Source organism: Schistocerca nitens, chromosome 8, assembly GCF_023898315.1.
Source record: "Schistocerca nitens isolate TAMUIC-IGC-003100 chromosome 8, iqSchNite1.1, whole genome shotgun sequence".
Classification (NCBI taxonomy): domain Eukaryota; kingdom Metazoa; phylum Arthropoda; class Insecta; order Orthoptera; family Acrididae; genus Schistocerca; species Schistocerca nitens.
Window position 1 is genome coordinate 508,646,010 of NC_064621.1, and position 72,089 is coordinate 508,718,098.

Genomic DNA, 72,089 nt, shown 5'->3' on the forward strand with positions numbered 1-72,089 from the left:
AACGATGTTTCCTAAACCTATGTTGACTGTGTGTCAAGAGACAGTTTTCTTCGAGGCAATTCGTAATGTATGTAGACAATATACACTCCTGGAAATGGAAAAAAGAACACATTGACACCGGTGTGTCAGACCCACCATACTTGCTCCGGACACTGCGAGAGGGCTGTACAAGCAATGATCACACGCACGGCACAGCGGACACACCAGGAACCGCGGTGTTGGCCGTCGAATGGCGCTAGCTGCGCAGCATTTGTGCACCGCCGCCGTCAGTGTCAGCCAGTTTGCCGTGGCATACGGAGCTCCATCGCAGTCTTTAACACTGGTAGCATGCCGCGACAGCGTGGACGTGAACCGTATGTGCAGTTGACGGACTTTGAGCGAGGGCGTATAGTGGGCATGCGGGAGGCCGGGTGGACGTACCGCCGAATTGCTCAACACGTGGGGCGTGAGGTCTCCACAGTACATCGATGTTGTCGCCAGTGGTCGGCGGAAGGTGCACGTGCCCGTCGACCTGGGACCGGACCGCAGCGACGCACGGATGCACGCCAAGACCGTAGGATCCTACGCAGTGCCGTAGGGGACTGCACTGCCACTTCCCAGCAAATTAGGGACACTGTTGCTCCTGGGGTATCGGCGAGGACCATTCGCAACCGTCTCCATGAAGCTGGGCTACGGTCCCGCACACCGTTAGGCCGTCTTCCACTCACGCCCCAACATCATGCAGCCCGCCTCCAGTGGTGTCGCGACAGGCGTGAATGGAGGGACGAATGGAGACGTGTCGTCTTCAGCGATGAGAGTCGCTTCTGCCTTGGTGCCAATGATGGTCGTATGCGTGTTTGGCGCCGTGCAGGTGAGCGCCACAATCAGGACTGCATACGACCAAGGCACACAGGGCCAACACCCGGCATCATGGTGTGGGGAGCGATCTCCTACACTGGCCGTACACCACTGGTGATCGTCGAGGGGACACTGAATAGTGCACGGTACATCCAAACCGTCATCGAACCCATAGTTCTACCATTCCTAGACCGGCAAGGGAACTTGCTGTTCCAACAGGACAATGCACGTCCGCAAGTATCCCGTGCCACCCAACGTGCTCTAGAAGGTGTAAGTCAACTACCCTGGCCAGCAAGATCTCCGGATCTGTCCCCCATTGAGCATGTTTGGGACTGGATGAAGCGTCGTCTCACGCGGTCTGCACGTCCAGCACGAACGCTGGTCCAACTGAGGCGCCAGGTGGAAATGGCATGGCAAGCCGTTCCACAGGACTACATCCAGCATCTCTACGATCGTCTCCATGGGAGAATAGCAGCCTGTATTGCTGCGAAAGGTGGATATACACTGTACTAGTGCCGACATTGTGCATGCTCTGTTGCCTGTGTCTATGTGCCTGTGGTTCTGTCAGTGTGATCATGTGATGTATCTGACCCCAGGAATGTGTCAATAAAGTTTCCCCTTCCTGGGACAATGAATTCACGGTGTTCTTATTTCAATTTCCAGGAGTGTATGTTTCAAAATCCTGCTGCATATCGACGTTAACGATATGGGCCTGTAATTTAGTGGATTACTCCTACTACCTTTCTTGAATATTGGTGTGACCTGTCCAACTTTCCAGTCTTTGGGTACGGACTACCATCACTGCTTCCCTTGACTGGGCAGCTGACATTGGTGCAACCAATGGCATCGGTGACAACAGTAGATATTGCTTGGCAACTTATTGACTTTTCACACAACTCCTAGATCTCTATAGAAAATGGTGTGTGCAGACTCTGAGGAGAACTGTCGTCATATTGCATTCACCGCTGTAATAGGTGCACATCACCGAGTGTCAGGTATACTGTGCCATCGGCGAGACTACATGATCAGTTCTCGTAGCCAGTAATATGGACAGCAGGTGTTATTTTTCTCACATGTTAAGGTTCATGGCTGAGCGTGCTGTGGGTTGGCATTGCCTACACAACTTGAGCGCTTCTCGTTCACACAGCTAGTAATTTGGGTAGCAGCTGCTATTTTTCTGGCCTGTTAAGGCTGATAGCTGTGATAGTGAAAGTCTCTGTGATAGTATCTCTGGAGGAGCTAATTATGCTGTGTTGCCTGTGCTGTCTTGACCCGCCTCAGTACAGACGCTGTTTGAGTTTTGTCGTGGCCAGCACTTTCGTCAGACCTTCCACCATGTGAAGCATCTGCCGAGAGACCGGAGCACCACTACTCGTAAGCCACTACTATTGATTAACTGTCACACTGAGCTGAAGCAGCATGAAATTACCTGTATCTGTCATCCTAGCCCAGTTTGCGAGTACTAAATTTTCGCTCTCTGTCAGTTTAATCAGTTTTCATTCTATTGCACTGTCTACAATAAGTAAAATTTCGTTATTTTTTTCCATTTTCCATCGTTCCTTAGTTGCTTCAAAATCTGTCGAGACATGTTACGTCTTTGAAGCTAAATGAATGGCAAATTGTGTTTTACCATGAGCGTTTTCCTTTTTTTATTTATGGAACATATTCAGTGGATTGTAATACATGTTTGTTTTATGTATATAATAACTGCATTATTTAGTAGTTAAAATATGTTACAATGTTACCTTTTCTCATGGCATCCTCTTGTTTTTCAAGTTAGAAACAACTTTTGCACAAGTTTCGTGAGATTCAATTACCGTTTGGTGTTACTTACGATTTACAATGTTGTTAGCACATGTGTGGTGTCTTGGAGATGTGTTTACTGGGCCTCTATACATAAGATGACCGATTTTCGGCGTTCACCGACATTCATTACAACACTTCACTTGCTCCTTTCGCTGTGTGTTGAACGTGTGTGTGTTTACAGTGTGTAATATTGCCAGCTGTCGATATGCTTTTATCTTTCTGCTTTTGTTTGAATTGCGTGTATTTGTGTGTGTGTTTTGTTATGTGTGAATGTGTTGTTCTTTGTGTGAGTTCTGTTTGATTAGTGTGTGTGTGTGTGTGTGCGTGTCTTTCAGAGAGATACAGAGTGAGGTGGGGGGGGGGGGAGAGGGGGCATTAACTAATTATTTATTCTGATATTTTTTGCATTTCTGTTTTTTTATTGTTTTAGTGGCTAACATAATCAGTGAGTTATCAATGAGTTATTGTTTAAATTGGTTTGGTCATCAATTATTTTGTTGTTTGTATATGAAAGTTCTTTGGTTCTTTGTATATGAAAGTTTTCCTATAACGTAATAAGTCTCTCGTTGCGATTGTTCACTCTAATAATTTCCAAGTCCTATTCCATATTGGCTGGTTCATGTCCATGTTTTATCAGATCTTCAGCAAACGTAGAATGGCTATTTTCATTAAAACAATAACAGACAGCAATGTAAAACAAAACAAGAATAAATAATTTATTAACCCCCTCCCCAAACTCTCTCTCTCTCGCTCTCTCTCTCTGTCTCTCTCTCTCTCTCTCTCTCTCTCTCTCTCTGTATCACACACATACACACACACAAATACACACTCAAAAAATGAAAGGAAAAAAATCCACTCACACAAGAAATAACATAGTCACACGTAACAAAACACACACACAAAAGAAATGAACATACACCAAACACAAATAAACATCACACACGAATGCTCAGATGTGTTTGAATTCGTAAGGGACCAAACTGCTTGGTCATCGGTACCTAGACTTACACACCGCTTAAACTAGCTTAAACTAACTAATGCTAAGAATAACACACACACCCATGCCCGAGGGAGGACTCGATCCTCCGGCGGAAGGGATCACAAACGAAAGACGAAAGACAAAACACAGCGATAGTTTCCGGCACTAGACACTCACATGTTCAACACACAGTAAAAAATGTAAGTGAAATGTGGCAATAAATGTGGGTGAAAATGCCAAAAATCGGCCATCTGGAGTATGGAGACGCCACACATAGACTAGCAACATTGTAAATCGAAAATAACACCAAACGCTAGTTTGACCTCACGAAACTTTTATTGCAAAAGTTGTGTCTGACCTGAAAAACAACAAAAGGATAATACTACATAATGCATTTATCAGATATATTACAAGCCACTGAAGATGCTTCATAAATAAAAGAAGCGAAACTCGTTCAGTAAAAAATAACTGCCTTTCATATAGTTGCAAAGACGGAACATATTCCTATGAAGTAAAATTTCGTTACTTAGTACCTTTCCTTATGTTACTAGCAGTGGCCAGCGTTGTATATAGGCAGCTGCACGTAATTTCGCTGTTAGTATAAGGGGCCATCAAACAATTTTCCGTTCGAAGGCCACACTAACCCCTTGCCTACATGTCGGTTCTGTGCATATATGACCACATTGTAATCGTGCTGGGTTGTATATACGCTGCAATAACGCCCTCAAACGGAAAATTTTTGATTGCTCCTTATAGCTTTCGGAATGGTTGAACAGATTCAAAAGAAAGTTGCTTTAGGCCTACTGAAATGTAAGCTATTGGCAATAATAACACATACATCAAACACCTCGACAACTTTGATCTCTTTTGAGAGGAGGACCATTTTATACAACGAGAGTAAATTTCATCCTGTTCGTTGATTTCCTTATTCATAACAAATCAAGGTTCACTCTACAGACGTAAGCCACAATCCGTTCGTTTTCGCGGACTCACTTTAAAAAAAAAAGTTAAAGAATCTCTGTCTGTAACGTAGTCAACCATTAACATTATAACTAGTCGGGCATCAAGAGGGATACAGTACGTTGGTGGTTGGCAGCGTTTGTGGGGCCAAGATGGCCGCTTTTAGGTAAGTGGGGAACCACCAGAATGAATGAGAAATCGTGCTTTGAAAGAGAGATGGAGCTGCATCCAAAATCGGGTTGTTTTGACGTCATGTGAAGTCTTGCGGCACCAACAAACCTACGTCCCCTGTAATTTTCCACTGACGAGACTGTGTGATTGGATAGTCCACATAGTGAAATCACCAGCATCAGCCGACCGATGAAAGACGTAGCCTTGGTAACCCTACTGTGGTGGACAAAAAGGACACTAATGGTACTGTGGTTTCTGTCATTACTAATTAACTAGTGTTCGTTGGATTGCTGGTTCTACGTCAGTGCCTACATTTTCATTCCGAAAGCCACCTCATGGTAAGTGACATAGGGTTCTAGTACCAATATATGTCCCTCTTGTTCTATTCCATTTATGGTTTGTACCTCCATTTGAGCTCTACTTCCACTAGTTTCTCGTCGTGGTCATTTAGAGAGCTGTGGGAAGAGGTAATTTGTTGCCTGCTGTCGGAATGTACGCTTTGCGAATTTTAGCAGCAAACTTCTCAACGACACACAGCGCCTCTCTTGTAGCTCTTCCATTGAAGTCTGTATGAGCATCTCGGTAACGCTCTCGCGCGAAGTAAAAATAACGATCCACTTTTCATTGGATTCTCTCCATGCCTTTTATAAATCCTAGTGTCCTCCACTGACTACACACCAATCGGACAAAAAATGTCTTACATCTACATCTACATCCATACTCCGCAAGCCACCTGACGGTGTGTGGCGGAGGGTACCCTGAGTACCTCTATCGGTTCTCCCTTCCATTCCAGTCTCGTATTGTTCGTGGAAAGAAGGATTGTCGGTATGCTTCTGTGTGGGCTCTAATCTCTCTGATTTTATCCTCATGGTCTCTTCGCGAGATATACGTAGGAGGGAGCAATATACTGCTGGACTCTTCGGTGAAGGTATGTTCTCGAAACTTTAACAAAAGCCCGTACCGAGCTACTGAGCGTCTCTCCTGCAGAGTCTTCCACTGGAGTTTATCTATCATCTCCGTAACGCTTTCGTGATTACTAAATGATCCTGTAACGAAGCGCGCTGCTCTCCGTTGGATCTTCTCTATCTCTTCTATCAACCCTGTCTGGTACGGATCCCACACCGCTGAGCAGTATTCAAGCAGTAGGCGAACAAGCGTACTGTAACCTACTTCCTTTGTTTTCGGATTGCATTTCCTTAGAATTCTTCCAATGAATCTCAGTATGGCATCTGCTTTACCGACGATCAACTTTATGTGATCATTCCATTTTAAATCACTCCTAATGCGTACTCCCAGATAATTTATGGAATTAACTGCTTCCAGTTGCTGACCTGCTATTTTGTAGCTAAATGATAAGGGATCTATCTTTCTATGTATTCGCAGCACATTACACTTGTCTACATTGAGAGTCAATTGCCATTCCCTGCACCATGCGTCAATTCGCTGCAGATCCTCCTGCATTTCAGTACAATTTTCTATTGTTACAACCTCTCGATACACCACAGCATCATCTGCAAAAAGCCTCAGTGAACTTCCGCTGTCATCCACCAGGTCATTTATGTACACTCCTGGAAACGGAAAAAAGAACACATTGACACCGGTGTGTCAGACCCACCATACTTGCTCCGGACACTGCGAGAGGGCTGTACAAGCAATGATCACACGCACGGCACAGCGGACACACCAGGAACCGCGGTGTTGGCCGTCGAATGGCGCTAGCTGCGCAGCATTTGTGCACCGCCGCCGTCAGTGTCAGCCAGTTTGCCGTGGCATACGGAGCTCCATCGCAGTCTTTAACACTGGTAGCATGCCGCGACAGCGTGGACGTGAACCGTATGTGCAGTTGACGGACTTTGAGCGAGGGCGTATAGTGGGCATGCGGGAGGCCGGGTGGACGTACCGCCGAATTGCTCAACACGTGGGGCGTGAGGTCTCCACAGTACATCGATGTTGTCGCCAGTGGTCGGCGGAAGGTGCACGTGCCCGTCGACCTGGGACCGGACCGCAGCGACGCAAGGATGCACGCCAAGACCGTAGGATCCTACGCAGTGCCGTAGGGGACCGCACCGCCACTTCCCAGCAAATTAGGGACACTGTTGCTCCTGGGGTATCGGCGAGGACCATTCGCAACCGTCTCCATGAAGCTGGGCTACGGTCCCGCACACCGTTAGGCCGTCTTCCGCTCACGCCCCAACATCGTGCAGCCCGCCTCCAGTGGTGTCGCGACAGGCGTGAATGGAGGGACGAATGGAGACGTGTCGTCTTCAGCGATGAGAGTCGCTTCTGCCTTGGTGCCAATGATGGTCGTATGCGTGTTTGGCGCCGTGCAGGTGAGCGCCACAATCAGGACTGCATACAACCGAGGCACACAGGGCCAACACCCGGCATCATGGTGTGGGGAGCGATCTCCTACACTGGCCGTACACCACTGGTGATCGTCGAGGGGACACTGAATAGTGCACGGTACATCTAAACCGTCATCGAACCCATCGTTCTACCATTCCTAGACCGGCAAGGGAACTTGCTGTTCCAACAGGACAATGCACGTCCGCATGTATCCCGTGCCACCCAACGTGCTCTAGAAGGTGTAAGTCAACTACCCTGGCCAGCAAGATCTCCGGATCTGTCCCCCATTGAGCATGTTTGGGACTAGATGAAGCGTCGTCTCACGCGGTCTGCACGTCCAGCACGAACGCTGGTCCAACTGAGGCGCCAGGTGGAAATGGCATCGCAAGCCGGTCCACAGGACCACACCCAGAATCTCTACGATCGTCTCCATGGGAGAATAGCAGCCTGCATTGCTGCGAAAGGTGGATATACACTGTACTAGTGCCGACATTGTGCATGCTCTGTTGCCTGTGTCTATGTGCCTGTGGTTCTGACAGTGTGATCATGTGATGTATCTGACCCCAGGAATGTGTCAATAAAGTTTCCCCTTCCTGGGACAATGAATTCACGCTGTTCTTATTTCAATTTCCAGGAGTGTATATTGTGAACAGCAACGGTCCTATGACACTCCCCTGTGGCACACCTGAAATCACTTTTACTTCGGAAGACTTCTCTCCATTGAGAATGACATGCTGCGTTCTGTTATCTAGGAACTCCTCAATCCAATCACACAGTTGGTCTGATAGTCCATATGCTCTTACTTTGTTCATTAAACGACTGTGGGGAACTGTATCGAACGCCTTGCGGAAGTCGAGAAACACGGTATCTACCTGTGAACCCGTGTCTATGGCCCTCTGAGTCTCGTGGACGAATAGCGCGAGCTGGGTTTCACACGACCGTCTTTTTCGAAACCCATGCTGATTCCTACAGAGTAGATTTCTAGTCTCCAGGAAAGTCATTATACTCGAACATAATACGTGTTCCAAAATTCTACAACTGATCGACATTAGTGATATAGGTCTATAGTTCTGCACATCTGTTCGAAGTCCCTTCTTGAAAACGAGGATGACCTGTGCCCTTTTCCAAGTCTTACAAGTAAATTTCCCTGAGGTTCTTCCAATGAATCTCAGTATGGTTTCTGCTTTTCAGAGATCTAATTTCATTTGATTCCGCTTTATATCGCTCCGGAATGATAGACATTTTACGGTTCATACTGTTTCCACTAATTCGTCGCTAATAGAGTCATCGAACAGTAATGGATCCGTCTATTTGCGCGCCATACTTTAAATATATTCAAATGTAGAAGTTGCTGTGGAAGTGCCATTGGTAGTCGCATTGCAGTTCTTGAAATTTCATAACTTTCAAATAGAATAATGTCTCAAGACATTTGTCTTGTTTGACGACTTTGTACGCGTTCACATTGCATTTTATACACTGTAGCGCCAAATCGTGTGGGGCTCCCGCGAGCCCGCAGAAGTGCATCGACACGACGTGGCATGGACTCGGCTGATGTCTGAAGTAGTGCTGGAGGCAATGGACACCTTGAATCCTGCAGGGCGGTCCATAAATCCGCAAGAGTACGAGGGGGTGGAGATCTCTTCTGAACAGCACTTTGTAAGGCATCCCAGACTTGCTAAATAATGCTCACGTCTCGGGAATTTGGTGGCCAACGGAAGTGTTTAAACCAGGACAGTGTTTCTGCAGCTATTCTGAACGTGTGGGGTGTCGCATTGTCATGGTGGAATTGCCCAAGTCCGTCGGAATGCAAAATGGACACGAATGGATACAGGTGATCAGAAAGAATGCTTACGTACGTGTCACTTGTCACGTATCAGAGGTCCCGTATCACTCTAACTGCACACGTCCCACGCCATTACAGAGCCTCCACCAACTTGAACTGTCCCCTGCTGTCATGCAAGGTCCACGGATGCATGAGGTTGTCTCCATACCCGTACACGTCCAACCGCTCGACAGAATTTGAAACGAGTCTGGCCATCATGTTTCCAACCATCAACAGTCGGATTTCGGTGTTGACAGACAAAGGCGAAGTGTAAAGCTTTGTGTCGTGCAGTTATCAAGGGTACACAAGTGAGCCTTCGGCTCAGAATGCCCATATCGATAATGTTTCGTTGAATGGTTCGCACTCTGACACTTGTTGATGGCCCAGAATTGAAATCTGCAGCAATTTGCGGAAGGGTTGGACTTCTGTCACGTAGAAGAATTCTCATCAGTCATCGTTGGTCGCGTCATTGCAGGATTTTTTTCTGGTCGCAGCGATGTCGGAGATTTGATGTTTTACCGGATTCCTGATATTCACGGTACACTCATGAAATGGTCGCACGGGAAAATCCTCACTTCCCATCTCTTTCGGAGGAGCTGTGTCCCATCGCTCCTGCGTCGACTATAATATCACGTTCAAACTCACTGAACATTGATGATACTGAGTAGTAGTAAACAGTCCAACAACTGCGCCAGACACTTTTTGCCGACCACATTCTGTCTGTTTTCCTATCTCTGTATTTGAATAAGCATGCCTATAGCAGTTTCTTTGGCTCTTCATTCTACATTAGGATACTCACAAGTAGAATGTGGCACCAATGAAAGCATGTCGTTGAATGTGGAAAAGTCACCATCTGAAGTCGTGACCAGATAGCTCCATAACCATGTGCAAAGGAGCGTTTTACCTAAAAACCATACAGACCGATGGTCAGCAGTCACCAGAAGAGTAAATTTACACACCAGCTGAACTACACCGTGTGCGTCAATGAAACCGTAAATTACATCAAAGGATTAGAGTTGACTTTTGCCGGAGTTTAGAATGTGTAAAGTATCTTTCTAGGTCTTTCGTCGAGTGTGCCGGTCTGATGAATTGATATCATAAAAATCTGTGCACTATTTCTGTTATCCATGAAACAAAGGGTACTCAAATTAATTCTTCAGTGGGAGGTGGTATTGATTCTTTCCTGTAGTAATCTTTTCAAGTACGGTGGCCTTTTATGAACGGTGCTACTTCTGTAAGATTAATTATCTTTGTTAAATGATTCAGGCCCTAGAAGACTTCATAGATCAAATGATAAGCAATTTTCTAATATCAGTCTAGGCAAAAACTACGAAATTTTCGAACCATTCTATTTTTATTTTCTTTCTTTTTTAACAATGTTATTTGCCCTGTTGACTCGAACTAATCTAACACTCATCATTAGCAGATCAGAAAAAAGTGTTTACAATGCATCTCTTGCAAATTCCACAATTATTACATAAAATAAAAGAGCTGCGCATCAATAGATTTCAGGTTTTCCTCCAATAATTTTCATCCTGCCAACGACTTTCCACACTCTGAAGAGGTGCTGGTTACCCAAAACTGCCCCCTAAATGTATGACTGAATGTAAATCATTTGGTGATGCGGGTGTGCCCTCGAACGACTTAAGACGATTGTATCGTGGTCTTATGTCCAAAGGCTTTATTGATGCACCTTTCCACGTTAGTGCATCTTGTCCAAGCCTCTCCATCTCTGAATGACCAATGCAACCGACATCCATTTGAACTGTTAAACAAGCCTTGGTCCCACTTTACAATTTTTATATCTCATGTTTCCCTCAATTTCCAGACTGCCGATTCTTTGATGCCACATGATGAATGTTATAAAAAAGGCCCAGCCAACCCTTTATTTGGGATAATTTGCGTTGTATATTTCTTTTCTCCCTAATTCTACTATCCCTTATTTAATTATCCGATCTATTAATATAATCTTTAGCGTTCTTCTGCAGCGCCACATTTCAGAAGCTTCTATTCTGTTCCAACTCTTACCGTCCACGTTCCACTTCCATACGAGACTACACTCCGGACAAAAAACTTCAAGAAGTACTTCCTAGCACTTAAACCACACGGTCCAGCCACATTAATGCCACGACGATCTATGTTCGACGGCAACTTGCAATAACTACTCAAATATGGCAGGGAACAGCACTAGCAGTGGAAGCAAGTCGGGGGTACGCGGAACACAATGCAGTCGTTGTCGTAATGCGGAAATGCAGCGATTTATCTCACTTCCAAAAGAGTATGGTCACTGGAGCTCGAGCCAAGAGTGAAAGCTCTTCCGAAATGGCTAAGTTGTAAACTGTTAGTGATACGTCATTACTTAATCGTACCACACTTACACACCATATCTTAAATACCATAATGGAGGGACCGGTATGGAATCATGGTTGGTAGTCACACTTTATAATTAAGACAATTTATTGAAATTACCCCTTAAAAAAGTTTGAGAATTACAAATTGGGGACGAACCACTAGATAAGGCTTTGCAAATACAGTTAGAAATGGTTCAAATGGCTCTGAGCACTATGGGACTCAACTGCTGAGGTCATTAGTCCCCCAGAACTTAGAACTAGTTAAACCTAACTAACCTAAGGACATCACAAACAACCATGCCCGAGGCAGGATTCGAACCTGCGACCGTAGCGGTCTTGCGGTTCCAGACTGCAGCGACGTTAACCGCACGGCTACTTCGGCCGGCTACAGTTAGAAACCCAACGTACTCAGTACTCAAACAGTTCCTTATTAAGAAAACGGAATTACTGACAAACTTCAGAAATTCAAAGTCCCATATAGCATTTCCCTGAAAATACATATAATAAAACAATTACAAGTAAAGGGTGACTCAATGATCCAATTACATAACATGATAGAACCAGTCAAATAAAAAAAAACTACAGCAGAAACAATTATTTTTATAATAAACGTTCACGTGCTCAGACGTGTTAAAAAAATTGCTAGAAAGGCTGTTGAAAGAACTTAGCAGTCGCTATGCAATTTAAGGTTTAGCCAGTTGCCAGTCCCCAATATTTAAGGAAACAAGTTCATATACGAACGGGTTACATACAATATGTATTTATATATCCACCAGCTTAAACCACCTTGGTGGAAGGAAAATAAATACTAAACTTTGGAAGGCGACATGTGAACAACTCCCGGTAGCGGTCAGGTTCTTAAACACTGCCAGACCTAGACCTCGGATGACATTTCACTCCTCGCCAAGGCGCTGGTACAATCAAAAGTTTCTGTCCGAATCACAACGACATTCCAATAACTCTGAAACATAGAAACACTCGGCAGAACCTTTGACTCACTTACATATGGACAACTGTATTAATAGAGTGCAGGCTTTGTAGACGGCGACATAAAATCATTTGATTGCAAGAGACGCAAAGCACAAGTAAAACTTCTGAGAAAACTTTCAAATAACGGTCACCATTTAACTAGGCCAACGGAACTCTTCCACACCGTCTTAAGGTTCGACTATGGAAGTCTCGCCATAATAATAAGTTTAAATCGCTTTGAGTGCGTGGATGAACAAACTCAATTACGACGACTTACTTCGTATCAGGTACACAATACGAGGGAACAGGTTCCGCAGCTTCACCGCTTCCCATCAAATTTTCTTCCCAGCGAAGCCACAGAACTTGTATTTCCAACCTGCCAGTGTCGGCAAAACGCCTAACCAATTTCACACCACAACATGTAACGGTCATCACGCTCGTTCGGCAGCCGTTGACACTCGTCTCCCCGCGAATGTCACGAGATCTCGAGCGTTACCCGTCGAAGACTCACAACCAACTCGCTTCGCCCGCCAGCTCGGAAGACAAGACACGCGAAAAGCAAAGATAACTTAGCTCAACCACAATCGATCTCAACGATACCTGAACAAAATAACACTGGCTCCAACTAGCCACAGCTCAGTTCGCTTGCCTCCGTGATAAAAGTATACCGCGGATGACAAAATGACGCAATCCAAAATCTGCACCGTGGTTCACCACAGGCCATAGATGATAGGGATGAACGACACCTGCAGAGGTGTGTACGGGCACCTACACGTGCAAGTGTCGAGCAATAGACCGCCCATACCACGCAAGCGCTACAAACAAAGTCTTCTCAACGACCGTTCAGCGACCGCTGCTGCGTATGGGCCCAGGCAGCAGGCGCCTGGTTCGTGCACCCATGCTGATTGCTGTTCCTCGGAGATGAAGGCTTGCATTTGCACGCCAGTACCGCGCAACTGGACGTCCACAGAGTGGTGACAGCTGGCCATTTCAGATAAATCACATTTTATACTCCATCGGACAGAGGGCCGTTGGCGCGTACGGCGTGAAATGCCTGAAAGCAGACACCCGGCAACAGTCGTCGGAACGGTCCAGGACGGAGGATGGAGCGTTACCGTCTGGAGAATGTTTTCCTGACATTTCATTGGGGACCTCGTCATTCTGGAAGGCACAAAGGATCAACATAAGCATGTATTTTTCTTGAGGACCATGTCCACCCCTACATGCTTTTCCGTTCTGCTCGAAACGAGCTATCTCCCTGCGGGACAGTGCAAGGTGTCGGACAGTTCGCAGTATACGTGTGGGGTTGGAAGAGCATCAGGTGGAGATTACCGTACTGCGCTGACCACCAAAGTCTCCGGATGTAACCCCAGTCGAAAATCTGTGGGACCGTCTCGGTCGGGCTGTACGCTCCATGAATCCTCAACCGAGGGACTTGGCGCAGCTGCCCGCGGTATGGTTCCACTTCCTCGTCGGTACCTCCCATAGCCTTAATGACTCTCCTCCTTAAAGTCTCATAGCGCTCCTCTTTGCAAAAGGTGGTTATTCAGACTTTTGACAGGTGGTCAGAACATTGTGACTTGACAGTGTATATTCGAAATTAATATATTTTTCATTTTCATACCATCTTTTTTGTTATTGTTAGTCTTCGGAGTAGAAATTAAAATCCATGGAGAAGAAATAAAAACCTTGAGGTTCGCCGATGACATTGTAATTCTATCACAGACAGTAAAGGACCTGGAAGACCAGTTGAACGGGATGGGCAGTGTCTTGAAAGGAGGATATAAGATGAATATCAACCACAGCAAAACGATGATAATGGAATGTAGTCGAATTAAGTCCGGTGATGCTGAGGGGATTAGATTAGGAAATGAGACACTTAAAGTAGTAAGGGAGTTTTGCTATTTGGGGAGCAAAATAACTGATGATGGTCGAAGTAGAGAGGATATAAAATGTAGACTGGCAATGGCAAGGAAAGCGTCTCTGAAGAAGAAAAATTTGTTAATATCGAGTATAGATTTAAGTCTCAGGAAGTCGTTTCTGAAAGTATTTGTATGGAGTGTAGCCATGTATGGAAGGGAAACATGGACGATAAATACTTTGGACAAGAAGGGAATAGAAGCTTTCGAAATGTGGTGCTGCAGAAGAATGATGAAGATTAGATGGGTAGATCACATAACTAATGAAGTATTGAATAGAATTGGGGAGAAGAGAAGTTTGTGGCACAACTTCACTAGAAGAAGGGATCGGTGGTAGGACATATTCTGAGGCATCAAGGGATCACGAATTTAGTACTGGAGGGCAGCGTGGAGGGTAAAAATCGTACAAGGAGACCAAGAGATGGATACGCTAAACACATTCAGAAGGATGGTTCAAATGGCTCTGAGCACTATGGACTCAACTGCTGAGGTCATTAGTCCCCTAGAACTTAGAACTAGTTAAACCTAACTAACCTAAGGACATCACACACATCCATGCCCGAGGCAGGATTCGAACCTGCGACCGTAGCGGTCTCGCGGTTCCAGACTGCAGCGCCAGAACCGCGCGGCCACTTCGGCCGGCTCATTCAGAAGGATAGAGGTAGCAGTAGGTACTGGGAGATGAAGAAGCTTGCACAGGTTAGAGTAGCATGGAGAGCTGCAAAAAACCAGCCTCTGGACTGAAGACCACAACAACAACAGTCTTCGTTTTATTTACTCTTTAGATTGGCAATCATCTGTTATTTTGCTGCCCAAAGAGCAAAACTTATATCCTCCATCTAGTGGTTCAATTCTTAATCCAATTCCTGCTACATCGAATGGTTTAGTTTGACTACATTCCACTATCATTGCTTTATTCATGTTGATATTCGTCGTATGCCCTATTTTATGACACTATCCATTCCGTTCAGGTGGTGTTCTGAGTCCATTGCTAACTCCAATAGAATTATGTCATCGACGAACCTTAAAATGTCCGTTTCTCCTTTATGAACATTAACTCCCTACAAAAATTTCTCTCGCGTTTCCTATACTGCTTGCTCAGTGTACAGATTCAGTAACATTGAGGATGAGCTACATCCCTGCCTCATTCCCTTCGCAATTATTGCGAATCTTTCATGTTGTTAGCCACTTATAACTGCAGTCTCGTATCTGTACAAGTTATAGATAATGTCTCGTTCCCCGTATTTTATCCCTGCTACATTCGAAATTACAACTGTGTTCTGGTCAACATTGTCAGAACATCTTCTCTAAATCTACAGTCGCTGTAAACAGACGTTTCTTTTTCTTCGTTCTGTCTTCTGTGTAAGTCGTAGGATCAGTATTGCCTCGCGTCTTCCTACGTTTCTAGCTTCTAGCTGTTTTTCCATTCCTCTGCACTAAGAAAGTAAAAATAAAACAGTGACTGTCACAGGTCAGCAGCGTTATTCACCTGCTTAGTGGCTGCCAACTTTCATCTTTTTAAATCGTTTTCTGGCCAGTAACATTGGTTCATAAGCTATTTTGTCGAAGATCGACATTTTGAGAACGTTGCTGTGTAAAAATACGGCGTAATTCTTACAATAAAGTAAGATCAACTACCCATTTTCAGTAATGCTGTTTCTTAAGGTCAACTGGCGCTGTTACTAGCTTCGAACCGACGGGTTCAACCTCAGACGACAGTTCAAGTTCAGAAGGACACATGGCAAGTACAGCATAAAGTAGTTGCAATATCAAACGTATACAGCTATCCCATGCTAAACTGTTGCTTCGAAACCGGTAAAGGCGCTATTTGTTCTTCATGAACAGTATTATTACGAGTGGACTTCAAAAATTAAGTTCCACGTTACGAGTATTAGGCCTATGGCAGGCTAGGAAACTTGAATGCTGCGCTACACTTCAAAGTGATTCAGATGCAGGACTCTGTTTCTCAATACACTCACTATGTCTCTGTAAACAAGGTTCGGAAACTTCTACGAATAGTACATTTCGTCGACGACATTAATCCGATTCTTGGTCACGGAGCAACTCGAGAACCTCTCTAATAACGTCTTCATCGTCGGAAAATATGGAACTGCTGAGACTCTGTTCCTCGATTACCGGCTGTGGTTGATGTCGACCGCCTTCCCTTCCTGGTCAAACACCTGTGCGGCATTGGACAGATTACTGGCGCCTTCTCACTATAGCTAGACGCGAAATTGCAATTGGTCCATAAGCAACCAAACTTTCACGATGAATCTGTGAACTATATACATATTTTAGCCACAAGAACCATACTGTAGAATCATACTGTCCCACGTACTGCTCCTGTGGAGTACGTTCCCTGTGGCCACGATGCGATGCACCTGATATCCGTACAGCAGCAGAACTGTACCTGCAGGTAATCGAAAACCATATACCCTCTTTTGACAATGCACTACTCATGCTGCGCTTTTGTCTTAGCGTGGAATGACATTCGTAACTTGTGTGATCTCCCAGGTTTTATAACGTGACTGATTAGTCCTACAAAGTTTATGTTTCCATTTTCCGCACAATATTTTGACGATCGACCCTGCCGTCTTCTTCAAGTTCTGCGAGTTTGCTGTTATGTTTACTGGCCTCCAACCAGACTCTGAACTATTGTTGACCTCGCACTGCTGTTTATAGACGTTTTCGATTCCCACTGATCCCAAAGCCTTTTGATATTCTTTTGGTTTTCAGAGCTCGCACGGATATTCGCGAAAAGTAAATTCCCCTCAACATTTTCCAACTCTGAAGAACGTGATGACTGAAGAGACTTTAATAAATTGAGTGCCGGATCTCAGGTGTTATTTAAATTGAAACCTCCATCTCTGTTTATTAGATCTTCTGATATCTCCATAATTATGCTGTCACAAAGACTTGGCGTTTGTACCACGATTCTTGGCTCACTGTATTTCATTTCATGATTATATTCAAGGAATTTCTCGGTGACAGCTGATTTGCTTGTTTGTTTCAGTCGGGTTTGTCGTTCATGTTCAATGCATATCTCCTCCACGGTTGTGTAGAAATGCCACAGTCGGATGGAAGGCGATACACACCCGTCTTTCGGAGAGCTAGATCGTTTTTAACATTGTAAAGAATACTAGTTGATCTCAGTTGAGGGCAGCGAAATACACCGGATGCCGTATTTTCATAGGAAACAACCTATCTTTCCACATATTGGATCATTATAAGTTAGACAATCGATTTTTGGCTTCTCTTCTTTGGTTTCAGTCTCACTCTCTTTGTCATACATTCTTGTTTTTGATTGCGTCGCCCGTTTAACTTCGGGAAGAGTCACTTCAATGAACTTTTTAGACTCGTTCTGAGATCAACTTATTTCTAATTCGATGGGAAATATTATGAACCAGTCGGTTACGTGGAGATGGGCTATATCCTGTCGTGACGAATTTACATATGGAACACCGAAGTAAAGGTATTAGAATCGTGAAGTTAACCAACGTGTTTCTACAACTATGTGGGCGACACGTTTGTTATTGACCTCACGGTACCTGGAACGATTACTCAGTCCATCGCAACATGAAATTCACGATGGAACCAGAAAAAAAGGACATTCCCTCGACGTGTTACTTACGAGAAGAACGGACGGATCCCTGCATCACAGCGTACACAGGAAACCTGCACACACTGACTCTATCACCAAGCTTAGAGACCGCCATTCCTTGCAAAGAAATTCGGTGCTAAAGACTCTGGTCCAAAGTGCTCGAACATTTTCAGACAAGGATAACCTCGCAGAATAATTACCACACCTGCGAATAGCGTTCCGAAAGAATGGGCACTCAGATCATCAAATTCAAAGGGGCGATGCAATCAAAACCAAGAACGCATGTGAAATAGGTTGACACAGACCGAGGGGAAGCCTAAAATTGCTTATCTACCTTATGTTAGCCCAATATGTGGTAGACTCCTACGGAAACACGATATCCAGTGTATTTCGCTCCCTTCAGCTGAGATGAAAAGTATTCTTAGTAACGTGAAAGTTTATCTATATCTCCGAAAGACGAGTGTGTATCGCATTCCATGCGAATACCACATGTGTACAGAGCAATGAACGAGAGATGCAAGGAACATAAGCGTCATATACGTCTAAAACAATCAGGCAAACCAGGTGTTGCCGACACACTATTTCGAATATAATCATGAAATGAAATACGATGCGACCAGTATCGTGGTGCAAACGCCAGTTTTCTTTTACGGCATAATGATGGAGTCTAACGAAGTACGCCGCGCGGAGTGGCAGCGTGGTTTAAGACGTAATGTCACGGACTGGGCGGCCCCTCCCGCCGGAGGTTCGAGTCCTCCCTCGGGCATGGGTGTGTGTGTTGTTCTTAGCATAAGTTAGTTTAAGTTAGTGTAAGTATTGTGTAAGTCTAGGGACTGATGACCTAAGCAATTTGGCCCCTTGGGAATTCTCACACACATGAACACATTCTAACGAAGTAAACAAGTCTGAAAACCTAATTAACACTCAAATTATTAAAATCTTGCCAACTACCACGTTCATCAGAGCCGGAAAACGTTGAGGGAATTTGTGTTTCGCGAATATACGTGGCGAGCATCAAAAATCGCAGGAAGCGTCGGGTATCGACCTCGGCTATAGACAGCGGCGCTTGATCAACTATAGTTGATGATCTTTTTGGAGAGCAGCCAGCGAGTACACACAACAGCAAAACTCGCAGCACCTGAAGAAGACGGCTGGTCGCTCGTCGAGATATTATGCTGAAAATGGAAACAACAACTCGGCAGAACACCCGGGAGCACAACGTTTGTACATTGAAAAAATTAACCCTTAGTGTATAAAGTACTTTTACTCCTGTACAATAAGTTACGATAAACATCTCCCTGTATTGGCAGAACGTCGTTGCTCATGTTATCTTCTCCCGACTTATCCACTATGTTACTGGAGCTTTCTTGGTTGTGTCTCCTATCTATATACTGTGCCTGAGACCGGTGCTGGAAACATGAAGTGTAATTTATTTATTTATTAGTAGTATTTCCATGTTCAGGCCGTAGTTTTCGTCCCGGCTGTGAAACTCGTAAACACAAACCAGGGCTGGACCCTCGCCGACACGACTAATGAAGCGAGCCGACGGACAATATGGTGGGCCCGCGCCGATGACGACGCTATTAAAACGCGATTACGGGTCTGACGCTGCTGTTGCTGCCGGCATCCATCAAGCGCCCCCCTCCCCTTCCCCAGGCCCCCCTCCGCCGCCACGACGCTAATCGCGACATGTGTAGCCAGCCGCCAGCCCGTCTGCCCACCCCCGTGTTTAAACAGCTGCTGCCGCCACCGCCACCCTCGCCCGCCGCGGACAATGAATATCGGCGCTGCCTGCCATTGTGGTTGTCCGCCATCCCCCAGCGGCCGCTGCCTTCTGGGCGGCCACCCACCGCCGAAGTGGCGTTCGGGGCTGGAGATGGTCTTCCTTAAATATTGCATTGCGAATGAAAATGTGAGTCTAGCTACAAGCAGAGAACCGTAGCAGCCACTGACGGACGAAGCAAGGAAGATGTGAACGCAACATGCACACGCAAAAGGAGCGTTCCTCGGCAAAAGAAGTCTGCTTATATCAAAGTTAGGCCCCAATTTGAGAGAAAACGTTCTGCGAATGTACATATGGAGCACAACGCAGTGCAGAAGCGAATCATCGACTGTGGGAAAACGGTGAAAGAAGGGAATCGAAGCGTTTCAGGTGCATCCTGAGGGTGCTGAACATTTAGCGACCCGATAAGATAAAAGACGAGAAGGGTTTTCTGCAGAATCGTCAAGTAAAGCAATATGTAGAAAATATTGATTAGAAGAAGTGTAGGGATTACAGATTTGTTAAGACATCGGGTAAAAACTTTCATGGTACTAGATGGTGGTGTAGATTGTGAAAGCTGTACGTGAGGAACAGAGATTGGAATACATAGAAAACATAATTAGGGAATGTGGCTAATGCTACTCTGATGGAAAGAAGAGAAAAAGAAATACTTTCCACTAAACGTTCTTAATGTTTCCGTAAGTGTTCCGCATTAAATTGTTCTCAGAAAGTCTTCATTCTGAGTAGGTGGTTTCCTAGCAAGTAAGGGACGTGACTATTAATGCTCAGAACCGCAAGTAAATGTGCTTAGAATATAAATCGCTCACCTCAAAAACAGTCGTTTAACTCATTCACATGCAAAACTGTGCATCTTTCAATGAGAGACATTTGAATGATCATCTGTTCAAGCTCTAAGAGAGGCACTTTGTTGTTGTTGTGGTCTTCAGTCCTGAGACTGATTTGCTGCATCTCTCCATGCTATCCTATCCTATCCAAGCTTCTTCATCTCCCAGTACTTACTGCAACCTACGTCCTTCTGATTCTGCTTAGTGTAGTCATCTCTTGGTCTCCCTCTACGATTTTTACCCTCCACGCTGCCCTCCAATGCTAAATTTGTGACCCCTTGATGCCTCAAAACATGTCCTACTAACCGGTCCCTTCTTCTTGTCAAATTGGGCCACAAACTTCTCTTCTCCCCAATTCTATTCAATACTTCATCATTAGTTATGTGATCTACCCATCTAATCTTCAGCATTCTTCTGTAGTACCACATTTCGAAAGCTTCTATTCTCCTCTTGTCCAAAGTATTTATCGTCCATGTTTCACTTCCATACATGGCTACACTCCCTACAAATGCTTTCAGAAACGACTTCCTGACACTTAAATCTATACTCGATGTTAACAAATTTCTCTTCTTCAGAAGCGCTTTCCTTGCCATTGCCAGTCTACATTTCATATCTTCTCTGCTTCGACCATCATCAGTTATTTTGCTCCCCAAATAGCAAAACTCCTTTACTACTTTAAGTGTCTCATTTCCTAATCTAATTCCCTCAGCATCACCCGACTTAATTCAACTACATTCCATTATCCTCGTTTTGCTTTTGTTGATGTTCATCTTATATCCTCCTTTCAAGACACGGTCCGTTCCGTTCAACTGGTCTTCCAAGTCCTTTGCTGTCTCTGATAGAATTACAATGTCATCGGCGAACCTCAAAGTTTTTATTTCTTCTTCATGGATTTTAATACCAACTCCGAATTTTTCTTTTGTTTCCTTTACCGCTTGCTCAATATACAGGTTGAATAACATCGGGGAGAGGCTGCAACCCTGTCTCACTCCCTTCCCAACCACTGCTTCCCTTTCATGCCCCTCGACTCTTATAACTGCCATCTTGTTTCTGTACAAATTGTAAATAGCCTTTCGCTCCCTGTATTTTATCCCTACCACCTTCAGAATTTGGAAGAGAGTATTCCAGTCAACATTGCCAAAAGCTTTCTCTGAGTCTACAAATGCTAGAAACGTAGGTTTACCTTTCCTTAATCTTTCTTCTAAGATAAGTCATAAGGTCAGTATTGCCTCACGTGTTCCAATATTTCTACGGAATCCAAACTTACCTTCCCCGAGGTCGACTTCTACTAGTTTTTCCATTCGTATGTAAAGAATTCGCGTTAGTATTTTCCGGCCGTGACTTATTAAACTGATGGTTCGGTAATTTTCACATCTGTCAACGCCTGCTTTCTTTGGGATTGGAATTGTTATATTCTTCTTGAAGTCTGAGGTTATTTCGCCTGTCTCATACATCTTGCTCACCAGATGGTAGAGTTTCGTCAGGACAGGCTCTCCCAAGGCCGTCAGTAGTTTTAATGGAATGTTGTCTCCTCCTGGGGCCTTGTTTCGACTGAGGTCTTTCAGTGCTCTGTCAAACTCTTCACGCAGTATCGTATCTCCATTTCATCTTCATCTACATCATCTTCCATATCCATAATATTGTCCTCAAGTACATCGCCCTTGTATAGACCCTCTATATACTCATTCCACCTTTCTGCTTTCCCTTCTTTGCTTAGAACTGGGTTTCCATCTGAGCTCTTGATAGTCATACAAGTGGTTCTCTTTTCTCGAAAGGACTCTTTAATTTTCCTGTAGGCTGTATCTATCTTACCTCTAGTGAGATAAGCCTCTACAACCTTACATTTGTCCTCTAGCCATCCCTGCTTAGCCATTTTGCACTTCCTGTCGATCTCATTTTTGAAACGTTTGTATTCCTTTTTGCCTGCTTCATTTACTGAATTTTTATATTTTCTCCTTTCATCAATATTTCTTCTGTTACCCAAGGATTTCTACTAGCCCTCGTCTTTTTACCTACTTGATCCTCTGCTGCCTTCACTACTTCATCCCTCGAAGCTACCCATTCTTCTTCTACTGTATTTCTTTCCCCCATTCCTGCTAATTGTTCCCTTATGCTCTCCCTGAAACTCTCTACAACCTCTGGTTCTTTCAGTTTATCCAGGTCCCATCTCCTTAAATTACCACCTTTTGGCAGTTTCTTCAGTTTTAATCTACAGTTCATAACCAACAGATTGTGGTCAGAGTCCACATCTGCCCCTGGAAATGTCTTACAATTTAAAACCTGTTTCCTAAATCTCTGTCTTTGGTAACGCAAAAATACACGTTATTGATATAATAGTACAAAAAATACACATATTTCAACGTCATCGCTTACTGATTCATTTCCCTCTGCTTAAACTAACTATGCCATCTACACTGAAGAGCCAAAGAAACTGGTACACCTACCTAGTAATGTGTAGGGCCCCGTGAGCACGCAGAATTGCCGCAACACGACGGGACATGGACTCGACTAATGTCTGAAGTAGTGCTGGAGTGAACAGACACCATGAATCCTTTAGGGCTGTCCATAAATTCGTAAGAGTATGAGGGAGTGGACATATCTTGTGAACAGAACGTTGCAAGGCATCCCAGATATGCTCAATAATGTTCATGTCTCGGGAATTTGGTGGCCAGCGGAAGTGTTTAAGCTCAGAAGTGTGTTCCTGCAGCCACTCTGTAGCACTTCTGAACGTGTGGGGTATCGCATTGTCCTAATGGAATTGCCCAAGTCGGTAGGAACGCACAATGGACATGAATGGATGAAAGTGATCAGACAGAATGCTTGCGTACGTGTCACCTGTAAGAGTCGTGTCTAGACGTATCAGTGGTCCCATATCACTCCAGCTGCACACTCTCCACACCAGTACAGAACCTCCACCAGCTTGAACAGTTCCCTGCTGAAATGCAGGGTAGATAGATTCATGAGGTTGTCTCCATGCCCGTACACGACCATCCTCTCGATACAAATTGAAACGAGACCCGTCCGACCAGGCAACATGTATACAGTCCTCAACAGTCCAATATCGGTGTTGACGGGCGCAGGCGAAGATTAAAGCTTTTTGTCGTGCAGTCATCAAGGGAGGAGGAGTGGGCATTCGGCTACGAAAGCCCATATCGATGATGTTTCGTTGAATGGTTCGCACGTGACGCCTGTTGACGGCTCAGCTCTGAAATCTGCAGCAATTTGCGAAAGGATTGCACTTCTGTCACTTTGAACGAATCTCTTCGGACCTCGTAGATCCTATTCTTGCAGGATCTTTTTCCGGCCGCAGCGATGTCGGAGATTTGATGTTTTACCGGATTCACGGTAGACTCGTGTAATAGTCGTAAGGGAAAATCACCACTTCATCTTTATCTCGGAGACGCTGTGTCCCATCGCTCGTACGCCGACTGTCACACCACCCTCAAATTCAAATCTTGATAACCCGCCATTGTAGCAGCAGTAAGCGATCTAACATCTGCCCAAGACACTTGTTGTCTTATATAGACGTTGCCGACTGCAGCGTCATATTCTGCCTGTTTATATGTCTCTGTATTTGAATACGCATGCCCGTATCAGTTTCTTTGGAGCTTCAGTGTAAATAAGAATCTTCTTCTATTGACCTGGTAATGTTGCACAACTATTCAGTCTTCAGAGTGGAGGTGTGGGATTTCAATGAAGTGTTCAAAGGAAACTGGAAAAAGAAATACGCACTTCTCACATTCAGAATCACTTCTTCATTCAGGTAGATCATGTCAATGACATACCAATAAATACCATCGTTTCTAAATGTAATTCATGTGACGTTAGACAATAGATTGCCTGAATTCAGAAGTGATGTCGAATGCGAAAAAGTAGCTTTAATCAGACGTTCACAATGTTCTGTTCCACTTTGTTTTGACCACTTTATTGAAATGCTTTGAACAGCATATGACCCCGACGGGTTTACCCATTAATTTTAAGCGATTGCAAAAAAATGGTTCAAATGGCTCTGAGCACTGTGGTCATCAGTCCCCTAGAACTTAGAACTACTTAAACCTAACTAACCTAAGGACATCACACACAGCCATGCCCGAGGCAGGATTCGAACCTGCGACCGTAGCAGTCGCACGGTTCCGGACTGCGCGCCTAGAACCGCGAGACTACGATTGCAATTTCAAATCAAGATTTAGTTTGCAGTAACAGTGAACAAGGCTCAAAGTCAGAGAGAGAGAGAAAAGGGCGGGGGAAATGGAGATGGACAGAGACAGTGGAGGGGACGAATGGACATAGAGAAGGGAAAGGAGGAGGAGATTGACATTAAGAGGGGGAAGGAGGAGATGGAGGGAGAGGGGGCATAAGGAGATGTACAGAGAGAAATGAGGTGATTGCCACAGATAGGTGGGGTAGGAGGAGGCGGATGAGGAGGTGACGGACCACGAGAGGAGGGAGAAAGAGGTTAGGACGTATATCCAATTCATATACATAGGTAACAACTACGAAGTAATTCCGGGTTCGCTAGTGTGCTATATTCCTCGTCCTCATATGCTAGAAACAAACCATTTTTCGTAACTTTTGTTATAATTATTTCTGTATATACTTTTTTCCCGAAAGCAGACACAAACAGAGAACATCGCAGGACTAGCTGCTGTCAGCGCCTCGCCGTTCCACCTCCTCACTGACCCAATGTAAACATTACACAATACACCGACGAGTCAAAACATTATGAGCATCAGTTTAATAATTCTTCTTTCCGTTCTGTGAGTACGTTCAGTATCAAATGGTTCAAATGGCTCTGAGCACTATGGGACTTAACTTCTGAGGTCATCAGTCCCCTAGAACTTAGAACTACTTAAACCTAACTAACCTAAGGACATCACACACATCCATGCCCGTGGCAGGATTCGAACCTGCGACCGTAGCGGCCGCGCGGTTTGTAACGTTTCCTGGCAACACACACACTATTAATAAAATGAAATGACATTTAATTGTACTACGTACGCCGCTATGAAGCAATTCGTATGTACTGTAATTGTTTAACAAAAAATATTATTTAATTTTGTATAAAGGACGTTGGTTATTATTGTAATATTTTCTGTAATAATATTTTCCATGCATTTATGATAGTAATATTTCTATACTCATAATGTAATTACGAAATATGTTAATATCTGCGATGAAAAAATGTAAAGTATAGCCACAGAGGAAAATAATGTTGTAAGATTACTAAGAGATATTTATTATCAGCAATACTATAAATAGCACTACACAATGTGCATTCTTTGTCGTCTCCCTCGAGAGAGGAACCTGTGACGTAGCATTATACGAATGGGTAGACTTCTTTTGTCTGTAGCTATCTTTAGCCGCCATTAGAGGAGAAATTATAAAGGTGTGTAATTTTAATTATTGTTATGGTCTAAATACATTATAATTTATGAAAATTGTGTATTACTAATGTAAATTAGCTTGCCCATGTCATCTATAATATTTCTTTAAAGAATTTTCAGCACTTTTAGCGATTATCGTTGGTGTTGCTGGGCTGTGCCGCGACCGAACGATTTGCAGCGGCGGCACATTTAAAAAATTGTTCCGCTATAAAATTAACCAAACCCGTAAATCGGGAGCAGGTAAAATTAGCAGTGAATTACGAAATATTTTTCTTTTACAGCGATCCTGAGGCTGACTGAATTTATTACTGGTTTTACATTTGTGCATTCATAAGCGGATAATTAACGTTGAAGTTGTCAATCTGTTGGTTCTTTCAATTTCTAAAGCAAATAACTTAAACGTATAGTGAAGTGTGTTTTGTCAATGATAATTAAACGTTCAGGTCGGCTTGGCAATATTTAACCACTTTATGCTAACAGAGACAGTCTTGTGTTCCATAGCTAACGCCGGGAAAGAATTCAGTAAATATTTAAAAAACCACTGCATTTAGAAAATGTGTGCCAAGGCCGAAATACGTAAAAAATTTAATTTAAATAATTTCCAAAGTCATAAATGTTATTAATCAGTTAGTTTGAATTTATCAGCATGAGAAGGTTGCTAAGGTTCACGTAATTTTAAATGTGCTTAATTCTGTCTAAATGAATTTTTATTACCACACGTAAATAAGGGGTTCTATAACAAAGTTCGTACTGAAAGAGTAAATAACAAAAATATTTATAGCCATTTCTTCCCCATTTTCATCCATTCATTTTTTACATTATATTTTTCATCAAACTGGCGCCCAGCAACGCGGGGCCCGAATAAGCAGTGGCCACAAAATACCCATGAGATAATTAGGGAATTATTGTAGTCGAACTTCGTTGGAGAAAAATTAATAATTTTTTCATGTATTGTATGTATTGCCTAACCAATATTGTGTGGTAATACCTGAATATGATTTTTTGCATCAGAACACTATATGCCCAGAGGCAAGCTGAAGAAGAGAGCTCATTATATCAAAAAATTAATTACCTACCACAATACCAGGGGGCAGCTGCACCCAAGATAGATCACCAAAAGGTAAAGCTACAGTGTAGTTGTCCTGTGGGTAGTAAAGTAGCCTCAGTGCGGTGTTCTCGGATCATTAGTGGTGTGCTTGTTGTTAATGTTCTTTTTTAAAAAAAATAACAGGACATTTGAGTAGTTAGTCATCGTAGTATATAATGTGTTTCAACAAATGACCATTTCTTGTGTGATTATGTCAGTGAAACCTGAGTGTTTGGATATTTAGTTCAGATTTTGTTTCTTTTGTTGACTATGGTTAGATTGCGTAGTCAGAGAAATATAAACATGGATAATGAACAACAGTTAGCAAGCAGTGATACCGAGTTAGAAAGTGGGGCACAAAGTAATGTTAGTGGCGTAGTTCAGGAAGTACAGTGTGCGATTCTGGGGGCAGAAGGGCAAGAAATGTAGCCACTGCCAGCCAGTGATTCAGTTGAAAGTAGAAACACTGTGCCACCCACACGCACTAGACACGGACCAGAGAGTGGTGAGATGTCAGAAGTGCTATCATTAAGAGTTACGTTCGAGCGCATGCTCAATTTCCAAGCTACAAACATGCATGAACAAGCAGAGCGTGATCGATGCCAGCATGAGAGAGACTTGCAGTTAATGCAGTCTTTGGAAGCTATGCAAAGTGAGATTGTTGGTTTGAGTCAAAACTATGAAACCATACCCAAAGCGGTGCAAGAACTGAGCGAAAGAGTAGATAATATCCAGGTGGCTAACGCCAGTATCGTAGATGAAATCAGTGTACTGGCTAACAGGACGGAAAAATTAGAAATTGACACAAGTCAAGCAATAGAGCAGAAAATGTCCAAACAGGCGAACAAAATTGAAAAGGAATTTACGAACTGGTTAGAGGCAAAAAGACAACGACCTTAATCAAAAAATAGACGAGAAGGTGCACGCCGCGATTGAGGCCAAAGACTTGGGCTCCAGTGCGGAAGTGCAGGACCTAAGAAGGGCGGTGCGCACTGACATTCCGCTGTGGCAGCGGAACGTCAACCGACGTCTTGCGGAGCTGGGAAACAGCTTGTTGCACGGCGACGTACAGGCGTGTGTGACGCCAGCCAGGTCCAACAATGATAGGCATATAAATACAGCAGTGAAAAATTGCGACTGCGAGACAGAACAGGCAACCAATGTTAGCGAAACAAACAAATGTCACTCCAAAATAGTGATTGAAGAAAGCCTAATTAAAAACCGACAGTTTCAGATCTTTACAACGGAGAAGAAATCTGTTCACCCTGTAGTATTTATAAAGGGATTTAGAATCATTTTGCCTAATGTTTGGAGTCATACACAGAAAATACAGTTCGTTATGTCTTACATACTGCGAGGTGCCGTATTATGCGAGGTGCCGGGGCTAGTAGTGTATTTATCACTAAATTCTACTAGAATCCACATGTGTAAATCATGCTCTAAGCCCCCCCTATTCTAACTCCGACTTTTGCTGTTGCACAAGGATAAAACAAATACGCGAACTGACTCTAATCAACCCTGCTAGTGGAGTAGAAGAGAGTTTGGCACCTGCAATAATTTAATTTGATAAATAAGTTAAATAAACAAAGGTTTCATTAGCATAGTGAGGAATGATAGGGTTGCTCTATTGATTAACAGAAAGAAAGTTCTGTCCAAAATAACAATATGATTTATTAAGATTAAACGCAGAATAGTAAAAGAGACACAGGAAATATAAAACATCAAATCGGCTAAAATTGGAGATTCATACAAACACAGTAAAGGTGAAGTTGTCCCTAACTTAGATCTTGAGGTTTAAGACGAAGTGGTATGTGGAGCCAATTCCTTTCCACTCAAATCTCAAGAGAGACACACAGCTAACCCAATAGTAATTGCTGCTACTCGAAACTGAACAAAGTTAGAAAAGGATGAACAGGCGCGCTCTGCTGAGCTCTGATTATCACCTAGGAAAATCCCTATCTGCCGGTGCTGCGGACGTACATTACCAACAGTCTTCTTATCTCCCAGAACACGATCTGGCGTACCGCAGGCGAGGGCTGGTTGCTCCGACGTCCTCGACCGAAAGGCGACTGCTGACTACTCAGAGCACCCGCACAGGCCGAACACCGAACATTCCCGCCCCCACGACAGTGGCCGTGGTTACGTTCCAATCAGCTACTCGAAAACCGGCGGAAATTCCACTCCATTGCCGGAGCACTACCATTCCACCAATGGAGATTCTTGGCGCCAATTTCTGTGCTGATTTTGCAGAAAGTGCGGGAATTTTCCCGCCACAACTGCGTGGGTACACAAGTCATTCCCACGCCTCGCTGGTAGCCCGCCAGAAAGTGTTTTCGCAAAGTTTCTCTGAAGTAACGGAACCTCTAGCCCAGCCGCTACTTCACACCCCAGCGGGCGTGTCTCTTGACAATGTCGGCGTCTGAAAAGCATTCACTCGACTGCCTCACACACGTCGGCTTAACTCTCTCCAGTTCCACCGAGCCCGCCTGTCACCGGCCCACCCGGGTGACGAGAGACGCTGCGTGGGAAGTACGCGTGTTAAGGAAAAGCAACCCTCCACCGCATGCAACTAAAGAGGAGAATCGTAAGATAGAAATATGAGAGGGGGCTCATGCCACCTCTCATTGCCCCTACGCCATTTTAGATTGTAATTGGTGAGCGGTTGGCTCACTTAGGAGCAAGGTAGTGAGTCAATCGCCCAAGAACAATCTTACAAAGTGACTCCACATACCGCACTCTATAAAAAAGATCATTGCAACTGAAAAATGCAACTCATAGAGGGAGGATTATTTATGATGTAGCCAACTTCACCTTCTTAATATGGAACACTAACACTCACATCACACATCCATACCCAGGGAGCCCCTTCCAAACACCGATTCACGCAGACATTCACTCTCTAAATATGGCCCGGGCATCTGAGCCAAATATGGAGCAGTTTATTCTTTACAATCAGAGTTGGAGTGCTCCGCAATTAAATGCCCAAGATGTTACAACAATTTTAATCATTAAACTAACCTGACCTCACTCACACATGATAATATTTAAGTTAACAATCTCTTTGTGAGTTTTCAGAATCTAGTTACAACCTCCGATTCATTCTGTCTCCCTGCAGCAAGAATAACCTTTACAAAATGTTCCCTGAACTGATGGTCCATTCACAATGACAGTGGTGGTATCTGCTTCAGTTTATGGGGACTTCAGGCACACTGTTAGCATACACACAACAATAAACACAAAATACAAAAAAAACATGATGTGGAGAACAATACAGTAATCTGTAATAAGAATTACAGTGTAAAACACAAACGCATACAAGGTATAACATACATTACAGAAACAACATAAGAGAAAGAAATTTAAGAAAAACAAAAAAAACAAGGTTCATGGGGCATCAAATTGTGCGTGCACATTGCACAAAGTTCACGACTGTGCTGAGAATGAGGCACTAAATCACATTGTTAGAAATATCCGTGGCACTTCACTGATTCCACTGTACTGACATCACATAAGGCTAAACGTCGGTTGTAGTAGCTACGTTGTGGCAACAGCAATAGGGAGTTCTGGAGTGTCTGCAGTACGCTGTTGAGATTGTAGTCAGACCCACGCATATGATCACGGCAGTACGGTAGGAAGACACAGTGATAGGTTCTCCTCACGTCGATTAATTGTCTCTGAGATCTCCTTGTTGGGATACATCACTAGTCTAGGTCTCTTCTCTCGCTGGACAGAACTTTACGTTTCCCAATATTGCAGTTCGACGAGGGATGATGGCACGTGGAGTGACTCCACAAGTGTGTGAGGTCATCCATACAGGATCGAACTAGGAGCGACTATTGTTAAAAACTGCTCTCTAATAGAGAGGAGAAGTAAGACATGAGACCATACATTTGTTAGTGTGGCACGATACTGCTTTGTGTATGCAGATCGGCCAATGCTAGTGAGTTGTAAAAACCCAAACAGGTGAGTATAGAGCGTCCCTTTCTGTCCTGAGGCACATGAGGCGCAGGTTCTGACACGATATGTGATGTTCTTCGTGTACTCACGACAACGTGGTCTGCCGCAGGGAATCCCTCCAAGCGGCTGCCGCGTCCGGAGAGCTAGCAGGCTGTCGCGTGTCAGGGTCAACGGCCAGCCCCACTTTCGCTTGTGGCGGGGCGAGGGTCCCGTGTAATCCCTCAGGTAGGCAGCCGGGTGACTGTCAGCGTGTAGGACGGGACGCTCGCCCTCTAGCAGGTAGCCGAAGACCTCTTGTTTTTGCGCTGGCTGGCCTCTGCATTGCCACGTTCCTCATCATCTGTACAATTCTTACAAAAGTCTTATGCCTAACTTTTTCCCATGACCTTCTATGTTATAATAAATTTACATAATGAAACATTGATGGTCTGTCATTTCAGACACTCTTATTTTACTTTTATAGTTATTAATCTATGGCAATCATTATAACATCTAATCTAGACATGGAAATAATTTATTTTGATATATGTGTAGAGACCGATCTCAGTATGTACATGGTGTGTGATAACTGATGCTTTGTAATGGATGAACAACTAAATGTGCGGGCCCGCACTAATATTACTATTAATTATATAGATCGACAGTAGACATGCTTCAAGAATTAACTACCATATCCCAACGATCTACATTCTACGTCTTTTAATTAAATTATGTTGTTATGCAGGTCTAAGTTTTACTGTGCTATAAGGAACATGCAACTACGCTACTTTCGCTCGCCCGTCGTCCCTCCATCTCGGGTCTGTGGTTTGGTGACCTGAAAAATAGCAACTCAACAGGCGCGCGCCACACTTGTGGTAGAAAACCCCCACAATATTAATCTAGTTATTGTTAAATCCTACAGTTTAACTTATCCTAGTATCGTACTTTCCCTTTTATTTATTTATTTATTTATTTTATTTTATTTATTTATTTATTTATTTATTTATTTATTTTTTTTTTTACCTTATACAATACCCTTACATAGTTCCTGTTACGCTGAGATGTCTTGCTGCTCGCCGCTATTGACGACAGTGATGTGCGCGCCGTACGACATGACCTCCGAGTTTTCATTACGCCTCACTGAAACTCCAGAGACTGGGTTAGCCATGGCTATACACGACAATAAATTTATAGTTGCAACTTCCTTCTCTATGTGAAGCGGTTTTCGCGATCGAAGTACCTCTTTCCAGAAGCAATGTAATATGACCAAGCCAGGACTGGTTCCTGTTGAGGATTCAGACACCCAACACACGCCAGCTACACAGTATGTCACGAATATCCAAGTACAATTCCTTGGTGATTCATCTGTGACAAAAACGAGCAGCACGCTAAATCCCCAACCAGCACATTAGCATGGTAGGCTTTTATGCCCTCATTTCTCTCGTCTAGGGCACCATTAGAGTCAAATGCTCACAGGTTCACCCCGACTTGCAAGACAACGATACCGGCGCAGCTCTGCAAAAACTATACTGCCCATATTCACCCTCGAAATCGCGCAATATACCACAATCGTGCAGTGCACTGACGCGTGCCTGCAAGCATTGGTATGAACGTCTCACGAACTGGTTGTGGCCGCTATGGAGCGTATCACGACCTCTCAGAACGCTTCTAAGAGCACGTTCTTGTATGCGCCCGTTTGTGCGACGTCTCGTCACTCATCCTTATCCCTTAACATGGACACCAGATAGGAAAGGACAAAAACATTGCTCATGAAAAGGTAGTGTCTCCTACTCCATCGACATTGGAGATCGCAAACATAAACAAAAAGAGGATAGCAGCAGTAAATTCTTATGCAAGACAACGCAGCGTGTTAATACTTTAGCAATCTTAATCTATTAATGTAACGATTATTGTTCCCCGAAAAAAGGTTCATATCTTTGCCTATTCTACTATGTACATTTCTTACACTACTACTATTCTACGAACTCCTTTATGTGAGAGAAGTGGTGGAGTCCTATGGACTAGCGTCAATCCCTTCTTAGACTCCCCCTCCTCTGACGTGCATTAGGATTTGGAGGTCTAATTTCAATCTCCTGGTTCTCCTGTTGTCCTTGATTTCGCTCCCTCCAATTACGGTCGCTTTGCCGTTCGTCATTCCTCCTGTCCCAGATTGCTTGTCTGGATTGACCCTGTTCCCTGACGTTCTGGTTTCCGTGTCTCTGGTTACCATAACCTTGAATAGCGTAACCTTGATCTCGGTAACCCTGGTTTCCTAACTGACCAGTGCGACTATGCGATCTGTTGTCGTCTTCCCTTGCTGGCCCGTGGTATTTGTTATTTTGCGCCTTCTTCCTGTCCTTTGCGTCTTGTTTATCGAAGACTACTTCGAGTTCGCGCAGTAGACTCTTGAATGCATCTATGTCAGATCCACACTTCCCGACAAGTGTCTGTTGATACCTAACTGGCAATTTCGAAAAGCAAAATTTAATAATTTCTCCGTTGCTGTATGGACTATCTAAAAACTGATTCTTCTTGAGTAAGTCATCAAAAAATTTGGTTGCGCTCTTATGCCCGGACACTTCCAGTTCAGGACAAAATATTATTTCCTCTTTAATCCTGTCTTGCGTTTCCTTTGACCAGTAGGTCCGCAGGAATGCACCAACAAATTCCTGATAAGTCCGACACGTCGCTGCCACGCCCCGCATCTTTTCCGCGGCTTGGCCTTCGATGTGTCCACACATGAATTCTAATTTGGCCTGGGTTGGCCATGACGACGGTAATGAATTAGTAAATTGCATCACCCAGCTCTTCGGATGCATCGACCCTCCATTATCTTTGAACTTCTGGAATTTGAGTATCGACAGGAAGTGATTGTGATCAAAATTCTGTCCGATCCTCGCACTGGTGTTGTCAGACGTTTCCGATACTTGCACGTCTGCGGAGTGTCCTGATCTATCTTGCTGATAACTGTGATGTGCTACGTCTGTATCACAGTGGAAGTGGCATTCAGCATTCACTCTTCTAAGTGGGCTGCAATTATTGGAGCTATTACTCGCTGTTTCTGCGTGTGCATTGTTTGTTCCGCACGCTGTCACTGGGCTAGAGCACGGCGGGCTTTTCCTCGGAGACACAATCCTGTGTGCTCCATCATTGGTATCCGAACGCGCAGTGCTCGTGTGCCCATTTCGCTCTAGTTTTGCTATCCGACTCTCTACTTCTTTCATTCGTTTCGTGATGTTCGTAACCGCAATATTACCTTGAGTCTTTAAGGCCGCTAGGGATTTCGAGTGGACTTGTGTCGCACGTCGCAAGCGCCCTGCGAGTTTAGAAGTTACTCTTGCGATTTTCATTGCCCCTGTTGCTGCAGTTTTGGCTAGGCCTGCTACTTTTTGTGCTACCATTGACATTTGTTTTGCTTCTCCACATTCTTTCTTTATTGTTAATAATTCCCCACGAATTGCCCCTATATGCGAGATTATTGCCTCAGTGTCCCTCTTACGCTGTTCGTCAGCTTCTTCCTTCTCCTTCTTACGCTGTTCGTCAGCTTCTTCTTTCATTGATCGTAGGAAGCTCAGTATTGGGTTTACGTCATCTTCTTGATCCTCTTCAAACATGGGCGATGTAACTCTGGACACCTGGGCGCTAGAGCTCTGACGTGACCGAGCTGGCCTCTGTCTGCACTCGTTCGTTTGACTATAAACTTCTGCTACCGTCTCGACCTGTGTGCCTGTCTCTGTTTCATCCTCTACTTCACTATCATAATCACGGCCGCAACGCTGCTCTGAGATCGCGTCCAAATCACCTTCCTCATCAATGCCCCTGGCGTCCTGTCCTGCTAAAAATGTTCCCATCTCATCTCCGAACCTATTCCCGTCAGTAAACTGCCCCTTATCCATTATGCTATCCTCTTTTGTTTTAGCTTCGCCCGATAATAGTCGTGCCTTACTTCTCGTTATCATTCATAAAAACAAATTCATCTAAAATGCACAATAAAATTAATCTACTCCATATATTTTTTTACACATAAACATAAAATTTCAACAACGCTGTTCCAACGCTGTAATCACAAACACAATTTGATGTGGTACAGAAACCGCACACAAATCCGACAAAGTGCGATGCGGTACAGACACCACATCAGCGAAACACAGAAAAAACAATGAACAAAAAAATATATACACTGAAAACAAAAACTGTAGTCATGCGCCGCTACTTAAAACTAAACGCGGAACTACCAAAAAAAACTTGGGTATTAATCATTAAAAAATAGAGAGAAAAAAAATTGAATGTTCCTACTAAGAATCCTGTTTGTTTATCAGAGATTCACAGGAAAGATCCGAGGCCAAGGGTCGCCATATTATGCGAGGTGCCGGGGCTAGTAGTGTATTTATCACTAAATTCTACTAGAATCCACATGTGTAAATCATGCTCTAAGCCCCCCCTATTCTAACTCCGACTTTTGCTGTTGCACAAGGATAAAACAAATACGCGAACTGACTCTAATCAACCCTGCTAGTGGAGTAGAAGAGAGTTTGGCACCTGCAATAATTTAATTTGATAAATAAGTTAAATAAACAAAGGTTTCATTAGCATAGTGAGGAATGATAGGGTTGCTCTATTGATTAACAGAAAGAAAGTTCTGTCCAAAATAACAATATGATTTATTAAGATTAAACGCAGAATAGTAAAAGAGACACAGGAAATATAAAACATCAAATCGGCTAAAATTGGAGATTCATACAAACACAGTAAAGGTGAAGTTGTCCCTAACTTAGATCTTGAGGTTTAAGACGAAGTGGTATGTGGAGCCAATTCCTTTCCACTCAAATCTCAAGAGAGACACACAGCTAACCCAATAGTAATTGCTGCTACTCGAAACTGAACAAAGTTAGAAAAGGATGAACAGGCGCGCTCTGCTGAGCTCTGATTATCACCTACGAAAATCCCTATCTGCCGGTGCTGCGGACGTACATTACCAACAGTCTTCTTATCTCCCAGAACACGATCTGGCGTACCGCAGGCGAGGGCTGGTTGCTCCGACGTCCTTGACCGAAAGGCGACTGCTGACTACTCAGAGCACCCGCACAGGCCGAACACCGAACATTCCCGCCCCCACGACAGTGGCCGTGGTTACGTTCCAATCAGCTACTCGAAAACCGGCGGAAATTCCACTCCATTGCCGGAGCACTACCATTCCACCAATGGAGATTCTTGGCGCCAATTTCTGTGCTGATTTTGCAGAAAGTGCGGGAATTTTCCCGCCACAACTGCGTGGGTACACAAGTCATTCCCACGCCTCGCTGGTAGCCCGCCAGAAAGTGTTTTCGCAAAGTTTCTCTGAAGTAACGGAACCTCTAGCCCAGCCGCTACTTCACACCCCAGCGGGCGTGTCTCTTGACAATGTCGGCGTCTGAAAAGCATTCACTCGACTGCCTCACACACGTCGGCTTAACTCTCTCCAGTTCCACCGAGCCCGCCTGTCACCGGCCCACCCGGGTGACGAGAGACGCTGCGTGGGAAGTACGCGTGTTAAGGAAAAGCAACCCTCCACCGCATGCAACTAAAGAGGAGAATCGTAAGATAGAAATATGAGAGGGGGCTCATGCCACCTCTCAATACAAGGAGATGCTGCATTATGGGCAACCGAAGCAGCTGACAGTTGCGACACATATGAGCAATTTGAAAAGGCATTCTTGGCCAAATATTGGTCAACATGTATTCAGGAGAGATTACGGAAAGAGGTATATAATCCAGAACCGTATTCTCCACGATTAGGCAATTTGCGAAAATATTTTGAGAAATACATTAATAAGACCCGTTACTGGGACGAGCAGATTTCATCCCGGGATTTGATGAGACTTTTGAAATCACACTTGCCCCCATACACATAAAGGAAAAACTTATACACGTACCGGAGAACGACATGGAACATTTCTTGTCTGTTCTGGACTCAATTGACCTGATTCAGGAGGATGTTGAGGCAGCCTCTGAACAGGCTAGAAGTAACGGAAACGGTTACAGAAATGGTCGAAATAACACGCCTCCACCAAATAATGGAAACGGTGGAGGTAACAATAGGAGACAAGATTATGTACAAAACGGGAATAGAGGGAGACCGGAACGGCAATAGTCCGCCGGTGAACAATGACCGGAAAAGGAGGTTCGATGACCGATATGAAACAGGCCCACCAAGCAACAGCAGATGGAAAAATGCCAGGGGGCCGTGGAACACCAATACCTATAACGATGCAAACCGAACTTGGCCACAGAACCAGAGGCCCAGTCCGGACCGGCAAAACAGTGAAAGATATGACAATAAGTTCTGTGTAGTGCACAATTTGATATTTTTGAACATTTGAAACAAGTTTCCACCATTTTAAAATGTTATTAAAATATGACTGTTTACGTATTCTTCGATATAGATAACTCCACCACTTGCAAATATTATGAGGTAAGTCATAATTATACGCTGACGAGCCAAAACAATACGACCACTAAAAGGCCGCATGTCGGTCTCCCTTTGGAGCGCAACACAGCAACGTATATGCGTGGCTCGGACTCAAAAGTTCTACGGAGGTTTCTGGATGCATCCGGTATCAGATGTCTAGACACCTTCGTCTTTTCGTAAGCATTTAACCAGGTTTAGTTATGGGTTCTGCTGTTCTCAAGTTTTGACAAATTTATTTCCTTTAACTTGTGGCCTGCGCCCTCGTTACCTAAGGGAGGGAAGTCTCGTGCGCCATATGTCTGCGAACTGTTAACTGTTTGTGTATCGTTAATTCTGAGGCAGAAACTGGGGGCCAGCCCAGCATTTGCCTAAACGAGCGTGGGAAACGGTCTAAGAACCACATTCAGGCTGAGCGGTGCACCAGCGCCGCGCGGGTTTGAGCCTGAACTGTCCAACAGTCCGTCTCAGAAACCAGCGCGCTGCACGTTACGCTGCACGGACAGATCACCAGATGTTCACGCATAGGCCACGCAATTCCCGTAAATTACTAAAGGTGGTTTGCGGGCCCGTTTATAGCGCCTGATAATTTACTAGATGTGTTGCTTTTGGTTCAGATCCATCGGATTTGTTGAGTAAGACATCAACGTGCTTTGACATAACGCCTCTCAGACCACTCTAGCCTTGTGACACGAACAGTTATCCCCCTGGAAATGGCCACTGACGTCAGGGAATATAGCATGCATGATGGGAAGTAGGTGGTTCGCAACGTTGTTGTAGTTGTTGTTGATGTCGTCTTCAGTCCAAAGGCTGGTGGGATACAGCTGTCCATGCTACTTTATACTGTGGAAGCCTCCTCATCACCGAATAACTACTGCATAATACATCATTCTGAATCTCCTTACTGTATTCATATGTTTGTCTCCCTCAACGATTTTTCCCCCCTTACACTTCCCTCTACAACTAAATTGTTGATCCCATGATGCCTCAGAATGTGTCCTATCAACCGATCCCTTTCCTGTAATCAGGTTGTGCCACAAATTTCTTTTCCCTCCAGTTCTATTCAGTACCTCCTCATTAGTTACGTGACCTACCGACAAATCTTCAGCATTCTTCTGTAGCACCACATTTCAAAAGCTTGTATTCTCTTCTTGTCTAAACTGTTTATTGTCCATGTTTCACCTCCTTACGGACTATACCCCATACAAATCCTTTCACAAAAGACTTCCTGGTACTTAAATTTATACTGAGTGATAACAAATTTCTCTTCTTCAGAAACTCGTTTCTTGCCATTGCCAGGCTACCTTTTATATCCTCTCTACGTTGGCTATTACATGTTATATTGCTGCCCAAATAACAAAACTCGACTACTACTTCAAGTGTCACGCTTCCTAATCTAAAACCCTCGGCATCATATGATTTAATTATACGACATTCATTTACGCTTGTTTTTCGTTTGTTGATGTTCACCTTACATCCTCCTTTGACGACAGTTCCATTCCGTTTAACTGCTCTGCCAAGTCCTTTTCTGTGTCTCCACAGAATTACAATGTCATCAGCGTACCTTAAGCTTTTATTTCTTCTCTCTGTACTTTAATTCCTACTCCAATTTTGTCTTCGGTTTCCTTTACTGCTTTCTCAGTCTGTATATAGAATATGATCGGGGATAGGCTACAATTCTGTCTCCTCCCTTCTCAATCATTCTCGATTACATGCACGTCGTTTCTTAAAACTGCCGGCTGGCGAAGTTGTAAATAGTCTTTCGGTCCCTGTATTTTACACCTGCTATCCTCTGAATTTCAAAGATAATATTTCATTCAACATTGTCAAAAGCTTTCTCGAAGTCTACAAATGTTGTAAACGTATGGCTCTGAACACTATGGGACTTAACATCTGAGGTCATCAGTCCCCTAGAACTTAGAACTACTTAAACATAACTAACCTAAGGTCATCACACACATCCATGCCCGAGGCAAGATTCGAACCTACGACCGTAGCAGTCGCGCGGTTCCGGACTGAAGCGCCTAGAACCGCTCGACGACTCCGGCCGCCGATTTTGTAAACGTAGATTTGACTTTTATTAACTATCTTCCAAGAGAATTCGAAGAGCCTGTATTTCCTCATGTGTTCCTACATTTCTTCAGAATTCAAACTGATCTTCCCCGAGGTCGGCTTCTACCAGTATTTCCATTCTTCTCTAAAGAATTCGTGTTAGTATTTTACAATCAAGGCCTGTTAAACTGGTAGTTCGGTCATATTTACACGTATCAACAGCTGCTGACGGTGTTTCGCCCGAGGTTCACAATACGGGTCACTTACTAGACAGCTGTGATGGTGCATTTTATTACTGCTATATGGCCCACGGAAGCCCATTTGAGTGTTCCCAATAGCACAATGCTACTCCCACATGCCTGCATCAGAGGCTCCGTACGTGTTTCGAGCACCAATCCGCCTGGAAGAGGACAGCTACCGCTGTAACGGCAGCCGCTCCTGGGGGGCATGGACTTCGGACAGAACGCATGACACGGCACACCATGGTAACAGAACGTCCTAATTCACAGGACTTAAATGACAACAATCGGAAGATAAAACGTCTACTACGGCTTGGATGTCATTCAAAACTTAATTCAGCAATACTGACCACAGATAATAACCACAAAAAGTACATGCACAGCTTTCGGAACAGCAGCCGCTGTTGGTCGGCGCACAGCACGGATACAGCCCCGGACGCGACGCGGACCACAGAGCGAGCGCCTAACGCAACATCGGCATAAATACCGGACTCATTCCAGTCTACTTTACGAGAAAAAGACCTATCCTTGAGGAAAACCTAAGACTAAATGCACAGCAGCTACCCTGGAGGGATAAAGTGAAGTATTTAGGCGTCACATTGGACAAGAAGCTGCTCTACCACCTGCACATCAAGGAAAGGAAACAAGAAGCTCAAAACCTAGCCAAGGCCGTCTTCCCCATATTAAAAAGTGAAAACCTAAAACTGAAAACAAAACGAACATTGTACAAAACCACAATTCTGCCGACGATGACGTATAGCTGCACCTCATGGGGTACCACAAGCACAATCACCAGATACCAACTACAAATCGTCCAAAATAAAGTGCTGAGCTGGATCCTAGGGGTCTCACCATGGGCACGCACCAGAGACCTCCACGGGAGTATGGAGATGGACATGCTAGACGAAACAGTCAGGAAATTTGCGACACGGGTCCATAACAGACTAGGTATCATAAGAGACAACTGCAGACATTTGACTAACGTAGGCACCAGCAAACCTAAGCAATGGCACAAGCAACGCGTGCCATGTAGCATAATTGAAGAGCCAGCAGACTAAACTGACACCTAGTAGATTAGAGTAAACATATAACGCTGTAGATAGATTAGAATCATTAGCCACCTCTCTAAATTAATGTGTAGAAAGTTCATAGCTCATACGGATAGGCAGGCACGACTCAAATACTACTTACTAAAATAAGCTAGTACTCGCATCCGAAACTAAAACAAAGTACGACAGCCCAACGGCGAATCGCCGCGGAAGAACCAAGAAGACAACGAGAACGTCCAACCACACAACTCCTGAAGAGGAAGAGGAAACCACCATCCAAGGAGGCGGATTGGCGGACGAAGTCCGAAAACCATAACATTCCTGTCCCCAAAGTTAAATAAAGAGTGCCACCACAGCACAACCATGTAAACACACACAAAAATACACGACGAATGGGCAAAGCCGATGGGCCTTTCTTCAACAAAGTGACACAAAATTTTAAAAAATTAAAAAAAAATAAAAAACACTAGAATCAGTATCAGACAGCAGCTGAAGAAGGCTGAGAGTGACACAGTTGAAATATCGTGCAGGAAAGACGCGAATAACCAGCAGAAACCCGATAAATCAACATGAGAAAGCTTCAGCATAGTCTGTCAGTCATGTGGAACTTCTCAAAACTTCTCTCCTTACTACTACGACATGTTCACATTTAAATAATCTTGCATGACCCTGAATTTTGAAGGCGCATTTAATAATTAACGTACAGATAATGTGCCGCTTCAATGGAAGAATTACCCTTACAAACGATGCTGTAATCCTGCAGACTCATTTGGCTGCGTCTGTTGGCTCACGCCAATTCGTCGAGGCGAAATAGTTCTAGCTGATTTAGTGGCGGCTGTGCCGGTGAGTAACCTCCCAGCTCCTCCTTAATGGGCGTCCGCGGCTGGCCGCTTGCAGCCGGTAGCCGGGGTGCTGCCGTCACCCTGGACCGCAATCAGGATAATTCCTCACTCCGCGCCGCCTGTCGCGGCCGGATAACGCGACGCGGCGGCGGCCAGACCTTGCACAATGTTAATCACGCCACGCGCCCCACTGGAATCCCGCTCGCACCGCCGGCCTTGTTTTCTCTTCTTTAGACGACTCCGTCGCACTGCCGTGGCAGTCCCGCTTCTTACGCCAACTGCCGCTAGCGAGCAGGTCGCGTTGCCAAACCTGGAAACGGACTCTCGAGCCGGTTACTCGCAGCAATTGAGAGCACGAAGAACAGATCATTAAGCAAAGCAATTTCCTTACTCATTCAGGCGCGGCTTTACGCTTAATGGTAGAAGCGCGATTAAAATTGGATATCGGCAGTAACTCATTCAGAAATTAAATACTGTTAAATTATTGAGTCAATATGGTCTCTTGGACAAGAAGAGAATAGAAGCTTTCGAAATGTGGTGCTACAGAAGAATGCTGAAGATTAGATGGGTAGATCACATAACCAATGAGGAGGTATTGAATAGGATTGGGGAGAAGAGAAGTTTGTGGCACAACTTGACTAGAAGAAGGGATCGGTTGGTAGGACATGTTCTGAGGCATCAAGGGATCACCAATTTAGTATTGGAGGGCAGCGTGGAGGGTAAAAATCGTAGAGGGAGACCAAGAGATGAATACACCAAGCAGATTCAGAAGGATGTAGGTTGCAGTAGGTACTGGGAGATGAAGAAGCTTGCACAGGATAGAGTAGCATGGAGAGCTGCATCAAACTAGTCTCAGGACTGAAGACCACAACAACAACAACAACATGGTCTCTTTTTTCGTAACTTCTATGATTTCGTCACTTAGCTCCCATGATGAAACGAATATTGATGCGAGTGTTATTTTCTCAGAGAAAGCTCATAGTTTTTTTCCATATAATATACGTTGTTTGTGTTACTACTTACTTACTGCTGTATTCTATTAGCCATACGAAATATATATCGACAAAACTCTTTGCATCAATCCGATATGTCGTGCTAGTGCCGTTGTCCCTATACCGATCGAAAAGTCGCATTTTACGTTGTTTGTAGACGTATCAGCGCTACTTACTGGTAGAGCTCCCGACTCGAATGGACTGCAGATTTCTCGTTAAGGATCATTAGGAACGCGCCGGCCGAAGTGGCCGAGCGGTTCTAGGCGCTTCAGTCTGGAACCGCGCTTCCGCTACGGTCGCAGGTTCGAATCCTGCCTCGGGCATCGATGTGTGTGATGTCCTTAGGTTAGTTACGTTTATGTAGTTCTAAGTTCTAGGGGACTTATCACCTCAGCTGTTAAGTCCCATAGTGCTCAGAGCCATTTTTGAGCCATTACGGACGCGTTAGAGATGTCTGTGGAACAGTAGAGTGGTCAACCCTCATGCCACGAAGGACGATCGCGACCAAAGATCAGGTTCGCATCATCACGTTACTGGCAGAAGGCTTTACAATCAAGGATGTTGCTCGACTTGTGAACTGGGATCAAAGTATGTCGTGCGGATGTGGAATCGATTCCAGATGACATGTGGTATTGATAAGTCTGTCCACGTTCGACAGGTACGCAGTATGATAGATATGTACGAAATCTGAGTGAAAGGAATTGTGGCCTAAGTGCTTCAGAACTGAATTCGGCGTTCGGATACGCTACAGGACATTACGTGTCGCAGCAAACTGATAGGAGGAAATTTCATGATGCGAATCCCCATATCTGACTACCATGGCGAGCACCACATTGTACACCACAACACTAAGAACTTCGATCTAATTAAATTTACCTTGAAACATTTGAGTCTCAACTTTATCTATGATAATGACAGAGGCCAAAGAAATGAATTAAAATTTGTGCTTGGGCTAGGACTTAAAGCCAGGTCTGCTTGATTCTTAGACAGGAGTGCTACTCATTATACCACTGCAGCAGTATAAGCTGTATCGCTGCCCTACGTAACACAAAGAAGGGGGAAATAAGCTGAAGACATTAGCTGAAGTTAGTGTTAGGCAGGGCCGCGCAGGATTAGCCGAGCGGTCTAGGGCGCTGCAGTCATGGACTGTACGGCTGGTCCCGGCGGCGGTTCGAGTCCTCCCTCAGGCATGGGTGTGTCTGTTTGTCCGTAGGATAATTTAGGTTCAGTAGCGTGTAAGCTTAGGGACTGATGACCTTAGCAGTTAAGTCCCATAAGATTTCACACACACATTTTGTTAGGCAGGGAAATGGCCTAAGGTTGAGTAGTGGTATAGTGGACAGCACATCTGGCTAATAAGCAGGGAGACCTAGCTTCAAGTCCCACATGTGACACAAATTTTAATTTATTTCTTTAGCCTCTAGCATTGTCATAGACTCCGTTGCACATGGAAAAGAGATCACACAGAATGTAAACCCGAGGACTGGCGTCAGTTGTTGTTTGCAGACCAAACTCAGTTCTGTTTGCACACTGATAAACGAGAACAACGTGTTCAGAGACAACCCTGGCAATATCGAACAACATCAACAGTGTCCCACATGTGCAGCAAGGTGGTCGTGGAGTGATGTGCTGAGGTGACGTCACATGGGGCCACTACACAACTGTCTTGGTTGTTGATAGCAATCTCACTACTCTACACTACTTGGACGAGATTCCACAACCAATAGTGGGACCGTATCATCAACATTTCGCCGACGATTACATCGTAGTGGATAACAACTAGCGTCCTCATCAGCCGTTCTAGTGAACAGATTCTTCAGCATACCGGGACCACTGTAATGCAACCAGATCGAACACGTGTGAGATCGATAGAAACGAGGGAACACGTCTGAGATCGATAGAAACGAGCTGTTTTTGGACGTCGATAGAGATCATGTAACTCTGCGTAAATTACACAGCACGGCCGTTGAAGAGCGGGACAATTTGTACCAGGGCTAGCTGGATGATCTCACCGATGGTAATGCACGAAGGGTTCAAGCCTGCATCCGAGCAAGGGAATGTTCCATTACGTACTGACTTTGCTCAGGAGCGCCGAGAAAATCCACTCATTGAGAGCAGACGATGTTGTCGTTGCACAATATTTTATTTTTATTTAATTTTATTTGATGACCTGGAAAATTTGCAGATGAATATATACGCATACCTCAGAGCCGTATGTACCACGAATTTCGGAATAAAGGGTGATGCAAAAATTTTGCGGATTTGCGTATATTATTATTTCTTCGTACCATGGACGTCTGAATCCAACCATAGAAAGTTGCAAATTATCGGGTTAAAGCTGTCCTGAGACTGCACGTATAATCGTAAAACATGATAATCGAAAATAAGTACGTTCAAACGCTTTAGGGGGAATGCCCAGTATACCAACCAGTCCATGACCTGTTCGTTCTCAATGAATTCGACGGTAAGATCCACCTGCAACATTATGAGGCTTACAGCTGATGGGCGTGACGATTTTCAGGCAGGTAGGTGCTACAATACTATTATTTAATGTTTCCTCCAGTAGATGACACATCTCTTCAAGGATAACTTATTTTCTGCCAGTTTAGAGTTTTTCATTGTCACACTGATAAGGACAGGTATTATGGCAGTATTATCTTAAAGAATAATTTGAATTCTTTTGGAGCGTGCTCATGGTTTGGCCGGAAAGGCTTACTGCATTTACCTCAACAACTGCTACACTCATACAGATGTCGAGTAAGAACTCCGACGTTGTCGGCCTAATGGGTCGAAGGAGAAAGGAGTTCCCTGACTGAAAAACTGCAGATGTGAGAATACGTAACAGCGTACAGAAACAATCAGGAGCTGATGAAATACAAGAAGGAGACGGACATTGCGATCTTCACCATGTTCCAAGATGATAAATTTCACGAAGTAAATTCAAAGACTGGCATCACGAAAATGGCAAATGTAGTCATGGATGACAACAGGAATGTGGGAGGCGTGGACAGGACTGATTCCCAATTTAAAAGCTTCCGAATGGCAAGGATCAGACTGAAACAGTATTATCAGAAATATTTCGCCATTTATTGGACGTTGCATGTTCTGCGCAAAAAATATTGTGGGGGAAAAGCAGACTGGACATCTTAAACAGGCTCGGGGAATAGTTGGCTGCGTTCTCTCCACAACAAGGATCATAAATTGGACGCTCACCTCCAACACTGAAAGAGACTCTTCTTACAGCCAGATATTCCAGAATTTTGTCAGGCACTACGAAAGAAAGACCAACAAGGAGGTGTGGAGTACGCACGACTAGAGGTCTTCGAATACAGATATCACATTGGTGTGAAGATTGTGCAGTTCCTCTTTGGGCAGCAACATACTTTAATTTAAAGAGAAAATTACTCGACACTAATCCGCCCGCCATACGGTCCATGAAATTAAATAACCAAATAAATGTTTTAACGAATGAGGAAAGCACGTGGTGTGACTTCGCCAGCCAGCGTTCGGGGGAATAAGGTGGACAACACACTCTCGGGAGATTAACCGAAAAGTTGTTTACAAAACATGCCACATGTCGAATTTGAGTGCCTACTGCAATATTTTTGTCCGACGCCGTAGTTGCGTGGTCAGTGTGGCTGGCTGCCAGGGGAAGACCCTAGTTTGATTCCCGGGACAGCCAGGGATTTTCTCTTGGTGAGAGGACTGGAATGGGGTGTCCTCAGCCTCGTGATGACAAATGAGCTACTTGACCTATAGTAGAGGCTGCGGGACGCGAAACCGCCCGGGAGAGCGGTGTCCTCCACCAACACCTCTCATACCGCACCTAATGTCGCCATCGGCAAAGGATGACACGGGGGCCCATAGTTACCGATGGGCTAGCGGTTTACATTACGTTATTGCATTATCTACACGCTACTCGTCAGAAGCTAGCAATTTATTTACAAAACTGCACTTATAACACATGTATTTCGAGTCAGACGGTTTAATGAGGTGACTCTGTACGGCTATTAGGAACTTGAAAAACTGCAATTGCCATCAGATCTGCAAATTTACTAATTATTTTCCGTCGGTTTCAGTCATAGCGACCATCTTCACAGTAAGACAAATGGCTGTACATTCGATGAAAATGCAGTTCAACTTTCCATTCAATAAAATGGAGACCATCAGAGTCATAAAATATTTACAGAACAACATACACAGAAGAGCCGAAGAAACCGGTACACCTGCCCCCGCGAACGTGCAGAAGTGCTGCAACACGACGTGGCATGGACTCGAATGATGTCTGAAGCAGTGCTGGAGGGAATTGAAACAATTAATCATGCAGGGCTGTCCATAAATTCGTAAGAGTGTAAGTGAGTGGAGATCTCTTCTGAACAGCATGTTGCAAGGCAGCTCAGATATGCTCAATAATATGCTCAATAATGTTCATGTCCGGGGAGTTTGGTGGCCAGCGGAAGTGTTCCTGGAGCAGCTGTGTAGCAATTCTGGACGTGTGGGGTGTCGCATTGTCCTGCTGGAATTGTCCAAGTCCGTCGGAATGCACAATGGACATGAATGGATGCAGGTGATCAGACACGATGCTTACGTACGTGTCACCTGTCACAGACATAGACATATCAGGGGTAGCATACCACTCCAAATGTATAAATGGTTCAAATGGCTCTGAACACTATGGGACTCAACTGCTGAGGTCATTAGTCCCCTAGAACTTAGAACTAGTTAAACCTAACTAACCTAAGGACATCACAAACATCCATGCCCGAGGCAGGATTCGAACCTGCGACCGTAGAGGTCTTGCGGTGCCAGACTGCAGCGCCTTTAACCGCACGGCCACTTCGGCCGGCCCCAAATGTATACATCCAGCAGCAATACAAAGCCTCCACCAGCTTGAATAGTCCCCCGCTGACATGCTGCGTCCATCGATTCATGAGGTTGTCGCCATAACTATACACGTCCACCGGCTTGATACAATTTGAAACGAGGCTCGTCCGACCAGGGAACTTGTTTCCAGTCATCAACAGACCAGTGTCGGTGTTGACGGCTCAGGCGAGGCGTAAACCTCTGTGTCGTGCAGTCATCAAGGGTACACCAGTGGGCCTTCGGCTCCGAAAGCCCATATCGATGATATTTCGTTGAATGGATCGCACGCTGACACTTGTTGGTGGCTCAGCAGTGATATCTGCAGCAATTTGCGAAAGGGTTGTCCTTCTATCATGTTGAACGATTCTCTTTAGTCGTCGCTGGTCCCGTTCTAGCAGGATCTTTCCACGGCATTAGCGATGTCGGGTATTTGATGTTTTACTGGATTCCTGATATTTACGGTACACTCGTCAAATGGTCGTACGGGAAAATCCCCAGTTCATCGATACCTCGGTGTGTTCCATCAGTCGTGCGCCGACTATAACACCACATTCAAACTCACATTAGTCTTGATAACCTGTCATTGTAGCAGCAGTAACCGATCTAACAACTGTGCCAGGCACTTGACAGGCGTTGCCGACCGCAGGGCCGCATTCTGCTTGTTTACATACCTCTGTATTCGAATATGTATGCCTATATCAGTTTCTTTGGTGCTTCAGTGTATAACACTTTATGATTTCGATGCCAGCCCAAAAGTGACTTTACTATGATTAAATAGAACGTTCTCGAAGGTAGTATCACGAGGTCTATAGCACCACAAGACGAGACTCGATACCTCTGCGAAATGAGAACTCACCAAACCCGTATAATTGCTTATCTGTTTTAGATGGATGCATGCAGTCTGACAGCCGCAAGCTCTGGGGAGAGGGCCACGCCAGTGTATGTATGTACGTGGTACTACAAGCTTCCAAGATGCGACAGGCACGATCTCTGCTAACTGCAGGCCTATTGCTGGCTCTGAGACCGACGCTGTGGACTTCGCGCTTTCCAGCCAGTGGGCCACTTCCAAGCCGACTTCCAGTCGCCGCGAGGCTCTTGCCCCGGAGGGCGGCTGCTCGAGACCAAGTTTGTCCACCGCCACCCACCCTCGCCTGTGCGAGCACACTGCTGCTGTCCGCCGCCACTTGCTAAGGCGGACACTATCGCTGAGAACGGTCTCCCTCTACGGCGCCTGCGACGGGAATGCGCAGACGGGGTTCCCGCTGAGCCACTGGCGCCGCAGAGGGCCGCGGGACGCCTGCTTGCCTCAGCGCCTTCGCACTTCACTCGCTGTCTTCAGCACAGGTCCTGGAGAGCGTTGCCACAACAGAGCTGTTGTAGTTGGTTCACTAGTAAAATGCTTAATTAATATGATGCTTAAATGAATATCCTTCGGTTGATATTGAAAGGTTACTTGTTTGGACAATTTAATTGATTGAGAATGTTGACAAAGTTTAGTATACTAACAACATTTATTTTACCAAACAAGATATAAATTATACTAACTAGTTATAGATTGAATTCCATAAACAACTAACAGTTGATTAAACACTCCACTGGGTGGCGCCTGGCAAAGACAGTTTAACTAGGTGATCAATGAGTCAAATATTCTGGCCTTAAAAATGTGGATAACGCAAGCTGAATTGATCTGACTCGGAGCAGATTTTGATTGATCAAATCTACTGAAGTTTCTGTACATTAGTGCAACTGAGAGCAAGTGGCGATTGAGATCTGTACGCCCTGACAATGCCGGAGCGGCAGCACGTTACCCCATTTACCTCGTGCAGCGACGTGACTTGCAGCTGGCGAGATGTGTGCGGCGGAAGAGGTGAGACGTGTTGGCGATACCTGTGGATCGATCGCGGCCACTATAGAAAAGCAAAAGTCTCACGGTCTAGCGATTAGGCAGATGGATCGCAATTAACTCTCTACCAGAGCCCTGAAATCACGTTGGAGTTCAGTGTGTGACACACCCTTTCGCTGGTCGTACAAAGGACCAATTTGGCTCACTTATACGACAGAGCGCACAAGGATACCAAACATCAAGACTGGTAAACCAAAAACGAATAAGTGTGCCCTTGGCAAACGAGTAGTCCGAGACGTTTGAAGTCACACTATCGGTACAGTAAGAACTTCACCACAGGCTCCCTGTCTAACCTTGAAACGTCCCCTTTCAATAATAGTACACTACTGTGCTTAAACTGACGCACAATATTTTTTTAGCGCAACGCAATCTGACTTTCAATAATCTCTACAAGAGAATGGCCCTGACTAACATTAACCTGTACTTTTCACAAATCACTTACCTCACAAAAATCTTGGTTACACCCACTACTGCAATACAGCCAGCGCCACTACTGCCAGCTAAATAAAAGATTCAAACTATGGAAGGCACTAACTACTGATAGGGATAGTTAGCAAATGAAAGAGATTAATAGAGAACAAACAATGTATTTACCTTGATTTTTATATATATATATATATATATATATATATATATATATATATATATATATATATATATATAGAGAGAGAGAGAGAGAGAGAGAGAGAGAGAGAGAGAGCAGTTCATGACAAATTTCAAAACTCCGCCATCTCTCTCCCCACATCCACCACTGCTGGCGGCTCACCTCCAACTGCGCAACGCTACGCGCTGTTCACAGCCAGCTGCCTAGCACTACAATGGCGAGTATTACAACAATGCAAAGAAGCCACAGGCTGCACACAGCACAGCCAGTGATTTTCATACAGAGGTGGCGTTACCAAAAAAGCCTAAACAGCCTACTTACATAGCCCCCATGCTCCCCACAAAAAATTTTACAAATTGGTTTGGGCAGTGGCCAATACAGATTTGAAAAAATTTTTCATTATTACAATAACAGAGAAATCAAATGCACACACTTATTGATACAATGTTGGTCAAAAGCTAAACTTTCTCACAGTCCATAAAGACATTCCTAATCGTTCATCACAGTAAAATATCAGTGTTTTTCTCAAAGTCTGAGCAGTAAAAGAAAATGCACACGGAAGTAGTGGATTTCCATGCAGTCTTGAAGAAGTAGTGTTGTCCTTCCAACGGAAAGACAGTGCTGACTCTTGACATGCAGGCAGGTAATGGGCCACAACAGAGCAAACCCACAGCAGAGTCATTCGAAATTTTGAAGAGTATTGTTTGGTAGGTCATCACAGAGCAGACCCACTGTAGTCCTGGTAGCGATTACGGTATTGGTGGGCCACCAGAGGTGCAGACCCACTGCAGTCCTTGTAGAAATAATGGTAATGGTGAGTCAGCAAAGACGCAGACCCACTGTAGTCCTTGTAGAGATAATGGTACTGGTGGGCCACCAGAGGTACAGACCCACTGTAGTCCTTGTAGAGATGGCCAGCAGCCATCTGTTGTGACTGTGCAGGTGCACAATCACCACTGAAGAGTCTTGCGGATAATATAGCAAGTCCATAACCACCACTTGTCCACTCACAAAGTTTTTGGAATAGTCCTTAGAACCAGCAATGCTGTTATCCAGTCCCTTGCTGAATTATTAACACACGTGCAAACACTAACAGTCCCTACTTCTCACATATTGTCCATATACTATGACCAACAAAAACGTGTGCAGTGAAATGTAACTTACAAGTTGCTTAATTTGATGAACTGGTGTCAATTACAATTTTATAACATAAGAACACAATAACGAAAGTACAAAACACATCAGTAAAGAACATAACAATACAGATAACATTTGTGGTAATAGGGGCTTTACAAAAGAATAGAAATAGACATATACATCAGTGTTACAGGAATTATGACATGAGTACATACATAAAAGATCAGAATAACTTTCGAAACATCAACTTCACACATGAGCATTAAAATAAAACAAAATAAATAATGTCTAAGCATATTTACAAGGTAAATAACATATTATTAATGCCAATTATATTTGAGGATAACAGTATTCCTCATCATAGTGAATGTAGCTTAGTATTAGAAGAAGAAAAAATTCTATGAAACTACACAGAGACAGGAAGAAAACAAATACACAAGGGTACACAAACACATAGTGGGATAACACAAAAGGAAGGGCCAGGGTTTGTTGTACTGCAGTATTTTGCAAACAAAACTTTCTTTACTTCTTGGAGATCTCCCTTCGTTCATCATTAGTCCCAAAAAGTCCTATCTATACCTGCTTTCTATATTCTATTCATATTTCTTTCAAAAATAATTATTTCTCAGTGCACAATACTCATTTTTGCCAAATCTGTTTCTTATATACTCTACCCCTCTTAAGCTAACTTAAATCTACTGAGCTCAGATGCTAAACTAAGGGACGAGGCAATGCAGCAGCACAAAACAATTAATATAAACAGCAATAAAAAAAACGCAGATTTGCGAAGCAAGCAGCATTAAGAAATTAGCAAAGCAATTGTAATATTACAACTAATCTAAGGCAATGTGCAGCAAACAATAAAAATAAATCATTAGTAAAACTGGCTTAACAGAATAATACAAAGTTAAATTCAATAACACTATGCCTGGCAAACAGCAGCAACTTATACCTAAACATGACATAGCTCAAGCAGAAAAAATATTACACTAAAAATGGCCATGTCTAATACCTATGTCACATCTTAACACTAGAGCGATGCATCACGAGAACTTACACTAGCAGATAAGTTACCAAATCGTAAAGAAATAGTTTATGCAATTCCTGTGAAGGGAAATGTCTTTTTATGCTCCCTCATTTTTTGGAAATATATCACAAAACTATTATTTACTGGATCTGGAGACAGAAAATATTTATATTAGTACATCTATAAAATTTTATTTTAACCAGTGCTGCAGTGCAGCTAGAAACTAGATATTAAACAAAATGAGTAAATATGTACAAAGGACGGCATGAAACATCATTCATTAGCCATATGGCATTTCATAAGGCAGTAAAAATTCTCTCAATTCTCGAGAAAGACGCTTGTCATAATCAGGTGTGCAGATGTAAGTATCTTTCCAAGTAATGAGCGTGTCGTATTAGCGGTGCTTTCTACAAGGAATGTCAATAGCGAGGTTAATGGCCTCCCCCTTTTTTTTTCACCTAATGGCTGTATCTCTAGGTGGCTGGCACACCTGGCCGCTCACAACGAATTACTTCACGGTCACTTACCTTTCTTAACGAAATATTTACGACAGCAGTTTCCGCTACAGTGACAGTCTCATAAAAAAATATTTCACAGGTCAAGAATTAGCGTTGCAAATCTGTAGAAACAAAATCCTATAAATATAACAGCGTCCAAAAAATTTTCGCCAGCATTGTGATACATTCACGCATATACACACATTTCATAACTATTAAAGTACGATTCTTAGTTTCCAACAACCTTTTTCACAAACCATAGTCCCTAACTTCTATTCATTATTCATATACATATAAACACGTAACCACATTCCTTATTGATCATAAACATACCGCAACAACATAATACACATAGTCGTCGTAAAAATAACATCATAACACCTCAGTCAACTCTCAAAATCGTCGTAGCTTCCTCCAATAATATCAAAACTTAAAAAAAATTCTCTTCTCATGTCAAAAGTGTCATCTACCTCAAACGTACTTTAAAATCATGCTCCCTTACCAAATATATCATTCAAAGCTCTCATAGTATCACAATGGTTCTGAAAAAATATGAACGGATCACAAAGTACAAACAACATACAATTTCGTAAGTGTGAAGTTGTCCAACTGTGTAATTGCGTAAACACCTGTCACTGACGTAGTAAAAAGAATGTTTATTTCTCTGTCAAATAATCAGATAGCTGTGTAATTTATGTGTTGGAGAAATATGGTACCGATGTGTAAAGTTGTATAAGCAAATACCATATTAGCTAGGGTTCCTTGTGGTTGCCACACACATGGTACACAAAGTAAGTGTGTACCCCCCTGAGGATTAATGTAATTATACCCTCAGGTGTTACAGATTATTGCAATGGAATGAAATGTATCACGGAAAAACTTCGTATGATTGTACTTCAAATATCTTTAAAAATAAATGTTTTAAGTACCAAAGTAATCACTCAAATGCGTGTCCTGTAGCGCTAAATGTGCGTCTTGCTGTAAGATAATTCTGTGGAAGTGTCGTAATTATCGTCCTCCGAAAGCTAAGTTCTGCAAAAGTCAATGTACTTACCTCATGACAAAACAAAAGTGAAATGCTTTGCGTATAGATATCTTAGTTATTACGTACCTTACCGTGATCAAGAAAGTACTATAATGTAACGTATTGTTGTGCTACGGAAAAGGCTGACTCATTGTAGCTATACCACAAAAGTTACTACTAAAACATGTTTTCCTTTCCAGAATAATACATAAAACTGTGCAGACATGAAACAGAAACACCGCAAAAGCAACATTGTAAATTGTCACTCATTAGTAGCGTCGTGATAAATTCGTGTAGCTGTTACATAAACTAATCACTGTGTCATCTGGTATCTCACATAAAGTACTTTAAATCCAGAATGTATTTTCAAGTAAATCAAAATGTTGCATTAAAATCTCATTAGCTATGTTCTAAGCAAGTAAGTCTTATAGTCGTTACGTAATCGTGCAACTAACAAGCAAGAATGTACAAATACAACAGTGTGTCGCCTGTTCACAATAACAATGCATTCTTAATTTCTGTTTAAATAAGTTCTCTTGATTCTTGACTGGATATTTAACTTCAAAACATTGTTGCATGTTAACAGTTTCTTAAGTCTGGCAAAGCTTACTAGCAATGTAAAGTGAAAAGTTATATGGCAAACACAAAGTTAAGAAGCAGATTATCTTTCAATAAACGGTTTTCCATGTGAAATATGGTGTAACCCTTTGCTCTTCCTAGTACGCAGACTTTCAACTTTAACGCAATTGTCAAGTGGTATACGTCGGTAAAGAATACTGGAATTTTTCTCAAGGTTAGCGTCTATGTTATTTTTCCCTGAGCCAGCGGGCGCACGCGGCTGCCTGCTGTGCGAGTCATTGTCTGTCTCTTTGTTGGCGCGCGCCGTTATTGGGATTAGGAGACCTAACTTCTACAAATTCACTCTGACGAGAAGGCCCTGCCCTGTTTGAATCCCGCCAGTTCTGATGCAATTCAGGTCTGTCGTTACGAATATATCGTCTGTCGTCATGTCGGTAGATTCCGTAGTTTCTTCCTTGTCCGTCACGTGGTGGAGAATTTCTCCCTGAATCGTAACTGCGCGCTGGACCGTTGCGTCTAAAGTTATTCTGTCTCCCTTGATGATAATTATTTTGGTTCCCAAATTGTCTGTTTCTCTGATTGTCTCTGTGATAGTCACTACCACGGAGAGGTGATCTTTCCCTGTAATTATTACTACTCTGCCAATGGTTCTCATACGGGTGGTGTCTGTTTTGGTCACGATATGTGTTGTGAGAATAGCCTTGTCGTGTCCAGTTATTATTTCTTTCATCGCGGAATTGCGACGGATGTGATCTGTAATTGTTGTGCTCCAGCGTTCCGCGATTGTCAGTGTCAATTTCCAGTTCTTGTAACAGTCCCTGAAAAGCTTCAATGTCGTCTTTGCAACGTCCTGCCAAAATAATATGTCGTAAATGTTCAGGTAATTTGATTAAGCAAATGCGGATGAGTTCTGAGGGGCTGTATGGGTTTGACAGGTACTGATTCTTGTGCAACATGTCTTCAAAATATTTCACAAGACTGGAGAATTCAGATTGTTCGAAATGTTTCATCATTATGATGCCATGTTTTACTCGGTCTTGTGTGGCTTGAGACCAATATGCTGAGAGGAAGGCATGGTAAAATTCTCCTTCACTGTGACAATCGTGAATGACCGATCGCATTCTTACAGCTGGTTCATTCTCTAAGTAGCCACACATAAATTCTAATCTGTGTTCTAATGACCAGTTGGGAGGAAAACAATGAGAGAATTGATGGAGCCATGCTTGTGGATGAATGTCGTTGCCAGAATTCTTAAATGTTTTGAATTTACGTGTAGTAATGAACAGCTTATAGTCAAAATCATCATGTCGGCGAGTCGCATATCGGTCATTGTTAGGTCGTGTCGGCCGTTCCATCTCAAAATTCGGTGCACATTGCCAATTTCTTTCATAACTTCCGAAATGCCCTGTGTTATTATTTTGCGGCTTTTCCGTATTTCTAAGTCCCTCATCCCGTATTGGGGCGCGAGTGTCCTCTGAAATACGTAATTCTTGTATTACCTGTGTCAGCTGATCTTGTACTTCCCGGATTTCTCTTTGGTGTTGATTCAGATTTTGTTTCAGTTTCCTAATTTGTTCGCTCTCTTCTGTGTCATTAAAGACTACCGGTTTTGTGTCATTCAGATTATCATCTACCTTCGTAGATAAATTAGTGAACTGATCCGAAAGTTCGGCTACTTTCTCCGATAGTGTACTTATTTCCTCAGTGTGTTTTTCTGAACCAAGTTTCAGAGTATCTACTGTGTCCTTTAAGTTTTCCTGAGATTTTGCAAGTTGCGTAACCTAGTCGGTAGATGCAACTGAGTCAAATTTAGCTTGCAAGGTCTCATGATTTTCATGAACAATAGTTTGCAGTTCTTTTATGGCTGCTTCGTGATTCTGTAATGCATTTTCATGCCGCGAAAAAATAGGTTGAAAATGCTCACAAATTTGTGTTTTTACGTCGTTACAGACTTTTTGACATTTCGATTCGATTTTATGTAACTCAGTAGTTAAATCTTCACGTGTTTGTTCAAGTGTGGTGTGAAGATTTTGTTCCATTGCGTCTAACTGTTGCTGTGTTTGTCTCTGGTGTTGTTCCATTGTGTCTAACTTTTGAAGATTTTTTCCACTGTGTCTAACTTTTGAAGATTTTGTTCCATTGTGTCTAACTTTTGTAGCTTTTGCTGTGTTTGACTCTGATTTTGTTCCATTTGTTTCTGATTTTGTTCAAGCGTTGTGTCTAACTTTTGTAGCCTTTATCCCATTTGTTGCATTAACTGTAATAACAATGCACTGGTGTCTGAAACACGTTCCTCAGTGCTTTTCGGCAGTGAAGTTGCACCGGCAACATTCACATTTTGACAAGCAGAAAATGTGTCTTGACTTATTTGAGAAAACGGTGAGGACTCAAAACCTGAATCTACAGTATTTGCAAAATTGTGTCCTGTCATTTCGGATTCCTGAGGCGAGCTGTTGCCGACCGATCGATCGATAATGCTTCCCTCTTCACTAATTGTTTCACTGTCCACGCCATTGTTTGCCGCCCGCTCCATTTCCCTATGCACAATTACCAAATTACTACTTTGAACATTAGTTAATTCATTACACAGCGGTGCTGATAAGCTACGCTCATCGTCACTATTATTTCTCAGTTTACTTTGGAGCCTAGTGTTACGTTTTTCACACGCCATTATTGTCACAGTATTTCACACGACAACACAGAAAAACACTATTTGAAGAGCAAAAATAGGGGAACACATTAACATAGCACTGAAAATAATATCTACTTAATTCCAGCTGCGAAATAATTGGTGCAAAACTACATGCGTGCCACACCTGTTTTACTGTACAACAATGAAAGACTGCAACTACAAAGGAGATTCTCTCTACAATTACGCGCTAGCAATAAACAAAATCTGTTGTGTCGATTCCCTAAGGTCTCGACACAATGAGTGGCTAGGTGCACGCGAAACTAACGCAGACGGGCGTAAATTCTGAAACAGGAGACTGGATGAAAACTATAAAGAAAAGAAGAGAGATTTTAATATACTTAACTTTAATGTAGTCTTGTTCTTGTTGAAATACATCTCTTGCATAGTAGTAAGCAATTAGCAATGATACACATGGCGCCTTGCTAGGTAGTAGCGATGGACTAGCTGAAGGCTATTTAATCTGTCTCTCGGCAAATGAGAGGAAGACGTGATACGTGTGGTCGCAAGCTATGTCGTCCGTACAACTGGGGCGAGGTCATGTCCGTGTCTTGTGACCTGCCATGTGGTGGCGCTAGGATTGCGAGTACACAGTGGCGACACGCGGGTCCGACATGTACTACAGGACCGCGGCCGATTTAAGTTACCACCTAGCAAGTGTGGTGTCTAGCGGTGACACCACATTCCTCCCCCGCAAATCGGCGAACGGTCGTGAGATAAGGCTTCCGCCCGCCGTGGGGAGGACCCCATGTTGACGTATGCGATGAGGTGGGGAGCCTAACAACAGGCGAGGCTGTGCCACCCGCACCCGGCCATTCGGTCCGAGGGGAGCTAGGAAACGCCTGCAAACCTAGTCCAGGGTGCACGTCAACATGAGGTGTATGCGCACGTAAGGAGACAGAAGGGTCGACCTCCATGTGGTCGGAGCACCCGACGGGCGAAGACGACATCTGGTCCGGAGCGGGCAAGAGGTCCATGGCGGAGGACGGCTGGTCACGGGAAGCAAGCGGCGGCGCGTGACCCAGAGAGGCGCGTGGCGGCTGCAGCGAAGCGTCCGCTGCTGGCGGCGCCGGCGGCGGCTGCGGCGGCGCGACGCCATGAGGCAAAATGGAAGGCATCGTCGGTAACACCTGGGGATGAGGCGAGCCAGTAGATGGGTCCCCAGGGCGCTGACCTGACGGCTCCGTCGCTGAAAGCAGACGGGGAGCGGCAGAACCCAGGCGACGACAGAGGCGCAGCTGATTGAGATGCCGACGCACCTCACCAGAGGCCCCCAAAACCAAATACATCGCGCGGCCGAGGCAGCGAAGAATGCGCCCTGCGAGCCAACGCTGTGAACCGCGATAGTTGCGATAACAGACAACGTCGCCAGGAGCAAAAGCAGGAGTCTGCCGCTGCACAGGAACCTGATGTGGCGGATGCAACAAAGACATCAGAGTTCGATGAGGACGACCATGGAGCAATTCAGCCGGCGAGCGACCATCGCGGGGCTGAGAGCGATACGAAGACAAAAAGAGCAACAAAGCGTCCTCCCGAGAATGCGACTCTTTCAACTTCAACATCTGGGACTTGAAAGTCCGGACCAATCGTTCAGCGGCACCGTTTGACTGAGGCGAAAACGGCGCGGATGTCAGATGTTGAATACCATTGGCCTTGCAGAACGACTGAAATTCTGCGGACAGGAATTGTGGGCCATTGTCGGAAACAATAGTCTGCGGAAGACCTTCAATGCAAAAGATAGCAGACAAGGCTTGGATTGTGGCAGAAGACGTCGTGGAAGACATCCGGACAACAAAAGGAAAATTACTGAAAGCATCGACCACAACCAACCATCGAGCATTCCAGAATGGACCAGCAAAATCTATGTGCAAGCGTTGCCAAGGGGAAGTGGCTTTCGGCCATGCAAAGAATTTCCGCGGCGGTGCGGATTGTTGTTCGGCACACGCCACACAAGAGGAGCACATATTCGTAATCGCAGCATCGATTCCGAACCAAGTACAGTGCTGACGAGCAAGTTGTTTCGTACGCACTATACCCCAATGTCCTTGGTGAAGAAGCCGTAAGACAGAGGACTGTAACGAACGTGGGACCACGACTCGGGATTGATCATTATCGGAACGCAACAACAAAACACCACGTCGGACAAAAAGTCTCTCCTTGTGAGCAAAAAAACGGCGAACCAAAGGATCCGCGATCCGTGACTTTGACCAGGGCCATTGCGTAGCAACAAAACGCAAAACGGGAGCAAGGACAGGGTCAGCCGCTGTGGCTGTAGCTACACGACGAAAATCAATCGGAAACGATGCGACCACGTCATCGGCTTCCGAATCAATGAACATGCAAGCAAGTTCGGAAGAATCGAATGCTTTATCCTCAGCAACAGGCAAACGGGACAACGCATCAGCGTTGCCGTGCTTAGCAGTGGACCGATACAAGATATCGTAGCGGTACTGCGAGAGAAAAAGAGACCAGCGAATGAATTTCTGCGCCGTACGTGGAGGTACAGGCTTGTTCGGATGAAAAAGCGATGTCAACGGTTTGTGGTCCGTGATGATGGTAAAGTGACGACCATACAAGAAATCATGGAACTTTGTTACACCAAACACAAGTGCCAAAGCTTCTTTCTCTATTTGTGAATAATTTCTTTGCGCAGATGAGAGCAATTTGGACGCAAAGGCAATAGGGCGATCATGCGAGCCATCTTTGTGCGCAAGCACAGCACCGATCCCGAAATCCGATGCATCGACCATCAACAAAAGGGGTTTTCGGGGATCGAATGGCGTAAGGCAAGTATTTGAAAGTAACGCCGATTTCAACTGGCGAAAGGCGCGTTCGCATTCCGTCGTCCAGACGAACGGAACACCTTTACGGCGTAAGCGATGAAGCGGAGCTGAAATGGAAGAAGCATTGCGCACAAATCGGTGATAATAATTTACCTTACCCAGCACACTCTGTAGCTGTTTTAAGTTCTGCGGTGACGGCAAGTCCTGAATGGCACGAAGGTGCTCTGGACTCGGATGTATACCTTGGGCATTAAGGACATGGCCCAGGTACGGTAAGTCACGAGCAAAAAACACACATTTGTCCTTCCTCAAGCGAAGACCATTCTGACGCAATACCTGAAATAATGTCCGGAGATTCTGCAAATGTTCGGCTTCTGTCTTTCCTGAGATCACAATATCGTCCAGATAGTTCGCAGCCGTAGGGACCGACGCACAAATAGTTTGTAAATATTGCTGAAACAAAGCAGGGGCGGATGCACACCCGAATGGCAGTCTTTTGAAGCGATACAAGCCAAGATGCGTGTTTACCACCAAGACGCGCTGGGAGTCTTCGTCCACAGGTATCTGCAAGTACGCATCTGCTAGGTCCAATTTTGAAAAATATTTTCCCGGGCACAGTTTGTCAAAAAGATCTTCCGGGCGGGGCAAAGGAAAAGTAGCAGTCACAAGTTGCGGATTCACAGTTGCCTTGAAGTCCACACAAAGTCTCAGTTTTCCGGAAGGTTTTGGCAAAATTACTAAGGGTGAGGCCCAGAGAGAAGCCTGCACTCGTTCAATGACACCTTGAGATTCTAATTCGGCTAATGTTCGTGCGACCTCATCACGCAATGCGTGGGGAACATTGCGCGCTCTGAAAAATTTCGGTTGCGCGTTGTCTTTCAGTTCCAAATGCGCTTCATAGTTCTTAGCGCAACCAAGGCCCGGTGCAAAAATGTCTGCAAATTCTTCACAAAGACTAGAAACACTGGCGGAAGGCACAGTCTGATTCACTGATAGGACCTGATTTACAATAGACATATTAAACAATTGAAACAAATCTAAACCAAACAAGTTCACTGCACTAGAGGAACGAAGAACATAAAATGACACAAGTTTTGTCTGTCCCTTGTATGTTGCAAGAAGGCTGCACTGTCCTAACACAGGTATATGCTGTCCTGAGTAACTAGTTAACGTAACATTTGCGGCACGCAATGGCGGGGCGCCCAGTTGTTTGTACGTGTCGTGATTGAGCAATGAAACAGCAGCTCCGGTATCGAGCTGGAATGGGATCACTTTTCCTTCAAAGTCTAAGTCCACAAAAAGTTTATTGTCTTGTTGACGACAAGAGCGACTGTCACGTGCAATTTGAACGGAGACAGGTACAGAAGCACTTGCGACTTTACGGGATTTCCGGCGACGTCGACGCACACTTTGGGTGGGACGAACACAGTCACTGTTAGCTAAAGTGTCACTGGACGGGTGGGAATGAACTACATGGATGTCCATGGGCGAAGGTCCACTAGCCTGATTGTCCTGGGTTCGATTCCGGCGCGAAACAAAGGGCCTGGAATTTGTGTGATTGTCTGATCTAAGCTTTTTCTGGCAAACACTTTGTACATGTCCTTTCTTTTGACAGTAAAAGCAAATAGCTTGGCGTGACGGGCAATTTTCACGCGAATGTCTAGTTGCACACCGCGGGCAAGATTTCACTGCATTTGCTTGCTTACGCGGCGCACGTGGTTGCAAGCGAGGCGGCCGCAGCGAAGTCGGGCGCGAGGGCCGCTTAGCGTCCCGTGCAGCGGGCCCGGCGGGCCGATTAATGTGACACACTGCTGGCGAAGTTTCAAATGATTCCTGAGCAAAGTCAAGTGTGTCTTGCCTGTCCAATATGTCTATCACTTGTTGCAGGGAGGGATTAACGAGTTTCAAAATCTGTTCCCTTATGCGAACATCAGAAACGTTCTGTGCAATTGCATCACGCACCATAGTATCTGAATATGGGAGGCCACATTCACAGGCAAACGCGCAGTCTCTAGTAAGTCCTTGCAAAGTTGCTACCCACTCCCTATTAGTCTGACCGGCCGTACGTTTTGTACGAAAAAACGTATACCGTTTTGCAACAACATTAACTGTTTCTTTGAAATAGGCATCTAAAGCCGACAAAATTTCTTCGTAGGACAGAGTTGCTACGTCGCGTCGGGGAAACAATTTCACTATCACCCGGTAGGTAGACACACCGACACAAGAAAGCAAAAACGGCTGCCGCTCTTTACCTTGAATTCCATAAGCAGTGAGGTGGAAGTTGAACTGATCGGCCCACTCAGTCCAGCTTTCGGTTGTGGCCTCAAAGGGCCTAAATGGCGGTGCGACAGCGTTGTGTGGCTGCGGTAGCGAAGAAGCGGCTGCCGCCGCATCGGTTTGCAGCGCACGTTGACCCTGGACGAGCTGTCCAAGGGCTTCCAATAACGCCTGCGTCTGCTGATTCTGCAAGCGAAAAAATTCGGACAGTACATCTGGAGATTGCGGCGAAGCCATGACACAAGCAAATTAGAGCAAATATAACACAAAGACTGCAACGTGGGCGCGGCACCACTCCTCGGCGCCAAAATATTGTTGTGTCGATTCCCTAAGGTCTCGACACAATGAGTGGCTAGGTGCACGCGAAACTAACGCAGACGGGCGTAAATTCTGAAACAGGAGACTGGATGAAAACTATAAAGAAAAGAAGAGAGATTTTAATATACTTAACTTTAATGTAGTCTTGTTCTTGTTGAAATACATCTCTTGCATAGTAGTAAGCAATTAGCAATGATACACATGGCGCCTTGCTAGGTAGTAGCGATGGACTAGCTGAAGGCTATTTAATCTGTCTCTCGGCAAATGAGAGGAAGACGTGATACGTGTGGTCGCAAGCTATGTCGTCCGTACAACTGGGGCGAGGTCATGTCCGTGTCTTGTGACCTGCCATGTGGTGGCGCTAGGATTGCGAGTACACAGTGGCGACACGCGGGTCCGACATGTACTACAGGACCGCGGCCGATTTAAGTTACCACCTAGCAAGTGTGGTGTCTAGCGGTGACACCACAAAATCTACACTAATTACACAAACTACAAAAAAAAATCAGAAGATTCCAGTGAGGTATCCTAGGCTAAGGGTCGACATATGAAACGTCCCCTTTCAATAATAGTACACTACTGTGCTTAAACTGACGCACAATATTTTTTTAGCGCAACGCAATCTGACTTTCAATAATCTCTACAAGAGAATGGCCCTGACTAACATTAACCTGTACTTTTCACAAATCACTTACCTCACAAAAATCTTGGTTACTCCCACTACTGCAATACAGCCAGCGCCACTACTGCCAGCTAAATAAAAGATTCAAACTATGGAAGGCACTAACTACTGATAGGGATAGTTAGCAAATGAAAGAGATTAATAGAGAACAAACAATGTATTTACCTTGATATCATCATATATATATATATATATATATATATATATATATATATATAGAGAGAGAGAGAGAGAGAGAGAGAGAGAGAGAGAGAGAGAGAGAGCAGTTCATGACAAATTTCAAAACTCCGCCATCTCTCTCCCCACATCCACCACTGCTGGCGGCTCACCTCCAACTGCACAACGCTACGCGCTGTTCACAGCCAGCTGCCTAGCACTACAATGGCGAGTATTACAACAATGCAAAGAAGCCACAGGCTGCACACAGCACAGCCAGTGATTTTCATACAGAGGTGGCGTTACCAAAAAAGCCTAAACAGCCTACTTACAACCTACTTGCAAGTGGTCTCAGGACAGGTCCTAAGTACCAACCACACGTGCCAGAGCTTCGACCAGAAGAGCTTACCAGACCAATGTCCCGCACCCGAGTGCCTCCCACAAATCCAGAAAAAATTCCGTTTTCCAGCAATGTGCACAAACGACACCACCTTCACACTGCCTTGAGCCAATCACAAGGCTCTAGAGGCGATAAATCTTCCCTCCCACACGACAGCACCAACTCATTTCGAACTAGGGCAAGAGTTTAGAAACCTGCATCTCTGAAAAAATAGTAACTGCCAATTACTGGGTTTTTAAAGTTTTCGCAGAGGGGGAAAGATGATTTTCTCTGAAGTCGAGTCTCTTCCCAAGGCAACAAGCGAACAGATACAATCTCAAAGATCTTTATCTAAATCGCCTGTGCCTTGGAGCTTGTAAGTCCTAGCTATGAGGTGTAACAAAGATTCCATCTCTAAACGTTTCTCACATGCCGTAGTTTTCTTACACAACAGGGGTGGCGGAGGGAAGTGGCTCACTGGCCTTCTTTCAGTATGAAAACATGTTAATTTTTATTACGCTTGGCTCTGCACACAGTGCCCGGTTTATGACTCCACTGTGCAGGCATGTTCCTTTGGGACCTTAACTTTTCCCTGCCTATCGAATGTTCAAATAACTTACAGGTTTGATGCCAGGTGACGTCACCCGGAGCGTGTTGCTCCAACGCAATTTGAATCGCGCGCCAAAAACACAACAACCAATCAGATACTGTGCTCGACATCTATAGAGGATCCCAGAGTGCCCCAGAGAGCATCCCAGAGTGCCCCAGAGGGCTGCAACACTAAGAAGAATCGCTTCTCGGCTTTTGGCAAGATCAATGTGTAATATTTGTGGCCCTTAAAAGGGCCGTTTATTGAGAACTGCTTTCAATGATTATATAAAGTACAATCACCCACAATACGACAATCTTCCAAAGAAGAAGGACCACTAGCCTTCAGCCATAAGTGAATACTACAATCGGAATTTATCTTACAACGTCTACGACAAGACAAAGACAAACTCCCGTGCGGAAAAAGGTAGGAACCCTCACTGGCAATAATAATCTCAGAAACTGGTATAGTATGGTAAGCTAATATTTCCCGACTTTCAAAGGATTCCAAACCGTCTCTAACTGCATTGTTACAAGCAACGAAAGCTACAGTTAGCCATCCGTTACCCAAACTGGAGGAAGAAGAAACTTTCATTAAAGAAAAAAATAATCTCGCACCACAAAATAGCAATAATTATCTCAGAAACAGGAATAGTACGGTAAGCTAAGATTTCCCGTGTTTCAAAGGATTCCAAACCGGCTCTTCCTGCATTGTTACAAGCAACGAAAGCTACAGTTAGCCATCCGTTACCCAAACTGGAAGAAGAAGAAACTTTCATTAAAGAAAAATTAAACCTCGCACCACAAAATAAAGTAGGTCCATGAATAAGAACAAATTGAGTAGTTTTACCTACTCATCTTATTTCGTTCTTTTTACCCTTCGCAGATGTCGAAACACCAAGAGTGCCGTCCACATTGACAAGTGATTTGTAAACCAGTTGTGGAAGATGCCTGTAATGCCAATGGCAGTTGGCAAATTAACAATGTATCATACAGTTAATGTTAAGTTTACTTATGGTGGTGGTCAGCATGATAATACTTTTCTGAAAGCTGCCACCTTGAAGCCTGTGACACATACTGAATGGTTTAAGATGTATGGGTGTCATTATTCTCGTGTTTTGTGTAGTAAAGCTGTGGTTACTATGAGTGGCTTCAATATTCATACTTTGTTGTATCCTCATTTTCGTCGTCGCAGGCGAATGTTGGTTTACAAATCACTTGTTAATGTGGATGGCACTCTTGGTGCTTCGACATCTTCTGCCAAGGGTAAATAGAACGAAACCAGAGGAGTTTCTAAAACTGCTCAATTTGTTCTTATTCATGGACCTACTTTATTTTGTGGTGCGAGATTAACTTTTTATTTAATGTAAGTTTCTTCTTCCTCCAGTTTGGGTAACGGATGGCTAACTGTAGCTTTCGTTGCTTGTAACAATACAGTTAGAGCCGGTTTGGAATCCTTTGAAAGTCGGGAAATATTAGGTTACCGTACTATGCCTGTTTCTGAGATTATTATTGCTAGTGAGGGTTCCTACCTTTTTCCGCACGGGAGTTTGTCTTCGTCTTGTCGTAGACGTTGTAAGATAAATTCCGATTGTAGTATTCACTTATGGGTGAAGGCTAGTGGTCCTTCTTCTTTGGAAGATTGTCGCATTGTGGGTGATTGTACTTTATATAATCATTGAAAGCAGTTCTCAATAAACGGCCCTTTTAAGGGCCACAAATACTACACATTGATCTTGCCAAAAGCCGAGAAGCGATTCTTCTTAGTGTTGTAGCTCTCTGGGGCACTCTGGGATGCTCTCTGGGGCACTCTGGGATGCTCTCTGGGCTGCTCAATAGATGTCGAGCACAGTCTCTGATTGGTTGTTTTGTTTTTGGCGCGAGATTCAAATTACGTTGGAGCAACACGCTACCTAGTATTACTTGGAGCGTGTTGCTGGAAAATTCATTTCCGGTGCGATTGCGTAAGCTGATAAGAGTCCACATCCGCTGCGTGCGCCAGGACTGATGCTATAAATAGCACACTGTTCTGTCTAGCGCATTCACTTGGTTTGAGTGAATAGCCACTGAGGCACTGCTTCTTACAATGATGCGTAAACAGGTTTGCTGCCAGGTGACGTCACCCGGCAGCAAACCCATAAGTTATTTTAACATGTTCCTTTGGACTGTCATCACTGCCCAAGCTTCTGCTGGCGCCACAGCAGGTATAATGGCGTTGTTCTGTTGGAGCCCTGTCCCAACAAGGGGCTGCCTTGTCTGCCCTGTATGACTGTGGACCTATCCGGCAAGATTTACTAAGGGATGGGCTCGCTGCCAATTGCTTTCAGCTCCCAAAAAGCCGTATCTATGAGCAAGAATTATGAGAATACCTCATGCCTTTAGCGCCCTACCAGGCTCCATCAGCATCTGCTTAGGCCGTTAACTATCTGGAGCCACGCTCAAGGTGCTTCAGATAGTAATAAAATCTTTAATAATTTTCCTTATGCGAAATATAGGTGAGAGTAACTTGTCCTCTCTCAATATCCTGAGAACAACCCACTGCCTCATCGTAAGCGCGCCACTGTAGAGATCATCCGCCCCAGGCCTATACAGTGATATGGATAGGGCTTTTAACTAACAATAAGAAGAGAAAAACAAATCTGGATAAGAGCAAGTAGTACTCGCGCACCGAGGGCTCCATAGATAATTCATCCAGCCCTGGCAATCGAGAATTTCGACCATTTTTGCCTATTATCGATGACTATACTGTCAACAGTGTTGTTCACAACGAGACTGCCGCGCCAGAAGAACAAAGTGAGTGACCGTTAAAAAATATTTTCATGCAAACAACAGTCCAGCTTCCAAAGTGACATCGCATCTTACTAAGTTTTCTCTTCTTCCACAGGTAACCACAGCATTCATGAAAAGACTATGTAACATCAGTATGTCCTTGTTTCTGTAATGCCATTAAGCCTGATGATGATGTATTCCCTCGAAACAAGCCGCTAAATAAATAAGTAATACAATAGTTAACAAAATTTGTGACTGGTAGCGGTAATTTAAAAAACCTTTCCATAAAACTTCAAGGGCTATCCAATAAGCCTGTGCAATGAAGAGTACAGCATGTGAAAAGAAAAGCTAACCGAAGCAGAGGAAAAGGAATCTGTGACTACAGTACCACATGTGAAAAGGAAGTACTTTGGTGGCTATGCCACAGAGATTCATTTGTAAAAACAGAGGAACGGTACAGCGCCTTAAAGGAGAAGACTCGAATGGAAGAAATGACCAGATCCATGAAATGCAAAAATGTGGATTCGGAATGCAGGAGCGAGGAAAGTATTGAAAAAGTTAGGTGCCAGCGCCTGTAAATAGTGACGTAAAAATAAAATATGGGCCATTTACTTAAAGTAGTACATAACTTTAGGCTCAGGACCATAGTTCACAAGGTTGATACAATTTCCTTTTTTTCCCACTGGTACAAAATAGGAAACCAGATCCCTAAATTGCACCACTTACAGATGTTCAGAAAATTGTGTGTACAGTGTTTACTTTTCTGTTTGTTTTTTTCAGAATTTCTGTTCATTAAAACAGATAACCAGGACAGCACCCTTCAGTTGAGTATGACATTATTTAAATAATTTTGTGATTTACTGTTTATGCTATAATAAATAAAATCTCATCAATGGTCCACTTAAAGTATCTCTCCCCTAAATATAGTGTTGGAAGTAATACTGTCAGTGGCCACTTAGGAACGTCAGTAACAGCAAGGACAATCAATGTACAATCACTTTAAGTTCAGCAAAGATAATGTACTGTTTACTCAACAACGATATATCTTACACACGGTGTTTAAAATGGTGACCCCCACATTTAATTAGTGCAAATCACTTTCGTAGAAAATTCTGGCATATCCTGCCAAGTGCATCAGGTATTGCACGAACACATCTACATCCACATGATGAATCTGCAATTTACAACTATTTTCCTGGCAGAGGGTTCATGGAAGCACCTTCAAGCTGCTTTTCTGTGATTTACAAGAAAACAAAGGATAACTATAATTTCAAATGTGGTGAATTATTTTTCGAAGTGGAGTACTGTATCACAAGGTGTGCCGCAAGGCTCAATTTTGGGGCCAATCTTGTTCCTATTCTATATAAATGACTTATCCACAAATATCAATTCCCCATCAGTTCGCCAGCCGCGGTGGTCTTGCGGTTCTAGGCGCTACAGTCCGGAACCGCGTGACTGCTACAGTCGCAGGTTCGAATCCTGTCGCGGGCATGGATGTGTGTGATGTCCTTAGGTTAGTTAGGTTTAAGTAGTTCTAAGTTCTAGGGGACTGATGACCTAAGATGTTAAGTCCCATAGTGCTCAGAGCCTTTTGAACCATTTGAACCCATCAGTTCTGTTTGCAGACGACACTTCTGTTTTAATTAAAGATGGTGATGCAGAAGAAATCCCAAACTCCATTGTGAGCACACTGGAAACCCTAGAAAACCGGTTCCAGTTAAATGAGTTGAAACTGAACATTGCAAACACCCATATGGTACATTTCCAAACAAAACACTTAAAATGTGCAGAGCTTAAAATACAATGCAATAATCAACTTTTGGAAGAAGTTGACACTGTCAAATTCCTAGGACTAAATGTGGACAAGAACTTGAACTGGAACACTCATATTGACTCTTTATCAAATATACTAAGCAGTTTTGCATTTGCAATGCAGATACTTGCAAATCCTACCGACATGAGTACACGGAAAATAGTATACCATAGCTATTTTGAATCTGTCATTAGGTATGGTATAATTTTCTGGGGATGTTAAAGTAGAGTATCTCGTATACTGAGACTTCAGAAAAAAGTTATCAGATAGATGTGTACCGCACAGAAAATAGAATCTTGTCGCCCGTTATCTCGACAACTGCAAATCCTAACTGTACCCTCCATATACATTTATGAAATTATTATCTTCCTACACAACAGCCAAAAATTATTTGAGGAAAATCATTTTAACCATATATACAACACAAGAAATAAAAATGATTTTATGCTTCCTACACACAAATTGAAATTATTTGAATGGGCTCCACAGTATATGGGGATGACAATATATAGCAAATTAAGGGGCAAAAATATATTTAATGTTAAGCCAGAAGTCCTAAAAATAAGGCTACTTCAGATTCTGGGGAAGAAATGCTACTATTCGATAGAAGAATTTTTGGAGGATGACATGATAATTTCAGCTAGGATAATTTAATGTTAGAATTTTAGATAGTATTTCCATTATTGTTATTATTATTATCTCTGCCTTTTGTGCATATAAAACAAAATTGTATTATTATTACTATGCTGTACGTAAACATCAGCTTTCTATGTTTATGGTAAATTTTACCAAACGTTTGATGTGTACCTGAATCAAATGATTTTGATTATATGTGTTATGAGACTAATTAACCACAATTCACAATTCTGCCGTTCCACTATCGAACAGCACGGGGGAGAAACGAACATGCGAGATCTGATTTCTCTTATTTTGTTATGATGATCATTTCTCCCTATGCAGGTGGACATGAACAAAAGCGAGAACTGTTTCATGTACACGAGGCCTTTTATATGCACTACAAAAGAAACTAAGAGGTGTCAAATCAAGGAAGCGAGAGAGGCATCCAATTGGACCAACCCTTCTGATCCAGCGCCGGGGTACGTGGCACACTTCCATAGAAAAGTGTATAGTTGCTCCGCCTAGTTGCATGCACATCTGACGATACATGTGAAGTGGCATGTTGTCTAACTGTTCTGGAAGAATTTTTTTGACGGTGACCTTGCACTGATTATTCTGTTTGTTCCTGTGATTCCGAAGCTTTCAATGGCTAAGGATAACTTCCAAGATCGTAATTTCCTATTGCAAGGTCAGTTTACGATTCCTCTGCCAGCTCATTCATTTTCTGCACAATATTCTGAATAATGCTGTGTGATTTAGAAAAAATGGTTCAAATGGCTCTGAGCACTATGGGCTCAACTGCTGAGGTCATTAGTCCCCTAGAACTTAGAACTAGTTAAACCTAACTAACCTAAGGACATCACAAACATCCATGCCCGAGGCAGGATTCGAACCTGCGACCGTAGCGGTCTTGCGGTTCCAGACTGCAGCGCCTTTAACCGCACGGCCACTTCGGCCGGCTGTGTGATTTAGAGAGACAAAAATCGTTATTTCTTGCATTAAAAGAGGTGACTGATCGCCTACAGCCAGCCTAGTTGAGCCTTCGTTTCAGTCGTAGTCGTCCATCTACTGAAGCACCTTCTCAAAACTCGTTCGTATCAATATACTAGCGACCTGGCGCGGCTTCACAAGAAAAGCACCGAGTACCTACAGCCAGATGTCTTGTCTGGGGTGGTGTTAACGCGAGGGGCGTTCAGTAGGTAGTGCAACGCATGATGCCCTCAAGGAATTGAAGAAACTAGTTCAGCGTGTTCATCGCCAGAAAAAAGCAAACGCACTTCTCCTTCTCCATGACAATAGAAGACACACACAAGTTTTCACCTTCAAGAGGAGCTCACAAGACTTCATTTGTCTGTTCTTCCTCATCATCCACCCTGCTACCCGGATCTCGCATTTCCAACTTCCATCTGTTTGGCTCAATGAAGGATGCGCTCACGAGAAGCAGTTCGTGGATGTTGGGGACGTTATTGCTGCAGCAAGACGTTGGCTCCGAAGTTAGCCAGTACAGTGGTACCATGGGGGCATATGGGCTCTCCTAAGAAGGTGGCATAAGGCCGACCCACTGAACTGAGATAATGTTGAAAAATAGGTTTTGGAATCAAAAGAGTGGGGAACAATGCGGTGTATTGGAAACCTGAATAAGACGAACATACTTTCATATAAAAATGTTGCATTACTTATTGAGCGCCCCTTGTAAAATGTAGACACAAACCTTCATCGCGATCAGTCTACCTATTAGTGAAAAGCTTATCAAAATCTTTACAGTAGTTCCTAAGATTAGCCTTTACATCCAGGCAGAAGTTACGTGATGGAAGACTTTAATTTATAGTATGTAGTGGTATAAAAGTGAAATATATCTGTAAACAGTAATTTTTGAGATTATTTCTCGTGGAGAATAGCGGTGTAGGAAAGAGTACTTTAAAAATGAACACAAGTAGCCTCGACCGCAAAATCATTTATTTTGAGGTAACCGGTTTCGGTCAGTTCTTTTAGACCCTCCCTTATACTGAAATATGTACAAGGAATGGATTTAGAGGAATGACTGGTATTAGTAGAAACATATAAAATACATCATACGTAAAAAATATTAAAAGAAGAAATTATACCCAAGATGATGGGCGGCCTTTGTGACTGGAGCGGATGTTATAATTCCACGAAAGTTAACTGCTTAGCAATTCTTCTCTCTTTCCTATACAAAGTATTTATTGGTTTCAGATGAAATGGTATACATGGTTCAGCATCCACAAATAGCTAACCAGAATGGTCAGTTACTACTGAAGTTACGCACAAATAGCAGCAAGAAGAACAGTTGAAAGCGCCAGTTCTACAGGTGTTGAGTACAAATAGTGCCACAGATACTACCGTAATGTAATGGAGAGAGCCAGAGGGCCGGCTCTACATTAGCAGACTACACTGGACTTTCAGTTGCCACGACACATCTGCAATGGGAAACCCGTGGAGGAGAAACAGGTGCCGAAGAGCCGCGTTGCTATATGCCAGTCAGCGTTTGCAATGAGCGGCAGGTCTTCCATTGTGTTCGCGACGTAGGAGGGGCTTGGCCGCTCACAATAAATGAGCAATTACCCATAATTCTTACTTCCTGGCTCGTTGTCCGCCACAGAACTAAATCAATCTTTCATTACAATTTTTACTGCGTGACTGAGCAGTAATTAATATTTTATTTCGTATATTAAAATGCAGAAACGCTCAAGTTGGTTATCGCTACCATTTATCATTGCCAAGACCATTGTCGGCAATCTTTATTTTCGTAAATATATTGCTGCAATATTACTAAACACGTAAGAGGCAATGAAACAGATGACTAGCAGTGGGATACGTAAAGCGTGGAGATATGGAAGGAGGTTCAGGAGGTGAGGTATGATCTTCTGATAGAACTTAAAATCACATTCGATTTTTACATATTTCTTAGGTATCTTATGCATTTATCATTGTTTACGAGTAAACATTTTCTTTCCTATTTTTCTTCTTC